This window comes from Patagioenas fasciata, chromosome 1 (genome assembly GCF_037038585.1).
Source record: "Patagioenas fasciata isolate bPatFas1 chromosome 1, bPatFas1.hap1, whole genome shotgun sequence".
NCBI lineage: Eukaryota > Metazoa > Chordata > Aves > Columbiformes > Columbidae > Patagioenas > Patagioenas fasciata.
Window position 1 is genome coordinate 126382225 of NC_092520.1, and position 65912 is coordinate 126448136.

Genomic DNA, 65912 nt, shown 5'->3' on the forward strand with positions numbered 1-65912 from the left:
GAATCTCCCCCTTTTTAGTTTAAAACCATTACCACTTTTCCTCTTGCAACAGGCCCTGCTAAAAATTCTGCCCTTATCTTTCTCGTAGGCTCATTTTAAACACTGAAAGGCTACAATAAAGTCTGCCTGGAGCCTTCTTCAGGCTGAACAGTCCTCCTCTCTTCCCCTTCTCTCTTCCCCTGTGATTATTGTGCAAAATCATTCCAGAGCTTCCTCCACTGGCTCAATCATCTTTATCTGTAGTGCAAGCTCTGCTCCCCTGTCCTTTCTTGGTCTTGCCGGTGGTGGATGCCACCATGTGTGTTCTGCTAGGTCCATAATTTTAGGCAGGCACTGCCCTCTTGCAGGGAGGGGTTGTACTGGCTAGGGAATCCCAAGGGAGCCTGGGATGTCATCCTCCGTGATTCCTGTTCAATTCAGTTCACCTGCAGCAGAGGAGAAACCATCAATCATCCCCTGCCACAGCACAGCTCCACTGCTGGACAAGTGCCCTTGCCCCAGCCTGCCAGATGCAATAAAACCACAGCAGGGAGCAGGAATGCCCAAAGTGATGAGGCAAACCTGAGGTTCATTCAGGGATTCAAGACCCCGAGGCAGGGTCATGGGTCCCATCAGCGGGGTACCAGCCTGGCATGAACATGGCCATGGCACAGCTCAGACAGGGCCAAGGATGAGGGAGCCACAACATAAAAGCAGTTCCCAAGCTAATAAGGGGGAAGCCCCCACAAAAGCATCTCAGCAGAGCTATGCAAGTGATGCTCCAGCTCCTTTTTCCCCACCTGCTCTGACGTGCTAGCTGGTCTGGGGCTGCCAGACAAAATCATAGCAGTGGGAGAGTGCACTCAGGGCCTTGACAAGCTGTTCATGAGGTGTGTGCTTGCCACTTTATCTCATGCATTCAAAATCCAGGAAAACATTTAATTTTCTCTACTGTGAGGCAAGTGTTAAGATTTTCTATCAGATTTCAGGGACGGAAGGCTTTTGGTCCCAGGACCAGTTTTGCTGGCACTTCTGGAGCACAGAACTGGAGACATTTGGCACTGATGTATATCTGCAGGAAACACTGCATTTCCCTGCTGTGCCAAATGCAGGTCTCTGTATCCTGCCAGTCTTGCAGTGGTGTTCAGGGCTGTGATTCTCCTTGACTCTGTCCCAGGCTGGTGCCTGGCCTGTGCCTCCATGAGAGGATCCAGTGACACCAGTGTGTCCCCTAGGCCCCGTTAGCAGAATTAGAGATGCCTCAATGCTTTTTCTCCTGCTCTGTGCCATGTCAGGAAGAGTGCAATGCCACTGCTGCTGAATTGCTGTTCTCAGAGGTGCTCTGCAGTCACGCTTTTGGGGAGGGATAGATAGCTTTCCACGTGCTCAAATGACAAGCTTGCACCTGGACTCCTGAGAACAAGGTCCGCTCATTGCTTTGAGCAGTGCAATGCATTGCACTGACATCCTGATGATGTTCCCTTCCAGAAGGGCATTACAACACCACAAGGGGTAATGGTTTTAAACTAAAAAAGGGGAGATTCAGGCTAGACATGAGGAAGCAATTTTTTACAATGAGGATGGTGAAGCACTGGCACAGGTTGCCCAGAGAGGTGGTAGATGCCCCATCCCTGGAGACATTCCAGGCCAGGCTGGACGGGGTTCTGAGCAACTGATCTAGTTGCAGATGTCCCTGCTCATTGCAGGGGGTTGGACTAGATGACCTTTGAAGGTCCCTTCCAACCCAAACTGTTCTATGATTCTATGATTCTACCTCTGCTGAATGCTTTGCTTCAAATGACGGATGCAGCTCAGGCCCTCTGCTTCATCCCTCCTCTCTCAGCAATGTCTCTGGCACTGTGTTGCCCTTGGCTCTCCATTTTATCAGCTCCATGACCCCACGTTCTTCTTCTAGATGCCTGTGCTCTCTGAGCCCTCTCTGTTCAAGTGTTAATTGGCTCTTCATCACTAATTTCTTTTGTGCCTCTTTCTGGTTTGGCCCTGTGAAGACCTTCTCCTTCAGCACACCATTCCTGCCTGTCAAAGCAGAGTTTTCCTTGTAGCCTCAGCTATCCGCTCTCCACAGAGCTCATTTTGCCCAGAATTTTATTTTTCCTGAGTAATCTGTGTTTGTGCAGAAACATTTTCCTTCAGAGAGCATCTGTACATGCATTGTTCTCCTCCAGACCCCTGGTCACACTCTGCTCCCCCCAGGACCCTACTCTCACCCTCTGCCCTTGCAGACACCCCCTGTTTGTGCTTCCCCCTCATCAGGATCACTCATCCAAGCTCTCCTCTGCTCCAGCCTTGTCAAAAGCAGAGAGGGCAGCTGGGGAGGGAAGTCAGCAAGTCAAAGTCAGGATCAAGTCTGGGGGCGGTAGCATCCATATCTCTCTGCATACCTTTGTTCTTACTTCGTTATGCTTCAGACAACTTCTTTTGCTCTTTTCTCCCACCAGACCCCTTCATTTGTGCTTTGCCCTCTTCCAGTCCCTTCTCTTTGAGCCCACTTTGTCTCTCATCCATTTGCCCTTAGATCCTCCACAGTCGCCACCACCTGCAAAATGTTCAGCTTTAGCCCACCTCTTTTGCTGTCTTTCCATAAATTCCTCGTGCCCCTGCTCTGCTCTCCCTGCTACTTTCCCTCACCTCCTGTTCATCTCTTGCACAATGCCTGCATTTCTGTCCATGTCAAGAAAGGAGCCAGCATCTTACCAATACTTGGAAGATGTTTAACTGTGGGTCGCCAGTGGCCAGAGCCATCCTGCCCCCATGCCTCTCACCAGCATTGCATGGCTGGGCAGCCGCTCAGACCAGCACAGTCATGAGCCCTGCAGCCCCAGTTAATTTCCAACTAAATAAGTGAGACAATCTAATTCACCTTGCAACCCCATGTGCCAGATCCATGTAGGGGGATAAGGGCTGGCCAGAAGCCCCCAGGCGAGCAGGAGAAGAGAAGTGGGACAGGCCCTTTTGTCAGCACTGTGACATCATGGTAGCTAAACAGGACCACACACTGAACCCTGGGACAAATCGGTGACAAGGGGATGCTATTTGGTTTCTTTTAACAGCCTGAGAACTATTACAGGCCTTCTGCCTTGCAGAGAGAGGTTCAGACATATTTCTGAGTAACACTATCAGGGGACCAGCAAGTTATGCAGTTTAGGAGTAATTATGCTCAAAAGCACATCAGAAGAAAAAAATGTGCTCTCTGGCTCTCTAGGCATGAAGTCCAGTGTCAGCAACAGTAAATATAGGCCCTAAGCCATAATACAAAGAATAAATAACAGCACCAACGAGGTCTGGTTTTCTTTTGTTAATCTGGGGAAACTGCTGAGATGGCCTTGGTAGGGATATGAAATGGGTGTAAAGTGAGAGCAGAAGGAAGCCCTAGGAGTATGGCTTGTACTCCATGTGAGAAAGGCTGTTCAAAAACTCCCTGAAATCAGAGGAAAGTCATAGTATTGCTTGGCATGTGCCCAAAGTGATTTCATTTTCTGTTCAAGATTAAGATGCATTAATAGCCTGAGGGCAGCAGTTTCCTTGCCAAAAAATGCCTTTCTTCCCCTGCCACCCCTTGGTTTGTTTTAAATATGAGGGCTTACAGGTCAGGAGTGAATATCCAGTGAGAATTACTTAAATTATCAAATGAAAGTGCAGCGATATCATTTTCTTTTGAGCAAACACTAAGTTAATTAAAATGTGCACTCCGAACTTGGCGAATTTCACGTTATCCATGAGAAAGGTATGGGTCTGTCTATTGCAAAGGCAAGCTAAAAATAACAGAGATATATCACCAACACAGCAGCTATTAAGACTAAGCCACACTAAAAGTTTTTCTGGCTAAGCTCTATCTTGAAGACTATCATTTACCTTCAGCCAGCTCTCTATTCTAGCCCAATATAGCAAAGCTGGCAAAAGCTTTCATGTAAATGTGACTACCCTGGCCAGAAAATCCTTTCGGCAGGAGAGCTATTGTCTCTTTGGGGAAGTGGCATAACCCACATGGGCCAAAGCACTCCAGCTGACCAAATTGAGCCCCAGGAGGGAGCAAGGCTGGTACAGCCAGACGGAGCTGGAATTCAAAGGATGCAGTGAGATAAATTTCCAACACTCCGAGGCCTGGCCCATCAGACAAGGGCTACCATGCTTCTACCACCAGCTCATGGCCTCCTGTTCATCTACAGAGAAGCTTTTTCCATAGCTGGACCACGATAGCAGGAGGTTTATATGTTATCACCTACCTCTCTGCATCACCTGTGTAGGTCTCCCTTTAGATATCAATGGGAATCAAGGACCCAGATAGCCAGTGTGTGCAGTGGGACTGGACAGATGCTGGGCAGGAAACCTGGAGTGCTTAGTGCCACTAGAGCTGACGCTGAGCAAAAATAGTAGTAATTCCTATGTTGAGAGAGCCAAAGCAATTTTTCCTTAAGGTTGTGTGCAAAGGACACTTCAAAGGGAGGGGGAGAATAGCACTCTGCAGGAACACCACATTAATGAAAGTCTGTAAACAGACCAAAGAGATGACTTAATCTTTCTCCACCTTCCCAAACTCCCTTCTGTTTCTTTGCTCTTATAACCTGGGTTATGCTGATTTGTGTAGTGACATCTTAGTATGAAATTCGCCTTCTCTCCACTGCACCTGTCACTCTCCAGCAAATTGATCTGAAAACACAAAGTCACTCTAGTCATCTGAAGATCCCAGGCAAGATGTTTTCATTCCTATCTGTGTAAATTTGGGACAGTCTCATCTACTTCAGTACATTCATTTGATGGTCAAAGGAAGCTGAATAGCTGGCTGAAAAGTATGTGGGCTGTGAAGGTTGACCATCTTGCTGTATATCCAAACCAGTTCATGAACAAAGGCTTTTTTAATGAGAAGACGTGGTCTCCTTGCTTAAATTCAGCCCTCATCCCTAGCTTGGGGGAACTGGAGGAACCATTATAAAAGGTGCTTAGAGAGGATCTAGTTGGTGGAGGTGGGATGTTCTTGCAGTAGTTTGTGGCAGAGGCACAGCAAAATCTTTGATGAACTATTTTGTCTAGGTTTATGTTAAAGAATAAAATGCTGTCTTATTGATGGATACATTTCCTAGTCCTCCATGCAGATAGAGCAGAAAGGTAGAAATCTCCTGGCAGTTTATGAAAACTGTCTGGAGTGGAGGCAGGATGGCCAGTGTCACACCACATCTGTCCCAGAGGCACTGTCAAAAGACACTGGTGCCGTTGCAGCCATGGAGTGACAGAGGAACTGTTGCTGCACAGATTCTGCACTGCAGACACTGGCTGGGATGACAACAAGTGTCTCTGACCTAGGGCTGAGTATAGGAGTGTGGAGAGGGGTTGATGGTGGGTCTATACCAGGAGTCAGGCAACGATCCCTTCCTTGTCTCTCAGAGCAGGAGCTCCATGAGATGACTTCTGTGATATAGGCTGGGTACCATACAAGTACTGCACAGCCTAGCTACACCATTCTGTTCATCTGGGAAGCATCTGTTCATCCCCAAAGAGATGTTCTCTTGTGTCTGCCCTTGCCTCCACAAGGGAAACAGGAGTGTATGGGGAAATTGCTGCATTTATTATGCTGTGAGTGAATAACAGGGGAGTGTTTGTCTCTCGTCTGAAGTCATTATCTGCAATAGATGTCACTCTCACAGAAACTGTAAGACTTTAGGAGGTATGTTGGAAGAAGTGTGGACAATAAGCAGAAAAAAGCATTTTCACTCTAAGGAAGATTTCAGCAAAAAGGAAGGTAAGCCAACATCCAGCTACAAAATAGAAACAAGGCAAACTACGACTTGGAAAGGAGACACTTTTAATCTCTAAAGGCATCCAGAAGGAGATGAATACAGGTTGTGCACTGAAATCCCAGAAAGCTCATATTTGAAGCAGATTGGTATAGGTACCCTTGTAAAATGAAAACAAAACAGCTCTTCAAGAGCTTGCTGAAATAACAGGCAGATAATAGCTGTCTTGGGACATCCAGGTTTTAAGGTGATGCTTAGCTTTATTGAAGAGACATCTGGAGGTATGAATGGGCAGAATGCCATGCTCCTATGGAGGACAGCACATCTGATCATGACAGCCTGGAACAGCTGGAGTCACAGGACATAACATTGCAATTGTAGCTACAAACTTGAAACTCATGTCAAAGCTATGTGCACCTGTCTTTCTACTGTGCATGTGGAAATCAGACCACTGGACCATGCTATGGGCAGGATGTGAGAGGAGAAGCCACCAATGCCAGTTGTAGGTGGCAAGGAGTCTTTGAAACACCTCGTTGCATGGAAGACAGACAAAGGAAGCTGTGGTTATGTTGCCAGTATCTCAGAAATCCAATAGCGAACCAGGATCCTGTTGGGCGGGGTGCTGCCCAGAAGATATAATCCCTGCTATGCGTTTCTGCAGGGAGCAGAGAGCTGAGTGCGTTGTCTTTGTATCAAGGAAGCCTATGGCAAATGTGCCCATATCTCTTGGAGGTGTAGCAATCCCACCCCATTTCTTGCCAGCTTTGCACCACTCTTTGAGGTGTGACTCTCCCTTCAGCAGCTGTCCCAGAGCCTTTTGAGGGCTAATTTTGTGAAGCAATATCAGCACCACCTGCAAGCACCTCTGTCTCCTAGGCACTTAGCTGGAGGCAAGGTAAAAGTCATGGCTGCTCTGCTGGTGTGAGCCTCAGCAGGACCAGCGTTCTCTCACTTTAAGCTTTTTGCTAAAAAAACCAATAAACTGGGAAACCCCTTCTTTTTCTCCCATAGACCAAAGTAATTCCCTGCCATCTCCTCTCCCGTGTCCCATCCTGTTCTGCATTTATTGAGCAGCAGGAGCTTGGCCACACCCTAGCAACCTTGCCCTTGGAGGGCATGAAGTGCTTCAAACACAGCTGGCAACACATCTGCACACACATCTGCCAAGACAGAGGGTGAGGTGAGGCCAGAGGAGATGGGAGAAGCAGCAGCAGAGGCTGCATGGGGTGTTGCAGACTACCCACGACTGCTCTGGATGTCTAGTGCTGTGTGTATGAAAATAGGCACTTGAATTCAGGGTCTCATTGCTATAGAAACTGTGCCATGTAGTTTTGCTCCCCACGCGCCAGGAGACTGGTTAGTAACATGCTGAATTACAGGTCAGCAACCAAGTCACAGCAAGAGCAAGCAATTTCCCAAGAACCATGAATGGAATTTACAGCAGGGTAAGGGACTGAACCTGACATTCCCAGTCTAATCTTTGCCTTTTCGTAGCTAAAGCACATGAAAATGGCCAGAAGCAAAGTGTAAAATTTCTTTTCAAAGTTGAGGGTGTTCTTTGAGAGTGAGAATATGACACAACATTGCAACATTGGCTGAATAACATGGATTTAAACCTGTCTGAGATGATGACTTTTGCATTTTTTTCGTGTCATCTGAGTGTAGGTAGTGTGGACACAATGAAAAATAGGAACCTATAGGACCCTACAGTCTATAGGATACTATAGCAAATACAGAAGTCTTTCCTGGAGGACTGATATTGTTTATTAACCCACCTTCTAAGGCCTCATATACAACAGACCATGCATGAGTGACTAGTCTGGTACTACAAGGGTGTTTTGTGGCTGAAGCAGGCATTACAAGTAAATCAATTATAAGATATCAGAACCATCAGCTACGTTACCTCTCAGAATAAACCTCCCAGCAGTGGGCTGCTGCCTGCAGTCCTCCACTGCACAAAAAAGGAGCATCTTCTGCAAAATCCTGTTTCCCCATTAGCTGTAAAGAGACACAGACTTTCCATATATTTTGCTACTGCATCCTTGCTATGATTCTATGGGGATCAGTGAACCGAGACAGTATTTTAATATCCGGTTATAAAAAATCCCTTTGCAAGTTGAAACTATATAGGCCAGATGTATATTTGGGTGGAAAAGGCTGCCTCAAAATCTATCATGAGATATATAAATAATTGAAGTGATTAACATACTGAATGCATGTGACAAAAGTACAGTCACCAAACAAGAAAAAAATCCGTGTAAAACTGAAGAGTAGAATGGAAACGGAAAGTACTCCTTTCTAGCAATTCAGAATCCTTGAAAATTGCTTCCAAGTGGCAAGAATAGCTTTTACTTCTTGTGCAAAAAGAGAAGCTGAATGTCTTTTTCCAAACAACAATTTTTTTTTTTTTTGTCCTGCTGGTTGCGTATGATATGAATTCTGAATTTTTTTACTTCTTGTTTTCTTGAACATTCTATGAGCAATGGAAAAATTAGCAGCATTATCAAAAAGATAATACACTAGCGAGTGTAAATTTTAATTGAGAAGTAATTTGTGTTGCTATTAGTCTCTTAAAATGATTTTTGTTTGCTTTATTCTAAAAAAGTTTAGCTTAAATGGAAATCACAGTTAGGGGAATAGATACGTTTTCTAGCCTTTCATTTCAGATCTGACAACATCCCTATTTCACTACTGAAGTTTCAGCAAAACCTCGACAAAGTTAATGAAATTTTAGGCTTTGCATTCCCACTTGGAAGCAAAAATTAAGCAGAAAATATATTAAACCATCAAGCCAACAGTTTTGGGCTCTTAAGACATTTTGTGAAGAAATAAAAGTACCACAGTTGTGCACTCTGTTCCTATTTGCAGGACACCTTTAAAAATAAATCTCAATCTACTGTTTATCATTTGATACCAAACTTCCCAGGTCCACTGGGTTTATGCTGTGCACGGAGCTAGAGAAATAATTTCTCAGCTAACAGACTATTTCACCAGCCTTCCTTGGCAATTAATTTTAGGTGTGACTGACCATGCAGTCTTTCTCACACAAGCTGTTTTAATTATTTCAAAGATTGCTATACACATGCCTAAACTCTCCTGAGCTCTCCACAAGAGAACATCCTAATAACCACCAAAACATAATATCCAAGCACAGGCAGCTCCACCTGATGAGATACCTTTGCAACAATGGTGATGAGCAAACCTTTTCAGATATCTGCCAATGTGTTCCATGTCCCTCCAGCACCAGTAACAGGAGTTACACCAAGCACCAAGCCCTGGGCTTGCTTGGGTGAAAAATTGAAACCAAAATATAGAGATCCCACGTGATGGAAGCTGCCCCTGCTCGGTTGTTCCACACCGCTGAAATGCTGAAGGTGGTGCTGAAAGCAGGAGACTGGGTAAAGCTTTTACCTGGGCAGTCTTTTTAAACTCAGCAGGTCTAGTGTATCCAACTACAGCTAGTGATAACGCACCATTGTACTGATGAGGAAACATCCAGAGACCTGATGCTCAGGAATTACTTTCTCTATCCCTTCCAGACCTCACACACTGATGCAGGAGGGGAGCATTCAGCAATCAAGGTTTTGCAGCAGAAATGCATTGCTGACCTTCTCTCGTGGCAGAGCTCATAGGAATGAGTAGTTATCAGGATCTCTTTAGATGCTCCATGTGACTAGGAGCAACAACGCAATTTCATTCAGGATTCAAGCAATTTGCAAACTAAGGATCTCCAAACTTAGGTTTGCAAGGTCACATCAGCATGAGTGGATGCAACAGTGATGGCTCCTGCATGTGCTGTGCTGTGCTGCACCTGTAGTAGGATGGAAGGGGACAGACAGCTGCTCAAGCACTGACGTAGCTCACACTTGATCTTTTTGCCACATTCTTTCAAGTGAAAAGCAGCCCTAAGAAACTCATTCTTCTGTGACTTGCAGTTCACACCCAAAGAAGCAAGTAAGGGTGAAAGGGAAGCACCCAGGAAGGCATGAAGCCACAGCCCCTTGCTGGACGGGTACCACCAATACCAAGAACCATGTGGCCACTGTGGAGAAGAAGACTACTCTGGAACCATAAAGACATCATGCATAAGAAACAAAAGCTTCACAGTTTCCTAAACATCTCACTCATTGTAATCACAGGTGTTGTCAAAATCCATTTGGTCTGGACTCTCCTTGCGAGCAGCAAGACTCTTCTACTTGCTTCTCGCCCACATCTGAATCTGAGACAATCTTTCAGCATGAGTTGTTAAAAGCTTCCTAGCAGTGCTGTGTGACAAAGAGAGACAAATCCAGTATCGAAGTGCTCAGGTGCTGATAACCCTGGCTGCGTACTTTGGAGCTTCAATAGCTGAGCTGGGCAGCAGGGCAAGCTCTCAATGGATCATTGGAGGATTCCTCCAAAATCTGCTGTCCTAGCCGGAAGATGGGGTGCCCAGGACAGGCGAGCCTCTGGCTGTAGTAAGGAAACCCAGACTGCAGAGAGGAAGCCCATCACGTGCTTGAATTTCAAGGACAGCACAAACCTAATTGGAGGCCAAATATTTTGGCTGGGATCAGGGTGTATAGATCCTACCTCTGTGCCTGTGGCCTGGAGGTTTGGAAAGGTTTTAAACTTATTTTTCCCCGGTTCTGCCACCAGAGGGCACGTCTCCCTTCCCTGCCAGGGGACGCATCAGCCAGAGAGGGCAGGGGGTTTGCCTGCTGGAGAAGTTTGATGTCCTTGATAGCCCACCTCCTCCCATACCTGCTTTTCAGCCCCTTGACTGGACCTAAAACCCCGTCTGAGAAGAAGAAAGTACGTGAGAACTTTTGCCGAGGTGAAAGGGAAGTCTGTCACTTCACGTGGCTTAGGAGAGCATCTGATATGGTTCGATCCTATGTGGACCCCATTTAGAAGCAGTGAGACCAACATGCTGTGTCTCCTGCTTCTGCTCTGCCCTGTTTGCAGCATGTCACAGGTCTGTACAGCAACTGAAGCCCTGTCTTGGTGTCAGTGATGTTTCCCAGTGCTGCAGGACAAGCTGTGCAAGCTTCTGCTGCCTTGTTTTCAACACCAGGGACTGTCCCTTCCTGAGGCAAAGAAGAAATACCACCTTATGTTTGAAAAGCCTTGTTATAGCAGGATGAAGTATAGAATAATAGAATCATTTTTTGTTGGAAAAGACCTTTAAAATCATTGAGTCCAACCATCAACCTACCACTGCCAAATCCATGTCCCTAAGAATGTCATCTGTGCACCTTTTAAACACCTTCAGGGATGGTGACTCCACCACTCCCCTCGGCAGCCTGTTCCAATGCCTGACTACCCACCCTGTGAAGAAATTTTTCCTAATATCCAATCTAAACCTCCCCTGGCACAACTCAAGGCCATTTCCTTTTGTCCTATCACTTGCTACTTGGGAGAAGAGACCAACACCCTCCATGCTACAACCTCCTTTCAGGTAGTTATAGAGAGCAATAAGGTCTCCCCTCAGCCTCCTTTTCTCCAGGCTAAATGGCCACAGTTCCCTCAGCTGCTCCTCATCAGACTTGTGCTTCAAATCCCTCACCAGCTTTGTATGAAAGTATAAAGAGTCCCAGGCAGTGGATCATCCTCTTTGTCCTGCAGAGCTCTTGGAAATGGGATTATACCTAGAGACAGCACCAGGCACTTTGCAGCTTGTTTTCTGCTTAAAGTCTGCCTCATCCCCCAGGACAAACACCCTGCAGTCAGGCAGAGACTGGAACATGAAGAAGTGAGGATTGCTGCAGCTCTTGACCTGTGAGAAGTGAGCTGGGTACTGAACCAGATACTCACTCCTCCTTCATGGCTATTTCAGAACTGCAGCATGCGAGGCAGAGAGTAACAGTACAGCGGCATTTTTCTGCAAAGTCTGTTTGGCAAACTGCACATTTTATGTTATTTCTTTTCCAGCTGCCACTTCCAGCACTGTACAACAACCAGTACATTCCCTGCTTTGAGGTGACAATAGAAATCCAACAGAGCAACCAAGGATTTGAACGATTTTTATCGTATAAATTTTTTCACTATAAATAAAATATAGGCTAAAATATAGTATGTTTGTGATGCCTTTGGGAAGTCAGAATAAGGTGAGTTCAGGAACACTGACAGTAAAACAAAGAAGCAGCACTGTGGGCATGGTAATTTGCGCTAGCCTGAGGCTCTGTCCTACTCAGTTTACAGTGAACCTTTCCAACAGCCATTGGGAAGCAAAAAATTTTAGCTTGCAGCAAAGCCACCTTTTCTCTGGCAAATGCATTTCCAAACCAGTGTGAGCTTTTTGATGCAGCATAAGGACTCAGGACTAATTTCCCAGATGTATTTCTCGCTGATGAGTGTTCATTCAAGAACCTATGCAAATGCATTTCAGGTTGTGAAGTGCTGACAAACTGTACACCATTCCTGATAAGACACATATGACTGGTCTCTAGTAGTGGCATCATCAGTTTTTTGGCTTGCTGATTAGAATAATGACACTTTGTTTTTGAACATTAGAAGCCAGAAGAAACAAAAACTGCACTAGTGAAATGTTTTGTTTTGGTTTTATGAACTAAGATTCCACTTATCCTTAATTATTATTAATTTTGATTGTGAGGAATACAATTTTTCAGACATAAGTTTGTATGGAGTTACAAGTAACTGTAATTTTCCATCTGTATGAACAAAAGACTGCAAAATAGGCAAACATGATCTTATCAGAGCAGTCACTTAATAATAAGGAAGAACAATAGTAAACATCATTTTCATTTTTTTTTGCAGATGCAATGGATATGAATTGTAATGTAATAATTCTGTAGTAAAAGTAAAAATGAAAGACACTAAGATATTGCTATGTCCAAGACAGGTATCAGAGTCTGTTGTGCTGGAAAAGGTTAGGAATCTGCAAGTAGTGACTTAGGACATACAGATTTCCCAAGCAACCAAGACTGTATTCCCATGCAAAGGATCAAGCTACTAAAAGTACCAGGAGATTGAAAAGATCCATGAAAAGATCCACTTTATACAAGCAGAAATGTATACAAATCAGCATTTCATGAATGCTCATCATCAGGCATCAGCAGGTCTTTAATGGGTATCTTAAACATGTGTTTTCATCCTCCCTCCCTGACAAGCTGTCACTCTACCTGTACCTGATGTCTCTGAGGCTGTGGAGCTGCCAGTCAGCCAGCCTTGGAAGATCAGAAAGGGAAAGGTAACTATCACCAGTGAGGAAGAGCACATGACTGAGGGGTGCCTTCCCCGGAGCTGGTGGGGTTCGTCCCAAAGGATGGACAAAATCAATTTGGGTACTGAAACCGCAGGCTGCAAAAGCCCAAGACAGTGCCCAAGGACACAGTGGGCAGATGCCCATGATGTGATATAGTTACTACTACTACTCTGTGTTCGATCTCCAGTGTAGGAACTGTAGTCCCACCACCAGAAGCAATAGCAATTAGGACCCACCATCATCACGGTAAAAACCCCTGTGATGTGACACCTGATTTCTTTTGGTATCTCCTGCCCAACACGAGGCAACTAAAGCAATTCGCTCTATCCCCTTTTAAACTTATATCCTCCGGTTGCCAAATGGCTCTTAGTCTTCTCTGTGAAAGGCAACATACAGATGGTACTGAGGGACTTTGTTCTGGCAGCACCGCAGTCCCACTGCATTAATCTTGGATGAAAATGTGTGGTGCTATAAATGGCTCTATACGTATTTCCAAATACTGGGTGATGTGAGTAATCTGAAATGTCCCTGGGCATAACTCAGAAAAAGCTGGACTATCTCCTGACCTTGTGCACTAGGCACCTAGATAACACAGATGTTGAATTCTCTTTCTACCCTTTTAGCCTGTGAGGATCTGCTCTTTTGCAGTGACCAGAAGAGATTTTTTCTTGAGCTTCCCATGGATAAATTTTTGCTTCAGCTCTTGGACATTGGGCTATGCCTCCTGTGTGACAGTAGGGTCAAGCCTCACGATGATTGTGTAGCAACCATGACATTCCAGATGTACGCCTGGGTTCCTTAAGAAACCGAACACACAATCTCTATGAAGAAGTTCCAGCATGTGGGATGTGGTCTGCTTATAATTCCCAAACCTGTCAACAAAAATGGATAAAAAAATATTATTACCACTGTATTGGGAGGGAAACTAAAGTAGACAGGGGGAGAGATTTCCCAAGATCATTAAGAGAGCCAAAAGCAAAATCAGGCCTCCTATCACTTGCTGTTAGACATAACCCACTAGGTTGCAGCTGGTGGGAGTGAAGGATGAATAAGAACCTCGCACAAAGGAGATGGACAGACATCACTTTAAATGCTCATCAGTCACATTGATTTAGTGGGTAAGAACAGCAGACATCTCCAAACCTGACTGTCCCACTGATAATAGTGATGGGGGCCATGGGCTGGACTGCACGATACTGTGCAGGTTGATGGTAAATCACTCATGAGGTACAAAGCCCCTTGGCATCCCCCAGCAGGCAGCAGGATTGCACAGCCCCGCCCTATCGAGAGCTCTTCTGCCTCAAAGAAATGGTATAGAGCTCCTACTCACCCTTTCGTAGCACAGCATGTTGTGCATGGGCCTCTCAAAGCAGCCCTAAGAATGAGTTTTGACCCCATCATCAGATGGCAAAGGTGTTTTGACATTAAATAATCAACCAAGACTGGGGCCTGGCAGTGTATTTTCCTCTCTTTCCAGCTTTCCCACACATTGCATCTTCACATCAGGCCTTGGCTACTGGACGAAGCAGAGAGATTGCTTTTGTCCTTCTTCCTTTGTGCCTTTCTTAGGGTCCAATGCACCAGCTTGTCCTTTCTGGTGAAGAGTCCTCAGCCTCACTGCACTCCCGAGGAAACACCTGCCTCCCTTTGTCGCCAACACCCATCCGAGCCCTCTGCCAGGGATCCCTCAGGATGGATCCCCAGAGCTCTGTCTCAGTTCAGCTTGAGATCTTATGTATTCAGTGTTGCCTACAGTGAAGAGAGGACTCTGTCTAAGTAAGGCCCTTGTATTTTCAATTTCCCCCAATGGTTTTCATTTGGAAAATTAAACAGCGGCTGGAAGAGCTCTATTGCAACCTCAGTGTCATTTTCTGAAGCAGGTGCTTACTTAAGCACAGTACACTGAAACAATAGGAAATTCCTCTGGAAGCAATGGCTCTGCAGCTTCTTTAAAGTAATTAGTATTTTGGCAGCAGCTATTTTAACCCACAGAAAGCAGCTCAGGGTTAAGAACGAAGGTGTAGAAGAAGCATTACTGACCACAGCTTCAGTCTGGTCAGTTCTATTATAAACCTTTATTTTTTCCTTCTACGAGTTTTTCTTTGGGCTGAAACCCAGCATGCTGGTCAGAATTACTATTAATCCTTATTACTTTTACTGCTACAGTAGAGACACATCTTGAAAACTTATATTAAGTTTCAAATTAAATCAGAGATCCCTTTCTTTTTGAACCCTCCCATTATTTTACAAGTTTGGGACTGCATTGCTCAAACCCTCTTCCCCATTCAGCTGTGCATAAAGGTTGAGAGGAAAAGTATTCTAGAGCTTCATAAAGAACAATAGTTTTGCCGCAAGATGCTTGGTAGGAGTACAGAGCTTGTTTTGACCCTCTTTTGGTCTGCAGAGCAGTGTGAACCCTTGTAGAAAAGATCCTTTCTGTGAAACAGTTTTGCCGTGTCACTGTTATTCACCTCCTGCTTTCTGCAGAGCTTCACTGGTTTCATCTCAGAAAAGGCAGCTGAGGTTTCGCATCATTAATAATCCTCTCGGAGCAGGACTCAAGCACGCTCCAGCAAACCTGTCCAGACTGCAGCACACCTACCAGACCAGGGTATGTAGAATCTCAGGAGGCTTTGAACACTAGTGCAGAAAGGAGCAACCTAAAGTTACTTTGCAAAGTCTAGCATCAGTTATGGATAACTGTTAAGAAATAAAAAAAGGATTTGCTGCTTATCATTGCTTTTCTGGACTTCTAAAACTGAACCAGGGATATTGTCAGGAGCCAGCCTTTTCTAGATGCCTCATGTTAGTTTGCCTTTTGCTACACGTAGGGACACACAGTGCAGCAGGAATTCATTTGAGGGAGCATGGAGAACCAACAGCTTTTGCTGAAAGGAATTTTCTCATATTTTTATAATGATGATATTTCTGGATTTGGTTGAAAAAACAGATTCAAAATATGAAAACCTGAATTTTTTTCTTCCCCCTTATCCCTCTCACTTTCCCCTCTTGTTTACTTACCTGTTTTCCTTAACAACCAGTATAAGGAGGAGAAAAGGAGGTGAAAAATAAACAAATGAAAATACCTTTTTAATAGAAGGAAGAGAGGGTGCTTCTGTTACTGCCAAACAAAACAGAAATGTTGCATTAAAAAAAGAAAATCTGTGAAAGTGGTTGGAGATATTGTCAGACTATTTTTATCAGTATTTTTATCACTGTCATCATTAACCCACTATGCTTCCAGCATTACCTCTCACTGCTAAGGAAAGATTGATGATTTCTTCAGAAGTCCTGGAATGGATCCAAAGACCTAAATTCCTAAGACAGGAATAAAAGCAGGAGGGTGTCAAGCAGTGTCACAAGGTCATTTCCAGCTGTGGAGCTGGTGATTCACTTCTCCTATCCTTGGGTTTATGACCACCTTTTCCTTGTCATATCTTGATCTTTCACTGCCACAGGGCACAAACAACAAGCAACTCTCAAACAAGAAAGTAATTCTTCCCCAGAAGAAGCCACCTCAAAATATCTATGCTCTGACCAACTAATGTTCTGACCAAGTGGTATCTCACCCAATCCCTGACTTCTTCTTTCCTCCAAGATGAACGTATCAGGCAAGGACAAGCCAATGCTAATAACACCACCAGCCTAGAGAGAGAGGGACATCGCTCTGCAGGAAGCTGGGCTGTATGGAGTACCTCAAGGTCTCCCTAGGGCCATAGGCAGAGGCCAGTATCCTCTGGAGGAAGCTGCTTAAACTAGTACTGATTAAAGCTGTGGCTGTCTAGACTCTACGATCAAGAAATACTTTTGCACCTTTGTTTCAAGATAATGGACAGTGACAGCCTCTCCTTCCAAGAGGCCCCAGGAAAGAGACCTTTCACCACCATATCACACCTTGCAGGTGCATGCCTGTGCATCTTGAAAGTGTAAACAGTATACCACATGATCAACAAATCAGAAGAATTTGTCACAAATCTTTTCACAAATGTAGATGTAGCTGCTGGACAGGTTCACCCGATGTTTGATAAAGCTGGTGCCAGATGCAACATAGATCCACTCAGACAAGATATTTGAAAGAGGTTGTGCTGTGAGAAAATATGACAAATATCCATAAGCTGTCAACTGAAGTAATTTCCTTGACTGCTGTCAGAGGTGGGAGCGTATCTCTGCTCAGAGACTCCTCTGCAGGCCAGAGAGACCTTTCCATCACTGCTTGACAAAAGGACAGCATTGCTGTCAGGAGCAGTTCTCACCCCTATGATACATCTACAAAAACATTGTCTAAGAACAAGAAATCAAAATGTTTCAGCTTTATAATTTCACTGATCTTAAGACATATGCAGGAGATTTTTAAGATTAGGCACTTGGTATTCCTGGTTTGCCCATGCTCTTTCTAAAGTGAAGCAAAACAATGAAGGATCAAGAAGGTGACATGGTCCCACTGGACAAAGCAAAGGGATGGGAAATAGGGTCTTGCTCTGTGCTAGGGAGGAGTTATACGACTGTAAAGAAAAAGCACTTTGACTTTGATGACTGTCGTGCGGCATGAGTGATGTATCATGTTTAAATTTTCATTTCGATTGAGACAAATGCATTTTGGCATATTAGCTTTTCCTGTGGGTATACCCCAGACATTCTCAATCCTTGGTCAGAAGGACTATCCTGGAAAGAGTTAGGCAGGTTGAGGAGTGAGTCATTGTCCTGTTCCTTCAGCTGATGGGATGTGTTCAGTCCCCAGGAAATTACAGAGAAACACAATGACCTATCAATATCTCCAGCAGAAGAGGCATCCCAGCCAGCTATAAAAGACTGATATGGACCTTAAAGCACTAGGCTTTGCCACTTCCCTTGGACCCATTCAGTTTGTGGCTATGCATTGTGGGCATCACTCACTGCAGTGACTGGTGGATCATGTCATGAGCAAGAGGGAGCTGCCTCCCCAAAGCAGCTTCTTGTGCTTCCTTTGGCTTCAGGTCACAGGAGGACTCTACAGTAAATGGAAGCAAAGTAAGTAGAACATGAACGCCCCTCCCTCAAATGTCTTGTGTACAGGCTACTTGACACAAAGAAAAACAAGAGGAAACAGGGATCAGAGTACCACAAGGTTTGGCAGTTGCCATCTGCTAAGCATTTTGCAAGTGGTTGCCACTATGACTGCAGCTTCTTGTGAAGATGCTTGGAAGAAAGTGAGTGAGATGTGGCCAGAGGAGAGCTGGGAGAAGACGGAGCAGCAAGTGAAGAAGGCAGAGGAAGTCAGAGTATGTTCATAGAGCAAAGAGCCCCTCAGGAGCAGTGGGAGTGTGGGAGGAAAGGGTTGGGTAGAGGAAACATCTGCAGGTGACAAGCAGGGAAGCAGATGCATGCCAGGGGATGGAGTGAAGGGCAGTAGGAGAGAAAGGCTTGTTGCTGTGTAAGCGCTGCTCAGCAGTAGCCACAATGCTGGTATGTTACCAGTGCTATCTATTGTGGCCATAGGAGCAAGGCACAGGACTACACAGACTGCTGTGAAGAAAGTTAACTCCATCCCAGGCAGACCCAGTACAAGGCCATCTTGGAAAGTCCTACATGCAGCTTAATTTCTGAGAGCATTCTCCTCCAAACCAGAAGTCTGAAATCAGCCACCGTTCTATGTCAGACTCTTTGGTTGAAACTGCAAATAACTTCCAGCTTGAGTTTAAAGTAACCCCAGATACTGACCTTCAGTGCAGACCTGTATGATTTTGTTGGTGGCTTTTCAGTCCTGCTCCAAAATATACACAGACTAAATTTGTACAACTGTAGACACAAAGTCACGTCTTTTCAGAGTGGCCAGGCTAAGTGACTCTGTGCCTTAAGTGAATGAAAGGAAAATGAACCTAAATCACAGACCTGTGATTACCTATTTTCAAGGTGATCGTGTATGATGCTTTCAGAAGACATAGGTTAAATGGTTAAAAGTTCTGTCCTCTCAAAAATCAGTTGTGTCTGTCAAACTTGTGCTGAGTGCATGCGGTTGCCCAGTTTGCATTGGTTGCTGGGTTGAGTCAACATGTTGCTGGGCTCTGTTAGGAATTCTCGCTGACCTTTCGCAAGGAAAGCGATCTGGAAAACAGGGCAGGAGTTGACAAGACCACTCATATCACAAGAAAGTTCCCAAACAGGCATCCCGTACTTCTAATTCTCCCCTGTTATGGGCAAGAAGGGTCTTTTGGCTCCTGACTCTGTTCCATACAAATGAATGAACACTGATGTGTGTGCTGCTGACCTTCTTCTGAGGGAAATAAGTATCAGGCATCCATCTGCATGGATAAATCCATGGTAAAAAGCATAGTGGATACAGAAGGGGAGCAGTGTAAAACATAGTAGGACACGGCAAAGTTTTTCTAGGCTCAGAACAAGTGTGTCTAATTGCAGGATATAGCTATGCTAATAAATTCTCTGGATAAATGTAATTCATTCTGCGCTAAGAACTGAAGTTCCCTGTATCTTTATCTTGCAGTTGTTTGAAGAAAAACTGGCATGCAAAGGAAGGAGTTAACATAGTTAGGGGAATTATGAATAGTTCAATCGTTATTACAGCCAACAGGCCACCCATAAATGTGTATCAAATGTTGAGCTCCCTGGACTGCGGCTGGTCATAATTATTGCTGTTGGACCTGCCCTGATCACCAACAAGGCTCCCAGCTTGCCTTACCCTGTGGAGCAGCCCCATCTTGCCGTCCCTGGACTACACCATCACTCACAGAGCAGTGCTCAACCTCAGGACTGTAGGGAGTGTACGTGGCACCAAGGGTGGGCTCATATTGACACCAGTAAAAACTCAAAAAGTGGTTGCAGTAAGAGTCAATTGGAAGACACTCAACTCTTGCAGAAAATGTCTCACACGGGGTAATGGGAGACATCTTTTCTGTCCTGTTGCTCCTGACACAGATCACTGCCAGCAGCCGACATTTCTTTTTTCCCCATTTCTCCCCAGGTGTTTTAATCTGTCCACAGAAGAAAGGAGAGATCTGCCTCATTCAGCCTATCGGAAAAGTAGCACTGCCTGCCATGAGCTCTGCCTGCACCTCTCTGACGTGACGGAGTAAGCTCCAGGTGGTGAGTCCTACTACCCTGAGACATTTCTGAGAATCTGTGAGCAATCCCCTGGAGATCCTGTGTTTCCCCGTGGGCTGTGGAAGGAGTCTAGTTTAGCCCAAATACTTCCCAGCCCCAGCAGTAGCCAATGTGTGCCAGAGTACCAAATGTTATATAGCCTTTATTGTACCTGGAGGGTGCCCCTGTAAGCCCTGCCCAGACCCACCGGTGAAACCCTGGGCTTGCTGGCAGCAAAGTGGAGCCCTGTGAAAAATCGCTCTGGCCATCAGATTCCCTGCAACACCTCACTTGAACTTACTTCATGGATTTATCCAGATTTCCTTTCACAAAAAAAACCCAGCATGTGAGGAAAAGGCTACTGCATGAAGATCCAACCAAGAGAGGCCACTGAGACTTCAATCCCCAACAGATATGGTCACTCCTGCTCCTCAAGAAAGAATAACAGTGCCCAAAGGGTTATTTTGGTGTCAGGGACTTCGTGTGTCCTGCTGGAGTCCACTCATGAACAGGATCTTGGAGGAAGCCTAAATCTGCAGGATCACCCAGTCCAAAACTTCTCCATAGCCCAAAATTAATTTTTAACTGGAAAAAAGAGCAGGACTTCATAGATAATAACTCCTTAAGAAGACACAAATTTCTCCTTTATACAGGAGGACGCTCAAGCCCTGTGTGGGAAAAAATAAACAACCTGAAATCTGTGATAGATCAGCCTTGAAGTAGAGGCAGCTTCATTGTATGGTTACATAGAAAAAGATACTCACTTTGTTTTGCTTTATACTTTTTGTTAGAAGTCTGGAGCTTAAATTTTAAAGCAAGTCTTTAAGAACACACTGTGAAGCAGACCATCAGTATGAATAAAATATGTTAGCAGAGACATGTTGAATCTCTGTATCGCAGTGGGGAAGTACTTAGTTACGGCAATGAAGAGTGGGTTTTTGTGTGCAAGTAAAAGAATACAAATGAGGCTGTTGCTGCAGAATGCCAGCTAGTGGGAAAGATATACAGTGTCCAGCCTGGGTATTACAATGTCAAAAAAAAAAAAAATGATAGCAATAGTAAAACCTTAAACTTCTGACCTATGGAGATAAAATGGCAAAGCAGTGCTTTCCTTAGGCCTTTGTTATCATTATATAAATCAGGAACATTAACTACACAAGAAATATTCCTTAGCATTGCAGAACTCATCAGGTTTCTTCTGTCTTGTTGGGGAGACTGGGTAAGGCAGTTGCCAAGGTTAAAAATTGCCTCCTAGATTAATGTCTCCATACTTCTTTAGATAACCTCTTGGCAGAGAGGTTTGCTCTTTGGATAAATTACTTCTGTTTACAGTGGCACATCCCCCAAATCTAGCTACTTTAATTGTGGTCTGCAACTCCAAAAGGAAAGATTTCTGCCTCTGGTGTGACCCTTGCAGGGCCCTTTAGACACAGGGCTTTCTCCACTCTCCTACTGCCCTTCACTCCATCCCCTGGCATGTATCTGCTTCCCTCCTTGTCACCTGCAGATGCTTTTCCTCTACCCAACCCTTTCCTCCCACACTCCCACTCCTCCTGAGGGGCTCTTTGCTCTATGAACATACTCTGACTTCCTCTGCCTCCTTCACTTGCTGCTCCGTCTTCTCCCAGCTCTTCCCTGGCCACATCTCACTTTCTTCCAAGCATCTTCACAAGAAGCTGCAGTCATAGTGGCAACCACTTGCAAAATGCTTAGCAGATGGCAACTGCCAAACCTTGTGGTACTCTGATCCCTGTTTCCTCTTGTTTTCTCTGTGTCAAGCGGCCTGTACACAAGACATTTGAAGGAGGGGTGTTCATGTTCTTCCTACTTCGCTTACATTTACTGTAGAGTCTTCCTGTGACCTGAAGCCAAAGGAAGTGCAAGCAGCCATCATATTTCTTGCTGGTTCTCCTCAGCACATGAAGGGTGATCAAACTCAGTTTCTGCAACCAGCCTTTTAGTTTTACAGACCAGTGTCATGGTGAAGGCTATGGAGAAGGACCCACCCACCTCTGTAAAAGTTCCTTGCCTGGTTAATTCTTCCTTTCTTCCTGTGTTGTTGTACCATCAGGAGTGAGTTTAGCTTTGCTTGGGTACAGGCAGGGTAACCCCACCTTGTATTACTGTGTGGGTCTTGCTGCAAGCTGCTTCAGGGAGGCAACTGCCTCTTGCTCCAATTAGCCTGTGTGAGACATTTTCTGCAACAGCTGAGTGTCTTCCCATTGACTCTTACTGCAACCACTTTTTGAGTTTTTACTGGTGTCAATATGAGCCCACCCTTGGTGCCACATACACTCCCTACAGTCCTGAGGTTGAGCACTGCTCTGTGAGTGATGGTGCAGTCCAGGGACAGCAAGATGGGGCTGCTCCACAGGGTAAGGCAAGCTGGGAGTCTTGTTGGTGATCAGGGCAGGTCCAACAGCAATAATTATGACCAGCCACAGTCCAGGGATGTCCAGGTAAGGCCAAAGTGAAAAGGAAGGTCTGAGGTCAAGCTGGGGTCTGGAGTTATTGTGGTCCAAGACTAGATGCAACACACACTCGAGACAGCTCAGGCAAGAGTTAAGGCCAAGGGACTGAGATTCAATGATGCTCCTGGGGCAGTGGTTGATGGAGGGTCCAGAGGATGCTGGTCGGGGCAATAACAGCTGGATGGTGACAACCATCATGAGGGGAAGCCCAGGAATAATGTTACCCCTTGGCTGGTGAAGCACTTCCAACCCTTAACCAATAACAGCACTTATCCTTGGACATTCAGCTTTTTAATTGGCATGGTACTTTATTCTAAGCCCTTTATTCTAAGACCTTTTTATGGTCTCCCACTCAATGTTACGTGACTATTAATAGCCTCTCCTGCAAGGAGCTGGTAACAGAGGGAGAGCTAAGAAAATTATGTTACAAAATGCTACAATCAATACCCTGCAAAGAAGTCGAGAAGATATCCTCACTGCCAGCTTCTCTTTCTCCCACCAGAGCCTCCCAGGTGACACCAGTTCCTCAGCTCGGGCAGCGTGGCCACAACCATAATTCAATGTGACTCCAAAATTTTATTTCAGCAGGAAAAGCTGAAACAGCAGAGGGCTTCTTGTCACCATCTCTGGACAAGACCAGGAGAGGCAGAAATGGCTTGTTTAATGTCATTTCTCATTATTCCCGGCACTTTATGACTCATTAAGTGTCCTAGTTTTGTAACTCGCTCCTGCTGAGCTCAACATTTGATACACATTTATGGGTGGCCTGTTGGCTGTTATAACGATTGAACTATTCATAATTCCCCTAACTATGTTAACTCCTTCCTTTGCATGCCAGTTTTTCTTCAAACAACTGCAAGATAAAGATACAGGGAACTTCAGTTCTTAGCGCAGAATGAATTACATTTATCCAGAGAATTTATTAGCATAGCTATATCCTGCAACTAGACACACTTGTTCTGAGCCTAGAAAAACTTTGCCGTGTCCTACTATGTTTTACACTGCTCCCCTTCTGTATCCACTATGCTTTTTACCATGGATTTATCCATGCAGATGGATGCCTGATACCTATTTCCCTCAGAAGAAGGTCAGCAGCACACACATCAGTGTTCATTCATTTGTATGGAACAGAGTCAGGAGCCAAAAGACCCTTCTTGCCCATAACAGGGGAGAATTAGAAGTACGGGATGCCTGTTTGGGAACTTTCTTGTGATATGAGTGGTCTTGTCAACTCCTGCCCTGTTTTCCAGATCGCTTTCCTTGCGAAAGGTCAGCGAGAATTCCTAACAGAGCCCAGCAACATGTTGACCCAACCCAGCAACCAATGCAAACTGGGCAACCGCATGCACTCAGCACAAGTTTGACAGACACAACTGATTTTTGAGATGACAGAACATTTGACCTAGCTCTTCTGAAAGCATCATGCACAATCACCTTGAAAATAGGTAATCACAGGTCTGTGATTTAGGTTCATTTTCCTTTCATTCACTTAAGGCACAGAGTCACTTAGCCTGGCCACTCTGAAAAGACGTGACTTTGTGTCTACAGTTGTACAAATTTAGTCTGTGTATATTTTGGAGCAGGACTGAAAAGCCACCAACAAAATCATACAGGTCTGCACTGAAGGTCAGTATCTGGGGTTACTTTAAACTCAAGCTGGAAGTTATTTGCAGTTTCAACCAAAGAGTCTGACATAGAACGGTGGCTGATTTCAGACTTCTGGTTTGGAGGAGAACGCTCTCAGAAATTAAGCTGCATGTAGGACTTTCCAAGATGGCCTTGTACTGGGTCTGCCTGGGATGGAGTTAACTTTCTTCACAGTCTGTGTAGTCCTGTGCCTTGCTCCTATGGCCACAACAGATAGCACTGGTAACATACCAGCATTGTGGCTACTGCTGAGCCGTGCTTACACGGCATCAAGCTTTCTTCTCCAATGCCCCAACCTCAAAGGTCTGTAGGCTGGATATGGGCAAGCATTTGGGAGGGGACATAGCTGGGACAGCTGACCCAGACTGACGAAAGGTATATCTCATACCTTATGGTGTCATGCTCAGCAATAAAAGCTGAGGGAAGGGTTGGGGCTAGGGGTACATTTGTGGTTATGTTGTTTGTCTTCCTGAGCAACTGCTATGTGTACAGAGGCCCTGCTTCCCAGGACGTGGCTGGACATCTGCCTGCCAATGTGACATAGCGAATAAATTCCTCTTTTTGGTTTGCTTCTGTGCGCAGCTTTTGCTTTTCTTAATAATGGTATTTATCTCAACCCACAAGCTTTTTGATCTCATTTTCTCCCCCAGTCCTGTTGTGAAGGGAGAGTGAGAGAGTGGCTGGGTGGGCATCTGGTAGCCGGTAGATGTCAACCCACAACTGGGTTCTGGGGAAGTGTTAATTTTCTTTACTGATTCCATTTTGGTTCCAGGTGATCACAAAGAAAACAGGTAATGTAAGTGTGAAATGTATTTTCATATGAGAATTGTCAATTTGATTCAATACTGCCAACCTCGAACATTCAATAATCATCAGCCTTGATTAAAAAGTAGAAAAACACTTGGGATCTTACCTTTTCTGTCTTGCATTTGAGCCCACAAAGATGTGGTTTTATGCCCAGCATATTGTAGTCCAAGTCTGTGTTGCCCGACTGAGGGTGACCCCACTCTCACAAGTGCCTGGTTTTTATTCCGGTTGCTTGCCTTAGGTCAACACTAGCCGTCAGGAGAAGAGTCAAACGAGCTTTATGATTTGGCTGGAAAAATTAGGGACAAGAAGGGTCTTGTTCATTCTCACAAAATATTTTGTTTCAAAAATTGTTTGCACTGAGCAGCCAGGCTGTGTTTGGAGTCTGACATCGGTGGCTCAGAAGGAGCGGATGATGCAGGAGATCTGCACAGGAGTCCAGTTTGTCACTGCAGCATTTCTCACTGCGAGCAGCAGCTCCTGTCAGCAGGAAATAAAAAAAAATCCAAACAAACAAAACCGAACCAACAAAACAAAACAAAAACAAACAAAGACAACAACAACAAACAAACAAAACCCCAAAGCAAACAAAACAAAACAATCACTGATTTCTGTCCAGTGCTTTGACTGCAGTATTTCTGTCTTTCTCCTGCACTGTTTTATACAACATTTAGACACGTACTATTGGTGTCTTGGGCTTTTGCTGAAGGATGGTGTTTTAAAGTTAGGGACATGGCTGTTATGAAATGAAGAAAATGCACAAAATCACCTCTGGAGGAGTGAAAACAACACATTGCAATGCACAAGCTTGAGTGTCAGAGAATACACATCTCTGGAAGGGATTTAGTTATGTTCCTACCCTATGAAACCAGTGACATTTCTTAGAAAAGACTCCCTGTGGGGAACTCAGTCCTTTGGGATGGAGAATGAGTTAGTGATTAGAGATGAAATGCAAAGGTGTTTTCAGCACAGCGGCTGGTTGCTCGATTTTCTAATACAGTACATTACATTGTTAATGGAAACATAGCTTTGCACCTTCTGTTTTTCTCCCAGTAGAATTACTTTCAGCACTGTTTGCATGCCAAGCATGCAGACTCACAGCTGTGAGCTCCAGGGAGAGGGAGAAGGCACAGCTCTGACCTGCAAAAGAAGATCACAAAAGGTCTGCAACAGGACTGGGACCTGAACCCACTGCCTTTGCCAAGTGACTTCACCACAAGACCATCTTTGCTTCTTCCTGCCCACAGGAATTGTCCCACACCATTACAGACAGACCTCAGGAGCCAGCAGATTGGGAAGAAGCATCTTGATTGCTTCAAAGTCCTTTGGGAGATCCACAGGATCAGGAGCTTTCTGTTCCATTCTGTGATGCAGCAAAGAGGGGGAAAACACACTATTTCCCACTGAGCAGCTATGCCATCCCAGTATGCTAATCCAACATGCACTCTCTATTTCGAAGCTGCATGTGTCACTTATTAAGAAATAAGAGAGAGAGCAGGGAGGAACAGCTTTCAAAGAAGCAGGCCGTGCATGGGCAGGAAAACACAGTATGCTAAGTGCTTGGGAAGCCTCAGAGGTAAAAGTATCACCGGAGTGCCACATGGCAGTGCTGCAGGTGTAGGTACCGTGCTGCTAACCTAGCTCTCCATACATGGGTTATGGAGAGAGACAGTCCTGGAGCTGGAAGAGGCACAGAGCTCACTACATTTCATGGTCATGAAATGGGGAAGTAAAGGGAGTAAATTGTTCCGTGCAACAGGAGAGACACCGTCCCAAGATAAAAGCCCTGGAAAGGAAAGCAACAGGGCATGTAAGATGTGTTTCCTTGGGAGCTGAATGCAAATGAGGCAGCTGAAGTTTTCACCCGAACTTCCAGCTGTGCGTTTTTGCAGAAAATGAGGGTGGAAAACCTGGAGAAACATTGGCAGAGAGTTTCTGAGAGGGTTTCTGGCTTGTACTTGAGAGGGGGAAAAGCACCTCCTGCTGTGCTGGTGTGCTCAAGGTATAGAAACTGCAGGGATATCCGACTGGAATTTTGTCCTGCTGGAATCAAATAGTGAACCCCCAGCTCCTAATTACCTGCTCAGGCCAAAATGAGATCATTTTCCAAGTGCTTAGGTAAAAGAAGAGTGAAATCATAAGATGTAAGGCAGAGCTTCTGCTCTATTATTGCAGTGCCAAAGCACAGCATCTTAAATAAAGTCAGCAGTATTATTTTGTGTGTGCTTAGGAGCAAACTGTAATTCCCTCACCCACCATTACCTGAGTCTGTAGGTTACCCCAGTGTAAATGAGGCCATAACTATATATACACAGCCATTAACTTACTTGCTTCCAATCAGCATAACTGCTATCATTGCTTTGTATACCCAAAGAAGAAAAAAATGCAGAAAACTTGTTTACTGGCAAGTTTGTTGCCAGAAAGACAACTTACATGTATTTTTTACACCTCTGGAGAACAAAGCTCTTCAAAAAGACAAGACAGAAACTTCCTGAAGTCAAAACATTCAGGCCAGCATTTGCTTTCTTTGCCTCATATTAGTCAGCAGAGGGTGATTTGATAAATTTTATCAGGGCATTGAGTCACTACATGACAGTCCTGAAAGTTATCTGGTGGCTTATCTAAGCAGCCAAGCCTTGGTTAAAAAAATCAAAGAGACGATTGGAAGCAGAAAGTCAAAGACCAGGACTTTGCAACTTCTAGACTGCCTGCGATACATCACTTATTTAACATCAGATATTGTGGTTAAATGTGCATAGTCTAGGACTGGAAAGAGAGCACAGAGCTGCCTCATTATCCCCTTTGGGCACTCAACAAATTAGGCAGCACAACATCCCTGGCAGCCCAGCTCCATCCCAGCAGTCCTTTTCTTTCAATGTGGGGAAGGGCACAGACCATTAGGATGAGATAGAACGAGAGAAAATGGCCTCAAGTTGCACCAGGGAAGGGTTAGCTGAGATATAAGGAAAAATTTCTTCACAGAAAGGGTTGTCAGGTGTTGGAACAGTCTGCCCAGGGAAGTGATGAAGTCACCATCCCTGAAAGTGATTAAAAGATGTGTAGATGAGGTTCTTAGGGATATGGTTTAGTGCCTGAGTTAGGTTATGGTTGGACTCTATGGCCCTGAAGATCTCTTCCAACCAAAACGATTCCATGCCCTATTAAACCTGCAGGGAATGCTGTCAACAAGGAACCAACCTTCCCTTGACATGTCCACCCCCTTGGCCAACCTGACCACCCTCTGAGCCAGTCCTGGGGGCGAGGCAAGCGGGGATGCTGCTCCCACCAGTCCCGCACCTGCCTCTGGCACTGTGAGCCAGCACTGTGCCCTTGTGGCCAGGAAGGCCAATGGCATCCTGGGGTGTATTAGAAGGGGGTGGTTAGTAGGTCGAGAGAGGTTCTCCTTCCCCTCTACTCTGCCCTGATGATACCACATCTGGAATATTGTGTCCAGTTCTGGGCCCCTCAGTTCAAGAAGGACAGGGAACTGCTGGAGAGAATCCAGCGCAGAGCCACAAAGATGATGGAGTGGAGCATCTCCCTTATGGGGAAAGGCTGAGGGAGCTGGGTCTCTTTAGCTTGGAGAAAAGGAGACTGAGGGGTGACCTCATTCATGTTGATAAATATGTAAAGGGTGAGTGTCACGAGGATGGAGCCAGGCTCTTCTTGATGACAACCACTCATAAGACAAGGGGCAACGGGTATAAACTGGAACACAGGAGGTTCGATTTAAATTTGAGAAGAATCTTCTTCACAGTGAGGGTGACAGAACACTGGAACAGGCTGCCCAGGGGGGTTGTGGAGTCTCCTTCTCTGGAGACATTCAAAACCCGCCTGGACACATTCCTGTGCAACCTCATCTAGGTGTTCCTGCCCCAGCAGGTGGATTGGACTGGATGATCTTTGAGGTCCCTTCCAGTCCCTAACGTTCTGTGATTCGGTGGAGCCCGCGCGGGCCGTCAGGGGGCGCAGCTGCGACGCGTACCCCGCGGGGGCGGGGCTCCCCCGACGGCGCGAGGCCGGCCCCGCCTCCTGGCGCCTGCGGCTTAGCTGAGCGCACAAGATGGCGCCGGGGCCGCCTCCCAGCGCCGCTGAGGTGTACCGGCCCAACCGATTCGTCTCGCTGCCGGCCGAGCTCGACCGGGACACCTATGACGTGTCGCCGGAGAAGCGCCGCGCGGAGGCCGAGCGCCTGGCCATCCGCGCCCGCCTGAAGCGGCAGTACCAGCTGCAGCTCAACAACCCCAACCCGCCCGCCATCATCGTGAGTGGGGCGGGGGGCGCGGGCTGGCGAAGGGGAACCGGGAGGGTCGCGGGGCCTGGTCCGCACCGCCCGGCGTCCTGGAGCGGGGCCCGGGCCTGGGTCTGTGCTGGCGGGGCGCTGCGCTGCCCTCCCCTCCGCGTGACCTTGTGGCCCGTCCCGGCCTGTGCCGGGCGGCAGCCGCGGCCTTTCCCGGCCCCAGCCTCTGCGCAGGGTTGGGGGCTGTCGCAGGGTCCCCGGGGCCTTACCGTGGTTTTCTTCCCGCCCAGGAAGATCCCGCCTTGATCCGCTGGGCCTACGCGAGGACGCAGAATGTGTACCCTACTTTCCGCCCGACACCCAAGACATCCTTTCTAGGGGCCCTTTTTGCCTTGGGTCCTCTCCTCTTCTGGGCCGCTGTCTTTAAAGTGGAGAGGGTGAGTCTGTGGGCAACACATCAGTGAACACCGAATTGTAAAATGTAGATCTGCCCGGAGGCTTCATTGATGGGTTTCTCTTACACCTGAGAATGATTAGTACTGTTTAAGTAATGAGGCTGATGCTGAGCCTGCTCTCTCAAAGCCTCATAACTGTTTGCTAAGTCCTGTTGTGTTAAGAGCCCTGTGTGGTACCCTTGGGTATGGCAAATCACAGTTACTCTGCTCAGGATGTTTTGTCATAACAATTCTCTCCTTAGCACTGACAGTGTAAATTAGTCATAAGAAACTCTTTATTTTCAGCTGTTGACGTGCAGTAACAGTGCTTTCTAAAATAAATAAGTAGGGAGTTTATGGATGACAGATGTAGCGAGGTCTCTGTGAATTGCTTGACCATTAATCTAATGAAGCAAACAGGGAGGAGTACTTGTGTGGATTAGAGTGCCTGATCTCAGCTGGATTTTTAAGATTTTTAGAAGGTTTATCTTGCTTCTGTTCCAACTCCTGAAATGTGGGTGTCAGAATCTGAGCAATGGTAGATTGTTCTGAAAATACTGAGCTATATACATACATAAAAAATGTTAGGTGACTGGCAGATGGTGGCTCTTTTTGCTAGTGAATTTGTGGCTATTGTAAAACACTTTTATTTCCCTCGTTTGCACAAAACTAGTATTTTTAGATCGAGTCACAAGCCAGGGAGTACAAACATCAGTTACAATTAATAGAATATTTGTAGGGGATGCTGTTTACTAGGATGAATCGAAAATACAGGGTTTAGGATACATGCCAAATGTGTTGATGTGAATGTTTTTGAGACTTCAGCATTTCTGCACTATTGTCATGTTGGTTTGGTTTTGTATGTGAAGCCACACTTGGGCTTACCTGCTAAGGGTGGCCTAGCATGTGAGTATTTGAAAATACACCTGTGAGAGTGAAATCTGGACATAGTTGCCTGGGAATATTTAAGGTGAAATCTTTAATGTAGTCTCCAGGACAGTTTGTTTTCCTTTATTCTAGTTCTTTTACTGATGTTTGGAGATTTTTCTTGTTTTTCTGGTAGTATATAAAGCCCAAGAGCTGTTACAACAAACACCTTTCAGAGAAAAAGAGTGTATGTCTGGAAAAATGAGATAAATTGCCAAGTTTTGACCTAGTCTTCTGGTTTTATCCAGCAGAAGGAATCTGGGCAATATCTGCAGTGTCCATGTACTGTAACAACACTTGTCAGAAAGGTACCTGGCTCCAGAGTGAGATACAAATAGGCTGAAAGTGAACACAGGCACGTTTAGCCAAGTTATTAAGAAGTTTCTCCATAATTAGATATCTAAACTGGATTATTCAGCCAGAAGCAGGAGATAAAAACTACAAGTATAAATTAGCTGTGACACAACTAGTTTGGTGAAAAATACATCACAGTAATTGGTCTCTGCTGGCTTGTGAGAGTGGATAGATGTGCAGAGAGATCAGTCTGAGCATGTCTTGCTGCTCTGGTAGGTGAAGCTAAAATGCCTTGTTCTTTTTTTGCTTTTTAACCACAAAAGCTGCTACCAGAGTTTGCCTACAGAATCATTTCAGCTGGAAGAGACCCATAAGATCATGTGTGGTGCTAACTTCCTTTAGTGCATGCTGAAATACTCAAACTGCTTTTCTCCTGTCCTAGGCTTATTGAAGTTTCTTCTCTAATAGGATAATGATGAATGTTCTCTTTCTTCCACAGGATCATAAAGAGAAGCTTATCCAAGAGGGTAAATATGAGCGACCATTCAGTGTATTTTAAGTTCCTGGAATTGCAGTGCCGTTCGCAGGATAGAAATAAAATAAGATGTATTATGTGCTGACGTTTCTCCTTCGTAAGAATAAAACTTAATTGCTCGTTGTTTGTCTTGCATCTTTAACGATTATGGGGAGTGCAGAAATGCAGGATCCTGGTATCTAATGCAGATAAATAAGGAGAGGGTGTCCTGAACTCAACCAGCATACTCTTTTGGTCTGCGTGTAGAGGCTCCTTTGGAACTGTGGAAGTTGCTGCTGTCAGAGCAGCACAGACTGAAGTTTAAAATTAGTAGCAGGCTAAAATACTAAGCAAGCCCAAAGCAGTGTCCTCAAGAACTACTGTTTGCCTATAGGTATTTCTTCCTGGTGGCAGTTTGACTCTGTAGTTTGCCCTAATTGGATAATGGGCAAGTTCTGTGATACTTTACTAGAAATTTTAGGAGCCTGCCTACCTGCTCTCAATAACTTGAGTGGTTTTTTTTTTTTTTTCCTTAATAAAAAACAGTCCTAAACCATGTATTTGTTTATTTCAATAAACTTTGGATAAAATAACCAGGCTTGGAAAAAGTGAGCTGAACATTGTTGTGGTGTATGTGACTAGCATTTCTGCTAATTCTGAGGTTCCTCTGAGTGGGAGACAAGAAATAAAAAGGATTTTTATTTTTTATATTGGTTCTGTTGCAGTATAGGAGAATTCTGTTTCACAACTTCAGATAGGCCATGATAAAAAATAAAACCAAACATAAGTTCATCTTTTGCCTGCAAACATGTCTTCTCTGCTTATTCCTACAGGAGCACACGTCTTTTCTGTTCAGGTCAACTGGTGTAGAGCATATGGAATTGTTACTGTCGAAGTACTCAAACATGAATGCAGGGAAAAGATTGTTAATTCAGACTAATTTTCACATGGCTTGTAGGTGCCATTATGATCCAAAAGCCCTCGTTCTTCAGACATTGTACAAGAATGGTTTCTTCCCAAATATTGAGATCCAGGCCAAAAACTGTAGTCTGATGCTGAAGTTGAAAACTCCCCTCTGCTTTCCAGGAAAGCAGCCTGTTTGGAGTTGGCAAGAGCAGCTCTGCTAAGTCACCTCCCTGCATGATTAGGGTGCAGATATGGGCCATTTGCAGTCCTCTGCTTCATCAGAGTGAGTCAAGGTTTTTCATGTAATCATGGAGTGGCTGGGGTGGGAAGGGACCTCTGGAGATCATCTGGTCCAGTCCTCTGCTTAAATAGGGCAACCTAGAGCTAGCTGCCTAGGACCATATCCAGACAGCTGCTGAGTATCTCCGAAGATGGAGAGACTCCAGAACGAACCTCTCTGGGTGATGTGTCAGTATTCAGTCACTCTCATGGTAAAAATGAATTTCCTTGGTGTGGTGTGGGGTTTTTTGGTGTTGGTTTTTTGTTTTGTGTTTTAGGGTGGGTTGGTTGGTTGGTTTGGGATTTTTGTTGTTGTTTGGTTTTTGTTTGTTTGTTTTTAATTGTTTCCTGTTGCAGCTCTTCCCTTTACTCTCCAGGTCATGAAAGGTCAAGGCTATGGGGAGCTTGGCACCAAGGTTGTGTGCAGCAGCTAGCTGTTCAAGGCTGTGGCCTGCTTTTGCAATCCCATATGTGCTCTCGGCAACCCTCTTGCACCTGTCTCTGCAGCATGTTCTTCTAGCTTAACTAAAGCAAACCCAGATTATTCTGTCTGCAGAACAGCTTCTAAAAGACTGTCACAAATAATATTACAAGATACGGCTGTGGGTCACTGCAGAGAGAGAGGCATCAATGCATGGAGAAAGTGGTATTTAGGGAAAGAAATAATTGCTTGTCTGAGCATGCTAAATTAACTGTCTTCCTGCTGCCACAAACTAATTTCATCTCCCAGGACCCATTTCCTCAGCTAATTGGAACTTGAGCTGCCACGTGTGTAAATTCTCCCTTGCAGCTGTATTTGTTTCAGGCCAGTTGAGCAAATGGTTCACAATGGGTTGTAGATGAGTGCAGTGCCTCTAGTATTTTAGGCCAGCCTTGTATTGCTGCTTGTGGCACCTGCCACAGCCCTTTCCTTTGCAGATGAGCATATCTGATGCTATGTCCCTGCAGATTTGAGCGTGGTGCTTGGGGAAAGGCTGCCCTACTTTTCTGTTGTTTGCAGAAGTCTCCAAGTGGTTTTCTTGGAAGTAACAAACGTGCTGCGCCACTGGAGGTGGAGTTGGTGGTTTGAAGCAGCAGTGCTGGATGCGTAGAGGAAGGAAAGGGGAGTTTCCCTTCAGAAATGTAGGGTGAAGACAGGAGAGTGATTCTGCTTCGTGGAATTTCACCCTTGTCTGATGTGTTGCCACCCATGTCTGCTTCAGTGAGGAGTCTATAGCAAGAGAAACTCAAGACTGCAGATCACTGGGTGGTAATTTAGGTCCCAAACAGAAAACAAGCTTTTCCCCTTTGCCTGTGAAACATTTAGATCTCCTTTATCCTTGCATCAGTCTGATTAAATCAGCTTCTCTGGCAAATTGATTCTCCTGAATGTCCTTTCCTGAGATGGCTATTTTAGAGTAAACATCTCCCTGTAGATTTTATAATGTAATATTTGCTCAAAGCTGATGCTTTTTTATTTTTTCCCCCCAAGGATCTGGTGCAGATCCAAAACCAATGATGGATGTAACTGACTAAAGTTATATGTTGCTGCTCTGCATTTCCTTCTCTTGTGGAAAACTGAGGATTTTTTCTATCGGGAAGTAAGAAAGAGATAGCACCAAGCTTAGAAACTGTTTCATGTGGGTATATGCTAAAGCACAGGCCTGAGGTTTGGATTGCCTGGGCTGTGCTCCTGGTTCCCTACTTGGGGCTTATGCTTTCTGCCTCCACCATGTGTAACTCACCACATAGGGGTGAGGCTTCCACATTCCAGTGATTTTTGAGAGCCTCTACAATGTTGTCTGCATTTGAGCTTTCTTCCAGGCACCTTCCCAGGAACAAATGTCTGGCCATACAAGTTCTTTTGCATTCGCTATGCTGCAAATTAACACTTAACGAGGGAGGGAATTTGTCAAGTGCTGATGAACAAGTCAATGTTGAAGGACGTGTTGAAGGCCAGAACGTGGGGTTGGAAAGGAAACTTTCCCTCATTTAACAGTGAAGCGTTTTGCATTCTCCAACCTTCTCTAATTTGCAGTCTGCTTTTCTGATTTTCAAGTCTTTCCCTGGCAACCTCTCACAGAGTAGCAGGTTGAAATGCCCTGTTCTAATAGGAGGCTTAGGTCTGGTAGACCCTACAGCTCTGTTTGGAAAACTCTTCCCTATAGACAGCATGAAATCCATTGTTGAGCCCTAGCTTCTCCCTGTGAAAGACACACCAGGTCATATTTTCAGGAGGCCCTGTGAATAGAGGCTGGCTGTCCCCTCATGTCCACACAAGGCAGAGCATTCACAACAACTACATGTGGTGAGAACTACACAAGTGCTTCAGCACGTCACCAGAAAAGCTTTAATTGAGTAGTTGAAAGCTAAAAACAGTGGTGCTTTTTCCTGCATTTCCCAAGTTGCATAGGCACGATCATTGCTGTGGCTTGGTGGCTACTGGAAATGCTGCTCTGGAGCACTCTGTGTTGCCCAAATCGACAGTGCCACCACACGTAGGAACACTGGATTTCTCTGTCTTCCCTCAAGTTTTACAAGCAATGAATACTTCTCTTTACTTGCACTTAGGGTTGAAATGACTTTTCAGAGGTTCCCAACACTTGTAGTAGTTTTTATCTAGGCGGTTGGAGGTCTGGAGGCCCCATTTGGTGACAGCCAGACTGAGGGACGATTCGAACATGAAGGCCTGTTGGGAAGAGGGAAGGTAGGTTAGGACAGGAGAGCGAGAGTTTGCATCCAAGCAAGGTGGCTCTGCTCTACTGCAAACGGGAATTGTGCACATGGTCCAGCACTGCCTAGTTCTGCCTCCAGCCTGATCAACCCAGGAGAGAAAGCTCTTCAGAGCTGGCATTGCAATGCTGCTGTTAACCAGTTTTCAGGAGTATATTCCCTGCATGTCCAGGAAAGCCAGATTGTTCCCACAGCTCTAGTTCAAAGTCTGTCAATGATCATCATTAGATTTTTAGGGGTGCAGAAAGGAGAACAGTCAGGGGTTTTGCTTCTTTCTCCATAGGCTAAGACAAAAATTAAATTAATCAGCATGAAAATTCCCAGGTTCCTGCTCTGGCAACAATTTATGTGGGCAGATGATCAAAGCTGCCTGGCATCGCATGGCTCCAGGGGAGCTCCTGGGAGCTGAACAGTGCTGATTGGTAAAGGGAGCTGAATGCTGCAGCAGTTTGGTCTAAGTACTTTTTCAGCTTGCCAGCAGGAAGCTAGGCTGTACTTTGAGAGTGGCACAGCTGCAGTATACCGTGCTGTATCCAAAATGTTACTGACTCCCTTGGCTCCTTACCATGGTCCCTTCTGCAACCCTCTCAGGCTCCAGCTTGGCTTTGCTCGCCTTCTCAAAACAGTCAGCATCTGGCCCATGAGGAGTCATCATGCTGTGCAAGCTGGCCCCTCCGGGCTGAAAGCCTTCCTCCTTTGCTTCGTAGTGGCCTTTGATGAGCCCCATGAACTCACTCATGCAGTTTCCTGAAGGAGGCATAGGGAAGAGATGTGATTGGGAGGCATCACAGCTGGGCTGTGAGCTCCCTGGCACTCAAGAGCTAAGCTGGGCCTGGCACTGGGTGGAGTGGAGGTGTCGCATGGGAGGACATTGGGGATCCTACAGGCAAGGCTTGTAAAGCTATACAGGTTTTATTGCGCTCCCAAATATCTGGATTCAGAAACAGAGTTCCTTAACGAAGGTGCATTGAAGTTGGTAGACCTGTGCTTTTCCTACCACCTCAAGTTGTGTAAGTACTGTGCCTGCATGGAGACTGCATGGTGGAACCTGATATGTACAGACTTGGATTAGAGATCTTAAGTGCTGGAAAGAAAGTTCTGTATAGTCATCCCTGTGTTACAGGCACAAAATGCCTGGCCAACAGGCTGGTGAGAGAGCCTGGTCTGCTGTCCCAGGCTACAAGGATGAAATAATTTTTATATTCTTCTGCCACCTCCAGTCCAGCCAGGTCCTTCAGTACCTCGTGCTTTTGTTTCATGCATTATCTACCTGTTTCTCAAGAGGTAACCGAACACAAGGAACCAAATTTTGTCCTTCCCTGAGGAAAAACAAGTAGACCCTCTGAAACCAATGGAATAATACACTGATAACTTAGGTAAGGATTGCTATATTTCATCATTCAGTACTTACTGAGTTATGCTCCCTGCAAGGGAAGTGCTTTAACAACTGCTGTCCCAAGTGGACCTGATATGACTAGACAATATGGCAACTTTCTGCTTAGCGGTCAGTTTTTGCGAAACCAGGACACGCTTCTGTAACTATGTTATATATAGCCCTTTTTAACCATTAGTTCAGTCTTTGTTAAGTACAATCGAGGGTCTGAAATGTTTAACAACAGACCTAATTTAGCTCAAAGCAGAGCTGGCCTATATATGTATGCAAACATTCATTAATTTTCATCCCAAGTTGTCAGTGTTTCATGTAATGCTGGATTGTTACGGGCTTTGCATTGAACCAGCTCATGTGCTGCGCTTGGCACATTCAGACTGCTGTACAGACACTAAGAGCTGGGTTGCCAATGCATCTGCAGCTGCATTCACAATATCACTTAGGAAGAATGGGCAAGTGAGTAGGAAACCAGGCTGGGACTTAAGAGGTCAGCTGAGTCCAGCTTCTTCAAAATTCTCCACAGGAAATTCACAGCTTTCCTACATGACCCCTGATAACTTAGGTGTGCATCCATTCCCTATGGGTAAAATAAAGTTTTCTTCTAGAAGCAGGATGTTGTCAAGTTAGAATTCCATAGGAACCATTAGATATTAGGTCACACTATAATCAGAATCACACAAGTGCTCTCTCAGATACAGGTGCAATATATACTCATGGTATAAAAACTGCATCTGACATTTTTCAACCTGTGGTCCAAAGACCCTATGAGTAATTTGCAGCCTCCAAGAATGGAGAAAGGTGACCAAGAGTAAGTCACAATTTATGAGGTGCACAGCTACCTTTGTATGTGAAATTGTTATGGTGTGTAGCAGGAATATTTTTGAACCACCACTGCTATATTTATACTTGGGGCAAAGATAATGCAAGGTAAAAACTGTGACTCTGAGTGCACCAAGATTATCTGAACACAGGATTTCCACTGCACCTGAGGAAAGGAGCAACAGGGGATTACTGGCAAACAAAATAGGCCTCTTGTAAAATATTTAGAGAGAGGAGAGTTCAGCAGCACTGACCTTGTGCTACTTCTACCCCAGAACAGCTCTGCCATGTTATGCCTCTCTTAATGGTACAAGATTTCCATTACAGCACTAATTTCAGAGAACTAACACGTACAGTGTCTTGATAATTGACTGCTGCAATGTCTGCCTTACCCACTCAAGCTCTGCCCCACCTGGGGCTGGGATGGAGTAGACAACCAACCTGCTCTTCTTGAATTTAGTGCTCAAGCCTGTGGCCATGGTACCGTGGCTGAGTGAGTAGCTGCTGTAGCTGTCTGCATGGGTACTCTTAGCTCACAACACAGACAAGAGAATATGGGTTATTTCAACCATCTTTACCACAGGCTTAGCAAGATTGAACAAGTTCATGTTGTTTAACACAAAGTGTCTGTGGAAAGGTAGCACAGATCTGCTGATGCGTAGCAACTTAATCGTGGTAAACTGGCAGTGTGTCTCACCTCTTTGGGTCTAATAAAAGTGACTTGGCACTATCCCAGCCAGTCAGGAGATGCGTTTCCATGTCACATTCATTATTGCAAATGAAAGCAGAATGACAGGGCAGGAATTTACCTGTGGGATTTATCCAGACGACGGCACAGCTGCCTACTATGCTTGCAGACGCCACTAATTCTGCCAGCCGCCAAGACACTTGGAAATATTTCTAAGTAACAGGAGGAACTGGCTATTAAACTGTGGTTACTAAGTGTGCAGAAAGCCCCTCAGCACTTCAGAGTGACCACAGGGTGACCTTGATAGCTTTTTAGCTGTTGACAGAAGGGGTGCAAGGTAGATAAGCTTTCCTCCTCTGTCTCACAGAGCAGGTTGCTTCATTTACCACTCTGGAAGGGCAATCTCATGTGGGGAACTAGGTTTCTCGCATCCATTTAATGCAACATGTGGTCATGTGCTACCACGAAGAAACAAAAAAACTCCCAAGAAAAAACAAACAAACAAAAACCTGCCAAGATTAGCCTTGCTATGGCGATGGCAACCAAATCTCCAAAACAGCAACTGTATCTCTGCCTGAGAAGGAGCCCAATTCCTGATCTCTGGCTTCTTAAATGCCAGAGGTACCTCCATCACTGTGCAAATGGTGAAGAAGGGCTCACGAGAGCAAATTCACTCCTTTTCTGTAACTCTGATCTCATCCTGTGATGGCCTTGGCCAGCTCTACATCCCTCTGTGCTTCTCACCACCTGTGACACCATATTTTCCTTTCTCCTTTTCTGTATGTATTCTAATGAGATATTAAGCAATTCATTGCTGGATGATGGGACAATTTCTGATGCATTTGTGCCAAGTTCAATATACACCTGGTCTCAGTCGGAGCTCCTTGAGTACAGATGCATCCATCTATGCAGACACAACCAGCCCATCACCTCTGAGTTTTCCTGAGATGCTCTAAATTGAAACATCTTTGGTTTTGTTTGCTTTCCAGTGAGGACTGACTGACTCCAAGAAGCTGACTCTAACTCTGCCAAGGACAACAAATCAGACTGATTCTTCCCTGTGTGTACTCCCAAATAAATGGAGCCTTGTTTTTTTTCTGCAGTCCTCTACTCAGGCACGACCAGCAGAGAGCAGACTTACGGTGGTAGTATGGTGGCCGGAAGGTGTTGTTAGCTACCCCCCATCGTGGGGGGAATATGACAAAGTCGGCCAGTGCCACTCCAGCACGGGTCGACTTGGCTGTCAGGACAGTGAAGATGGAAGGATCCTGAAAAAAAGGAAAGCAAAATAGCATGAAACAAAGCAGGGCTTACAGCTGTCTGCTCAAATCATCCTGCTGGTAAACCTCACTGATGCAGCCTTTCCCTTGCCAAAACGCTTTTACCACCTGCACCTGCTAGTGTGGGTGAGAGTTTTGACCCTGTGTGACAGCACCCAGCATCTCAGTCCCATGCTAACATGAGAGGCAAGAGATGGCACTGGATGGTTCTTCTTTAGGCAGCCTTACAGAGCCTTTACTGCCCCAGCAATCATAGAATCATAGAATAGTTTGGGTTGGAAGGGACCTCCAAAGGTCATCTAGTCCACCCTCCCTGCAATGAGCAGGGACATCTTCAACTAGATCAGGTTGCTCAGAGCCCCGTCCAGCCTGGCCTGGAATGTCTCCAGGGATGGGGCATCTACCACCTTTCTGGGCAACCCAGCCTAGTATTTTACCACCCTCATGCCACCAATGATGCTCTCACATCTGGTGGCAGATGCAAGGGAGGAACAGCCGTACAAGATGGGGTACTGTAATTCCAGGAGCCGTCTCCAGCACTCCTCCTGTCACTAAACTCTACCTCTGCCTTAGCTGGTTACAGAGCACAGGAACATCCTGCTGAAAGCATCTGGCCTCACAGCCCTGTTAGCTTACAAAGAGGGAGAACAAAGTGCAGATAAACTGTGGCTTGCTTCAAGGGTTTTTGAAATCTCTAGACCAGTAAAGTGATTTTCTGGGCTTTGATCCCAAACCCATCCGTCTCCTGGCAGCTTTTTCTGGAGTTTAAACAATAATTTCTGTTGGTTATTTCACTAGAAATATCCCAATCTCCTTGCACACCCACTTGCAGAAGCAGCACCAAGAGATGACATCACTGTGGGCACCTCTCCCACTGGGCTGGTTTCCTTATTAGAAGAGCTGCTCACATTAGTTTTGGCTTTAGTTATTTTCCATAAGATCTAGAAATTATTGCAATGAAAGCTGCCAGCTCTTTGAATGAATTTCAGTGCTGGGCTCAGCAGAACCAGGGGAAGGATCCTATGCAATTGCAAGAAATAAATCAAGGCAAGAATTTGAAGCAAAAATCTTTTTGCTGAGTTGCACGGTGTGTGTTGGCTTCAGTATTCAGCTCTCCTCCAGGGTGCAGAAATTCTATGCTAAGCTGCATAAAGCTGTTTAAGAAGCTGATCAACCCCCAGTTATGTCTGTGTACCACAAAGGAGGTTGTCTTTCCCTTCAAGTGCTTGCTTTGGGCCTAGGAAAAGCAGTGCAAGAGATTTCACACTGTTTCTTAGAGCACAACGTATCTTTTTAACAGGTGCCGAGCCCTGTAGCTCAGGGTGAGTTTGGATGGTACAATATCCACACAGCGTTGCTCTGCCTTGCCCAGCTCCAGGACTTACCGCGTGGTCAAAAGCGACGGAATTAATGACCATGAATTTTTCCAGATGGTATTTGTACGGCGTGTAGTTCCCGTGCCAGGCTATGACATTGAAGGGGGAGAAATCCTACCAAGGAAAAGAGACAGAGGGTTACCAATACACAACCTTCCAATTTTGCTACACGTATGCAGGGCACTGCTCTTTCTTAAATTAAAAATGGGTTTAGTGCTGATATACTGTACACTGCTCCAGTACACTGGCAGCCTGGAGCACGAAGCCCTTTAGCACAGCCTGATATTGTGATGATGTGGCTTTCCTGAGCATTTCCACATGGTGAGCCTCAGCCCTGCCTCTGGGGTTTGGTCTGTAAGGGTTTCCAAGTGCTCAGGCAGCATGTGAACAAAGCCAGCTGCAACACCAGCTCTCTGCTAAGGAAACCCTGGCTTTTCACGGCAGCTCCAGCTAATCTTTTCTACTCTGTCACTGTGAACGTGTGGAAACAGCAAGGCAAAGAGTCTGGTCTAACCAAGTCTTCCCAAACACTTTTTTTTCCAGACAGACTAGCCTCAACTGGGAAGATGAACAGCCCGACAAGGCAAGGGCTCAGTCCTGCTCCACTTAACCCAGCAGGACCTCCTGAGACAACATCCATGCTACCAAGTTGTATAACCCAGGCAATGCACCAGCAGTCACTATGCTTCAGTGTCACCTGTTCTCCAAGGGCATCCTCACCTGCTGGGCTGCAAACAGCTTGCCCTGGTACTTGCTGATCACGGTGTAGCCCCCTGACACTTGGCGGTCCTCATACCACGCAACGGGCACCAAGAAGTCACGTGGGTTGGCCAGGCCATTGGCTCCTGCAGAAGAAAGAGAGATGCCAGAGCTCTTTGGGCAAGCTGCAAGCAAAGTGAGAGGCTGGTGCAATTTCCTGGTTTCATGGGTTGTGCCCTTCTGCCTTTTAAATGACCTTACTGCTCCTTGGCCCACCATGAAGGCTGAAATAGTAATTACTTATCGTCCTTCTACGAGCAAGGTAATCGTAATACACCCCTTATGTGACTAAGACAGGTCTCCCCCAGTTGCCATCAGAACAAGATTAGGACTTCATCCTCAATTAAACTCATATAGCAACTAGGAATTAAGCAAAAAACAAAGGGTGAATTGCTCTCTATTCCTGGACATCATGGTGGTTGGACACTTCACCATGCAGAAGTTAGGAGGCATGTCATGAGGGTGCCAAATGCATTTATGAATGCTTGCAAAACAGTAATAAAATAAGGGCTAGTGATACTTTCAGACTCTGGACACACTGAGGTGTTCGTTAGTGTGAGAAGTGCGTTTTCAAAATGCAGAGCACCATATGGGTCTTGAAGTATTTGGCTTTTTATCATTAGTATTATTGTTACAAAGTGGGTTTGAATTTTTTGGATAAAAATGCAGACATTACTACCTGCTGCTAAGGTTTAACAGTCAGTGCTTTTCTCCAGCTGTCATTTTTCAAGTGAAAAGTGAAGTTAGAATAAAGTAAGACTGAAATACAAAGGATCTTGATTTCTGAGGGGAAGGTGGGTAGGTGGTGAGAAGAGGAGCTCTTATAATTGCCACCTGCTGAAAAGGTTTACAGGCTAGTGCACTCCTTTTATTTTTCTGCAGAAAGTAAATGTTATAATAGATTCCTGCCTTTTGGAGACAAAATACAAACAAACAAACACAAAACAAAAAACAAAACAAAACACTGTAGGCTTAGTGCTGAAAGACTCATGTCCAGCACATCACATGGGAGTGATGCTCAAGTGGGGTCCCATTAGATGCCTGCAAATTGGGTTGGTTCCCCACCACAGGAAGGACCGGCTTCAGTTTCACTACACCTAGGAGGTGTTTGCAAATCCCTCTGAATACAGATGGGCCATGCCAAGCTTGTTACTGATGGATAATACCTACTCAGCTTGCTTCAAGCATGGCCAGTCTTTTAGATCTCAGTGAGGGCCATAAAACAAGCCCAGTCTAGAGCAGGGGAAAAGCCCAACCCAACCTAAAATGGAAATCAATCAACCAACCCCAACACACCAGTCTGGAAGTGGAAAACTATTGATACTAGCTTGGTAATTATTTTAGCTGTTAGGGAAGTTCCTTTTCCTTCCGCTGAGACAATTTCAGCAGCATTAACTGTTTTTCTGAGCTAGAAATATTTGGAGGCGAGTACTCCAGGGATAAGGAAGAACTAACCTGAGCTGAGCAGCTCCAGAAAGCTGGGAAATGATAGGGGAACCAGTGGGGCTTCAGGTGCCGTGCACCCTGGCAATATCTTTGTCACGGCAGCTAAAGGCTGTGTCTTCGTGATCTATGACATTGCACAGACCAGGAGACAGCTGGCAGAGAGGGTCTGTGATTTATGAGATCTGTGCCCAGTGAAAGCAGATCCGCCCTGGCAGCACAAAACAGAGAAGCGAGTGTGTTGCTGATTCCAGTCCTGTGCTGCTCATTTTATTCATTTCTAATTCTCCAAGGGGAGCAGCTTCTGGCATTAAGGAACTCTAGGCTCTAGAGCTCTAAAACATCTCTGTTAACAGAAATGGGGTAAAAACCACTTCATTAAATCTAAAACGGTGCTTCAAGAATATCTGTTGCCTCTGAAATATACCTTTCCTTTTACTGGTTAAATTCACTCCTATCACTTCAGTTTATGCCATATCTGTAAGTAAGAGGCATCAGTGATGATGGCCTTTTGAGGTTTTTTTTGGTAGGAACAGGTTCAGAGCCAGCAGATGAGGACTGCCAAACCAGAAGGGAAGAGAGAAAGTGGAAAAGGCAGTGGGAGATCCCTTCAGTCCCAGGGGAAAATCAGGGTGACTGAGCTGCCACATTTAGTTGGGGGGATGCTTGCTCTGCAGGGGAATAACAATGCTGGGACAGAAAGTGTCTTTGGGAAGGACTGTGTGCATGGGAGGATGTATTACATGGGAGATAAAAGGATGGCTTTGGGCTTGTAGTTCCTGCCTGTCTCTGTGAAATTCACTGTAGGTCTGATGGGAGAGTGTTACCAATGGGTCCCAGGTCAGGCAGCTCAAAGTGTGCACCATACACCTCCAGGATGTAGCCTCTGGTCTCTCCAAACACCTCCACATTGAAACGCATTCCTTGCTGGAAAAGAAAAGAAGACTAGGATCCTGCCAGGACTTTCCTGACAAACCATGAGCAGCTGAATGCAGGAGCTGGCTTGCTCCAATGTTGGGCTCTGAGACACAGGCAAGGCGCAGGCAGCCCTTACCTGGATGACGCAAATTTCATTGGGCTCCACTAGCATCTTCCCAAACTCTGTCGTGATGAGCAGTTTCCCTTGCTGGGGCACTATGGAAACAAAATGCAGGCAGAGGAGCTGAAGTGATGTGGTGAATGCCGCCTTCTATGTCCATCAAGAGCACACAGTCTCCAAGGAAGAGCAGTTGGCCCTTTCTGACTCTGCTTCATGGCAAGACCGGGTTCCCTCTCCCATGCAGAGCCTTGCAGCAGTGATGACCACACTGGAGGGAGAGTTCCAGACCAGCCCCATGGTCCCCATGTCACAGGAGGTACCTGCATGAGGTTAGGCCATCCAGCACCTTGTGGTCCCTTGATGTAGGGTTTGTGCCACAGTTTGAATAGGTGAGACTTGATATATTTGGGGCCATACCTGTCTGTCTCATGATCTTCACACACAAAGGTGCACATACCCATCCTTGTCATGACTGTGGTAGTGTGAGATGTCTGGGAATAACTAATTCTCCCTGTTTCCTGTGGGTAGAAGCAATGCTTCACCAATGTCCATGTTATTTTCTGTGACTGTCCTGGTGCAGGAAAGCTAATGTTTTGACTTCAAAAACTAGCGAATTTACAAAACCTGCCCTAGCACTCTTACTTCACAGTAGTGAGGAAGGTGAGTGAGGACAACTTAATAGCTATTTGATGGGATAAATGTTTCTGTTGGTGATCTCAAGGCATTTCTGTCCCTCGGTCAAGAAAGATACAAGTAAGTATCAGGCTTCTGATACCGCTCAGAATATTTTTCGGCATGTGCACACTTTATGTGCCAACCTCAACATTCATTGTGGCAGCCTGGTTGCCTGAGGCTGGCAGAACGTGGGATGCTAAGCTGTCATGCCAAATACTCTTGGACTGGAGCAATGAAGGTATCTAGCTGTAAGCTGTTAAGAAATTCTGAGGCTTATGTTTTCCAGAAAACCTCTGCCTGTGGTGTGCCTAATACCAGTCTGGGGAGTTCTGGGAAATGATCCCTGAGCACCATGCCAAGGAAGCTGGGTCACTGCTCAAAAACAAAGCTGAGGTCTGGCACAGATGCGCACTCTGACATGCACAGGAATGGTGCAACCAGCCTGACACCCCAGCTGGTGCCAGGCCACCAAATCTGGGTGGCATGAGGGTGAAGCTGACCTTCTCCTCCAGATCATAGCTCTAGGACTCAGGCTCTGGAGGCAGGCAGGTGGCAACCAGGGTAGAACCTTGTAGGGGAAACAAAAAGCCAAAGTGTCAACTCACCAATCAGGAAGTCACCATCTGAATTATAAAGGCATCTAAAGAAAAAGTAGAACAAGAATGTCAAGGTACTGTAAACTACTGATGCTTGGACATGCCACAACCCCAGCTGGGGAGTTTTGAGCTGCGAGACTGACATGGCAGAGGTTTCTGCTTTGGCACCAGAAATGCTACTTGTGGGTAGGCAATGCAATATATGGGCCAGTGAAGAGGAGGCCGGGAGGTTTAATGTGCCTGGCCTGGAAGCAGGATGTCCTACAACCTCTGCCACGTCTCTGCCTTTGTGTCCATGGCTGCATCAGGCGTTGTAAACTGGGGAGTGGGGCTGAGTTGCCTTGTGAGCAGCTGCAGGGGGTAGCGATGCCCATCAGAGGCATCATGCATGTTGACCTCCAAGGAGCAGCCCAGTCCCTGGGACAAGAGCACCTGGATCCAACACATCCCCTCTTGCTGCATCTCGATGCCCAGCTCCTTCCTTCCCACCCACTCCGCCAGTGCTTGAATATGGAGCAAAGCCTACTTCACAAACACCTGCCATAGACACCATGAACACCTTTGCCTGTGCACATGGGGTGCAGGTACACAGAGACAGCACTGCAGGGAGCAGCTGGCTACGCTAGCCACCAGCAGGCACAGAATCACAGAATGGCTGGGGTTCGAAGTGACCTCTGGAGATCAGCTAGTCCAACCCACCTGCTAAAACAGGTTCACCAGAGCAGATTGCACAGGAATGTGTCCAGTTGGGTTTTGCATGTCTCCAGAGAAGGAGACTCCACAATCTCTCCGGGCAGCCTGTTCCAGGGCTCGGGCCTCCTCATATTCAGATGGAACCTCCGATGTTTCAATCTGTGCCTGTTGCCCCTCATCCTATCGTTTGGCACCATTGAAAAGTCTGGTCTCATCCTCTTGACACCCACCCTTGAGATATTTATAAACATAAACGAGGTCCCCTCTCAGCCTTCTCTTCTCCAGGCTGAACAGGCCCAGCTCTCTCAGTCTTTCCTCATAAGAAAGATGCTTCAGACCCCTACTCATCTTTGTAGCTTTGTAGACCCTCTTTTCAGCCTCTGGACTCGAGCACAGTGGTGACAGACATACACAGGCAGGCAGCCAGCCCAGGACAGCCAGACCCTCCAGTGTAGCAGTCACTGACCTGTTGAACATGGAGGTGTTGCAGACAAAAATATGGATGGCAATGCCATTACGTCCTCTGGGCTCTCCAGCTCCACACAAGGTGTGCAGTCCCTATGGGTGAACCCAAAGCATCAGCAGTAGGCAGTGGGGCAGGGGCTATCTCCTCTTCCTACCCTCATCCCACCCTCTTGCTGAGGCTTACCCCTTCTCCTTGCTTCCCGCACCAGAACCAGCCTGTCCATGTATGGCCTTTGGCCAAACACGTTGGCTTTTCTTTAATATCTCAAGGGTCTATTAGCAATCCATGTGAGCTGATGTTTTCCAGACCAGGGACTGGGGAGAACTGGGGCTTGGGGCTTTTTTGAAAAGTTTCTTGAAAGCCAACAAAGCAAATCAAGTCCACTGTCAGGTGGTTGAAACCTGAGATCCTTTCCTCTCCCATGGATGCTCTGCAAGCCCAGAGGTGTCAAAACCAATGTTGAGCATCTCGTGTGCCCTGCTACCTCCCGAGGGGTGCAGAGGTGGAGGATTCCTGGATGCCCTGGTCCCCCAACTTACGCTTACGAAGTCCAGCTTATTCTGAGGGGCTTTTGGGATCTCGAAAGGTTTCCATCGCAGCTAGATTGCAGCAAGCAAAAAGCAAGAAAGCAATACCAGTGGTTATAACACGAACGATGGCAAATTCAAAAGAAAGCAGACCCCTGTCCCTTCCCACTTCCCTGTCCTATGCTAGCTGAGGTAGCTTTCTCTTTCCTCTTTGCCTTGCTTAATTTGGTTTGCACATCTCTTTTGATTTTTGGAGCTTTTTTCCTTTTGAATATAATTTTGTAAAAAAAATTGGCAGGCTTGTGTAGTGCCAAGGTTAAAAAAAATAAATCCTATTTAAAAGTTGTCTCTTCCTCTATTAGTAACAACACTGTTGAGAGCAAAGAAATTCAGATGAACCAGCTTTCCACAGCCAAATTGTCACAGTCCTGAGCTCCACGCTGCGCTGGATGATTCACTCCCTCCATGACTGGAGCATAACACTCCTGTTTGCTTCACCTCGTTTTCCCCACACCCGAAGCAAAAATATCTCTACCTGCCTGAGGGTGAGCTGCAAGCAGCGCTAATCGCTTCTTGCAAAGCCTGTCAAGATTCTCAGGCAGAAGGTGCCAGAGGAGTTTGACGTATTTATTGCTGCTTATATCATAATCAGGGTCTTGCAGTTCTTTGGAACAAGGTGCTGCAGCACCTCTCTGAGGGGTGTTTCAGTGCAGACCAACCCAAACATCTGGAATTAGGAGTATGCTGGTATGACCATCTGCCAGAAATATCCCCTGCATGAATACACTTGACCTCAGATGGAAGTGCCTGTGACTCTGAGCATCCATGAGAATATTCTCTTGCTTCTATCTACCTGACCTGGTGGTCCTTGCCATGTTTTTAAACTGGTACCTTGAGAAAACAAATCTCATGGGACTTTGTGTCCTTGCCTGCTTCTCCTCAAAATTTTGAACTTTGTGTAGAAATTCCAGCTAAATTTGAAAGGAATTGTGCTGGTTTGACTGAAAATGAGTTAATTTTCATTTACACAGTTAGAAACCTTTCTTTTTCATAGCACAGTTGTTGTTTGGACTTAGTTTGACAACAAGGAGATAACAGCCCAGGACAAAGTTAATGTTTTTAATTGCTCTGGTCTGAGAGCCAACTCTGAGCACTCTGCCCACAGGTGTGAGGCATCAAGGAAAGGGGGCATAGGTGGGGCAGACCTTGACTGACATACATGCTGATCAATAAGAATATTCCATGCCATCAGTGTCATGCTTCACATTTAAGGAGAGTCAGAATCTTTTGGTCTCTCTCTCTTTTTGTCAGAGCTGGGACAGAGATGTCTTCAGGGGAGTTCTGTTTGGGACTTTCATTAGTTTGGCCTTTTGCCATCCTGCTGATTTGCAGAGGCCTCTGGGCCTTTCTGCCTTTTTCCTCTTTCTTCTCTTTGGGATCGGCTGTTGGGACCAGGTGCCATTTCCTGGGACTGGCTACTCAATGTGCACGGAGTTCATGAGGAATTGCATTGAGTAGCTTTTATTTCATATTTTATTTCCATTTTATATATATATATATATATGTGTGTGTGTATGTGTGTGTGTTATTAGTAGTATATTAGCATTGTTATTTTATTAAACTATGTTTATCTCAACCCATGAGTTTCTCCCTTCCCTGTCGATTCCCCTGTGTGGGGGTCATCCAGCCCATTGGTGGCAACTGACATGGTGCCTGGTCCCTCTCATCCAAAACAGTTGCAAGATGCTAAGCCGCTGCCCAGCTCTGCACATCTCTGCTGCGTTTGGGCTTCCCCAATGCAGGAAGAGAAGAATGAGCTCCCTGAGCCAGAAAAGAAGTCCAAGACAGACAGCAGCAGCCAGCAATGGGTTGCTTAAAACAGGAAAGCTTTTGGTGTTGTTTCCCTGATATATGATCCACGAGCCTCCTGAGATACAGCACCTTTGTGCTTACTATTACTTTTATAGGTTTTTCTCTCTCCAAGGTTTGTCCAATCACTTTTTGAAATTATGCTCATTGTCTGGCAAGAAGTTCCACAGTTAATGCATTTTTGTAAAGGATAGCCTAATTTTTTTTCTTTTTTTCTTTTTGACCATGATGTTAGTTATTGGTATGTGTTTTCTCTCTGCCTCTCAATCTTAACTTCCCTTGGTCATTTCTGTTCCAGGCTGGAAAGCTTTCTTGTTTCAGCATTTCTTGCATGGATGCCACCCCATATTTTTTCATTATCTTTGTCCTCTTTTCTGTTTTGTCCCCTGTGCCTTTTATAAATCTGCCATTGTGTTCGGGCAATATTAAAGGATGTTTTTTCCCATTGACTTCAATGGGCTTTGCACAAAGTGCCTCCATATGGCCATCCTTTTAGATGGATGACAATTGGGAAAACTCCTTTAAGTGAGCTGGGTGAAACACAAAGCATCACTGGGAAGCATCAGTCTTGTCCAACAAACTGAACCTGGTCTCTGGCTCTGGTTGAGAGAGGATGAGAAGAAAAGCGGGAAGATGGATCCCGCTTAGCCCCTCTGGGTTTGATGATTCCCACTGAAAGCAGTGAGAGGGGGACTGGGCAGGCACTTTGTTGCTGCTCCCTTAGGTAGAAGATGTACTGGATGTAAATGGCTTGAGATGCTTGAGAGCTGGGCATCTTGGAATTACCGTAATCATTAATAACCATAATGATAGATGCTGGTTGCAAAAAGGCAGCATGGTTGGATCAGGTGGTAACAGAAGTCATTGGGACTTCATTTGGGAAGGAGTACCAAAGGGACCTAAATACAAGCCTGTTACTGCTCCTTGGTCAGTGGCTGCAAAACATATTCCAGCAGAATTGGGAAAGTATTTAGACAAATGGCAAGGCTGCTGGGAGGCTGGAAATTAGCTAATGATGATGCATCAAAGGGCAAAGCCTGTGAGGAATAAAAACCAATGACCATAAGATGATGTTGAGAAGAGCATGGCAGGAGGAGAGAGTCAGATTAGCAAAGCTGAACATTCTGGGACTGACAGGGAAGAAATAATGATTAAAGATGATGGCAAGGCCGTAACAGAGGAAGACAAATGCCGTGCCCCTGTGTGACTCTCCAGAATGAAACTTGATTTCCCCTGAGGGCTGCAGGGAAACAGGCTGACAGTCAGCAGCCTTTCCAAAAGCGCAGAGAAGGAGGGGATGGATGGCAGAGACATGTTGATGCTCACCCTGCTGGGCTGGGGCATGATAAGCCTTTGATGGGGGAAACTGAAGAGGAAGAGAGAGCAACCTGAGAGGTGGCCAACAGAAGCCCACAAGGGAGACACCAGACAGCACAGACCAAACCCTGTGACACTGGGAAGCAGCACAAGCACCCACTGAGGTGGGAAGCAACAACCATTGCATTGATGGCTGTCCTTCCTTGGATGACCCATAGGGGAGAAACAACAGGTGGCAGTTAGGACCCAGCTCTTGTGTTGGCCAGACCTCCAGCTCCCTACAGCTCTTCTCAGATCTCTTGCAGCTCAGCACCTTTGCACCCCTGGTTGGCTTAATATTTGTCTGTCCTCCTGGTAGGACCAGGGCTCTTTCCAGCAGTGTTACCTGGTTGGGGTCAGGTTCAACTCCATCCCAGTCATGTGTCAAGTGGCCCTCCTCGAGAGCTTTGAAGGGTTTATGGCAGACTGAAGGCAGGATCCGATATAGCCAGCTACAAAGAAGAAGAAGACCTGGATTTGCCTGAGGAAGAGATTAAACCCTTTGGGTGGCTGCTGGCTGACTGAACTCCTAAAGGCATGAATAACATTTACATTGGTGGCAACTGGACCAAAAGATGTATTAAATATCAAACACCAGCTCACAGTCAGAGACTTCCAGAGAGATGGCTTTTTATCATAGGTTCTAAATAAAAACATACGCTGTCATATGTAGGCAAATGTCGCTATGTGTGTTTACATATAATTACATATATTTACATTCACACACACACATATGTTTGTAAAAAATTAAGATAGAGCTTTATTTGTGCCTGAAATACAGCAATCTCTGAGGTGGAAAAAAAGCCTATTTAAACACAGCTACAAAAGAGCTCAGACAAGACAGCGATGAGCACAGTATCTAACTGAAAGTACAGAGGAGCTTTCAGGAGACAGGAGGTCACAGCTAGTATCTGAGCTTGGATGGATTACTGAAAGTAACCTCCTATGCCTGGCTGGCCATGCCCATAGGACTACCATCAAGCCCATGCAGCCAAGACCAGAGTTTTCTGTGGGATGATACTGTTGCAGGAGGTCCCCCATTCCTCCATCACTGCCTGGGACTGTCATGCTATATCCTCGCTGCCCGCTGTGTCTGTGGCTGCAGCCCCTGCCACCCCCGCCACTCTGGCATCTGCACACTATGCACAGGCACAGCCCAGCCTGAAACTGGGCTTTTAATCAGGTGGGAGAGCAGAGGTAATCAGGAGAGCCTGAGCTAGGCAGGGCTGCCAGTGCCTTTGATGTGTTGACAGTGGTGGTTGCAGTTTGGGTGGGTGGGAGAAGGGAGGAGGGAGCTCTCCCTTGAGAGATGGAGAATTTCCATCAAGGACATCTTCACGCAGCAAACAATGAATCATCCTTTTCCCACGCACACCGCGAGCCGGCACCAGCCTGCAGAGCAGAGCTCTGCTAGGCAGCTCAGATGATGCATTTGCCTTTCATTTGAACGAACAACAGAAGGGAGAGAAAAACCGCTATGGGAGAAGCAAATTGAGAAACCCATCTTTGGCAATCTGGTCAAGGCTGGAGCACAATGACTGGGACAGAGCTCTGGGACATTTGCTGCTAGCTGGAACAAACTGTCCCCAGCACTACTGGGAATGCGAGGTAGTAAGCGGCGTGCTGGGTGCCAGGCACTGGTTTGAGTCCCTCGCCAGCCCCCAAATCGACACAGCCTGAGACAGTGCTTCACTGGCCCTGGCCAGCTTGCAGGAGCATGAGAGGGTAAGGGAGGAAAAAAGAGGGAAAAAGGGAAGAGTCTTGCTCAGAAGCTTGGTTTTGACACTGTCGATCAGGTGCTTACCTGTGCCAGTCACAGCAGTGATATTTTTGCAGTAGCATCAGGGCTGAGACCCTGAAGTTGTTTTGCACAGCACACAGACCCCTGAGGATGAGCCAGCCCCCCTGAACGTCCCCTCCACTTCCTCTCCTCACTCAGAAAACTGTTCTCTTCCCCATCCCAAGCCCCCCTTTCTCAGCATTTTTGCAGCCCACTCACCCCACCCAATCATCCTCTCCCTCTCCCATGGTTTTCTGCTCTTGCCCCTTTCCCAGTGTGTGGTGGAGGTTTTTCACCCACCCAAGCTCACAGAAAGTGCTGCTGGCACAGAGGCAGCCTCTCCATCGCTCCCCCATGCTCAACCCAAATGCCCCCCCATCCCCTGCCCGCTGCCGGGGGTCATGGTACCTTCGCTTGTTTGTGTGTCGGGGGCAGGTGAAGGCAGAGCCCGAGAGCTGTTCAGCGTACAGGCCATATGGGCAGACTTGTGGGTTATTCTGAATGGAAGGAGAAGAAAAAATAAGGAGTGAGAAGCAGTGACAGGGGATTTAGCTCCGGAGCCCCTGACAGAACACTGTGGTGGGTGGCCGGCACCCTGATGCTATGTGGTGAGCTGTGCTCCTGATTCGGTGTGTCAGCCCCAGCAGTAGTATAGTTCTTGTTCCTGTGAGGCTGGGTGCCCTGAGGGTACCAGCCAGACCACAAAGCCCATTCCCACATGCAAGAGGCCACAGAAATGCCCTAAGGATTTGGCATAGCCATTGAGTCAACATGCCTGCTGCTAGAGCAAGCTGTAAGGGGCAGTGATCAGTAGGGTCAGCAACAGGAGCATCAGGGAAAAATAAATTATTCCCAGTGTTTACAGACTGAAAAGCAGACTGTTATTACGCACAAATATTTTTGAGACCAAGTGTTCAGAATGGCGGGTCCAGAGCATCATGTATGTCTGGCTTTCCAGAGCGCTGATGAAGACTCACAGCAGCTGCACCTTTGCTTCTTCCCTCCTACTCCCTAAACGCCCCCATCTCCTCCTGCCCTCTGCACAGGGAAAGAGTGCCCAAAGTGGGCATTTCAAAGGTATGCTGCCTCCTCCTACCAGTGCTATTTGCTGCCCAAGAGCAGGAGTGACCTGTGTGGTAGTCTTTGCTTTTTTGTAGGGCTTCTGCACAGTGACAGTTCTCCTTTGGAGTGCAAAGGGGGCACTTTCCCACTTGCAGAGCCGTGGGTGCAACAAGCACAGGTTTAGCAGCCCTTGTGAGATCATAACTGAAGGACAGATTCTTCCTTTTCAGAGAACAGAATCTAAACATTTTGATCTATGTAGGCCAGCATCTATTTGTTTGAGATCAGCAAGAAGCAAAGGCATACAAGAACTGCAGGAAAAAACCCAGTGGGACAGTCATACACCATTTGCCATCCCATCTCCCTCCTGCAAGGTCTAGTTTAGCATCCTGCCACCCTGCTGCAGCTGAGCGGATCAGCCATCCATACGGTATCAAACATTGCCCTGACAATGGGCAGAAGGAAGAGGTAAAGCTCTCATAATGCACGTAGCTTCCATCCCTCAAACTCCATCTTGTCAGTATGGGTATGCAGTGAAGCAGGGGGATCAATAGCCCTTGTCATTTTCATCTGAGCCAGCACGACTGCAGATGCCAGTCTTATAAATACTGCAGAGGAGAAAGGATCCACCTCTGGGACTGGAGATTTTTTTTTTTTTTTGGTCTAACTCATTTTCAGATTTTTCTGTTAACTCTTTTCACACCGAGTCCAAACTCTGTCCAGAGGAGAGTATCTCAGCCGGGAGCTGGAGTGGTCTCCTCCTCTGGAAAGCAGTGATGCTCTAGGAAATCACAAGGAGCGCATCCACCACTGTCCACTGCCTGTTCAAACCAGCAGCCACCACTATCCATTTCCCAGTTTTAAGGTGTCTCTTATATTTTTTGTCCACCCATCTGCTGTAGCCAGTTTCAGAAACAAGACACTGCACTAGCTGAGCCATCAGTCTGATCCAGCACAGCCGTTTGTCTTTCTTGTGGGCACACTGTAGGCTGCAATGCAGACCTAGGAGGCATATATATGTATTATAAGTGTCTTTGTGTGGTGTGTTACTATCCATGCAGGCACACAACCTGCAAAACATCAGAACTGGGGAGAGCCAGAAAATTCAGGAAAAGCGAAAGATGAAGTTCCCTGTTTGACCTTAGTTCTGCCGGCCCCTTTGCACAGAAGATGAAGAGGAGCTGACTTGCACCAAGGGATGCCACTGACTGAGCATGAAATGCTGCCATCCAAATTCAAGGGATCACAGAACATTCAAGAGAGGGCACAGTCGGCCTCAAAATGTTTGCTGGTGTAAAGGAGGCCAACACAAAGGAGATGAGAGAGCTTTAATTCTTCAGGGTTTCATTCTTGCCTCTGTGGCCCAAGTGGCTAGCATCACATGGGTCATGATCTCTTTCTCTGAAACAGAATGATCCAACATAATTTATTTTAATCTAACATTTTTAGAAGTTACTTACTTTTAAAAATTAATCTGTCGGTTTATTACCAAAGGAATTCATGTCCCCTCCCTACAAAGAAGCTGCTCTCCTGCCAAAGGCTTATAAGCCTCCTTCATCAAATCAAATTTCTACAGAAATCCGAAAAGTAGCTTCTCTTGCCTGAGCACTATCTCTCCACCAAGCTTCAAAATTCTGCTCTGGTTTATTCCAGAGCCAATGGCTTCCTTCTTGGTGTGGCTGAGCCACTTTTGCTGCAAATTCCTTTTGGAAAATGCCTGCTGTTGAGCAGAGGTAGTTCAGGCAACTCTTAACCCCCAAGGTGAAACTTGGAAACTCACGAGTAACTTAAAAATAGAAAGCATGAATGGAAATCTTTAATTCTGATTTTTGCCAGCATCTTCTTATTCCAACCCTGCATAAAGAAGGCTCCTGGAGACTTTTGTGGTGGCAGAGAGAAAGGAAACATGTTAAGACTGAAAAGAAGCCCAGAGAACAGATACTCACTCTATTCCATGCCATTTTAACAAATCACTTAAAAAAACCTTGGTACCTGTCCTTCCGGTAAAGCTCCTGGACAGCGTGGATCCTCAGAAACATGTTCATTTCCAAATCCTGACATGTACTGTAAAATAAAACACACAGCTCATCAGCATTTTGAAAACACAAGCAAAGCCTCTCCAAAAAAATCTGTCCATTGTTTGCCTTCTCTTTTTTTGTGTTTTTTTTTTTTTTTTTTTTTTTTTTTTCCCCTAGCGGGGTAGGGGCGAGGTGGGGGGGAGGGCGCTCTTGGCGCTCTTTGTATTAAATAAGACTTTCCCAAGTGATCCACTTGCATGTTGCCATGGAGCCCCTGAGTTCTCTTCATTAGCGAACCACATGGTGGACTGGGAAACTCAAATAGGATTTGCTCTTCTGTTAAATCTACATGTACATTTTGACCACTTTCTGCACCATGAATGCACTTGAGAAATACGCCAAATATCACATATACAGTAAGACTCAAGAACAGTGGGGTGATGTATAGGGAGAAAAAGTATGCATGAACATTACAGAGGTGTGCTTCTCTTGAATAGTGAATGTTCTAACATCTGAAGACTGCCTTGTAAATTTGTGCACCAAGTCATGGCCCTCGAATGGTCAAGAATTGAAACTGGGAGTCAATGGGTTGTCAGGTCTTTGCGATACATTCCCATGACCATCAAGAAAAAGGTCAGGTCATAGTCGGGATGAGGGAGGAAAGGAAACTTTACTGGGACTTAAACTGTGTCACTGATTTGCTCTAAATGAGTATTGCCCAGCTGGACGTGAACTGTCCACCATGGTAGTAAACAAGAATTAAATCATTACCAGCTGATAATCTGTTTTTCTGGAGTGATGTATACCCAAGAGACCCATGGATGGAACAGACCCACACACCCTCCCATGCCTGCCATGCCTACAGCTGCTGTGGTCTGAGCGTCGCTAAAAGCCAGCGGACCCCAGGGGATGCAGCTCTCAGCTTTGCAGCACTGAGAAAAGCCCCACAGTGAACCTGGGACACACAAAGGAAATCAGGTTTAACAGAGACCTTAGCTTTGCCCCAACAGAAATGTAAATACAGTCCCTTCAGATGCTACAGAAAGGCATGAAGCAACTCTGTTGAACTCTGCATGAACGCAGAGATGTTTTGGCAGCGATCAATGTCTTCAGCTCCGTGGCCTGGAGAGAGAGTTAAATATTAATATTCCCCTCTGTCAACTGTAAGAGTAGCTGGGCTACTCATCTGCCTTCACACAGTGGTGCTGGGATGGCAAAGCCACTTGGCTGACACAGAGGCTCACTGTGACGGGGGGGCTGCAGCACTGTGAAGCCACTGCCACCCAGCAGCTGCCTGGGGGCTCTGGCACGGAGACACCCCAGCAAGTGGCAAGCACCCTCCCTTGGTGCTGTGTGACAGAGGTCTGACACAAAGGTGGAGTGACAAAAGCCCCTGTACCTTGTTTATTATATTATTGTAGTGCCTGCATTATTCCCCCAGGGGTTCTCAGCCTTGTGCAATTTGCACCCCTCTAGGAATTTCCCAGTGCAGCAGACACTCAGAGAGCAAACTTGAAACCTCCTGAGAAACCATGAGCTTTCCTCAGGTGCCTTTCAGTGACCTGTAAAGGAAAGTCCATTCCCTCAGGAGCCAGGCTGGCTGGAAGCCCTGCTTAGCCTGAACCTGAAAACATCTTGGTTTCCGTCAGTTTGGGGAACATCGTTCTTTTCTTCTTACAAACCAACGTGCATTTCTAGGACTCTGCTCTGCGCAGGGTTCTGCAAGAAACACATTGATATGCAAAGCAGCAGGTCACCTAAGCAGCCTTGGCAAATGTATTGTACTGGAGCATTTATTTTTTTTTTTCCTTCACTCTTTTAAACAGAAATGCAGCAATATCTGATGGGACTGCAGCAGTTCCAGAATTAACCGAGACCTCTGCACTGCATCCTCCTTTATCAGCAATGTAGATGTGGCTGGAGTGTTTGCCTGCAGGGCAGCCTTAATGAACAGGGGAGGAAAGGGAGAAGAGGAGGAGGAGGGGGACATGGTTGTTTCCTGGAGGCATAGCCAGCAAGGCCCAGCAGGCTCTGCTGTCAGCACAGCAAGGGGAGGGTTAACACAATGTGCAGGCTGCTTTGCTGAGCATCACCTGCCAAATGCTTGACTAAGCTTGTGGAGAGCTGGGAGGAGATGATCTGTGTCTCTTTGGTGGGTTTGCATACCTAGTAACCAGCATGTGCCTCTGGCAGCCCCCTGGCATGGTGCCGGGGCAAGGGGAAAGGATGATTTGATGTAAGAAATCCATTTCCCCATCCTTCAAGCTAAAAAGCCAGTGACCTGCCCAGCTAGCCTACCCATTCAGATCCCCAAAAACCCTTTTGCTTCTCCTTGCTGGGATGGGATACGGAAAGAAACCCAACTCAGCAGCAAACTTCTCTTGCCAGCAGCTGCTCTGTGCCCATGTTGGTGCTGCATGGCACCTCACCCGGCGCAGGCAGCTGGCTCCCTTCCCACCAGGCTGGATGGAGAGCTGCTGCCTTCCTTGGCTGCACATTGCTGGGGGCTCCAGAGCTGCTGAGCATCACTCAGTGAGGCAGGAGGCTGAGTGGTACAGGGCAGGGGAGCCGAGCTGGGGAAGAGGTTGTGGTTGGGACAGGGTGACTGTGGGAGCGCCCTGCTGCCCTGAGAGTGGGGGCAGAAGCTGCTGTGTCATTGTTTGGTCAAATCAATTCTTCCCTGCCAAGAAAAAAAAATACACCCTCAGGTAACTGCATTGAGGGCTGAAGAAAAGATGTTGGCAGGATTGCAGCTACAGGAGGGGAGATGTTGTCCAACTGGTGATTTATCACCCTGAGCGTGTCTCCAAGGCTTTGCCTGGATGTTCAGTATGGCTTTCCTCATTCACTCTTTTTATTTTGTCCTTCCCTGTGGTGGACCTCAGAGAGTCTTCTCTCCATGCCCTTAGGGGTCAGTGTCAAACACTACTAGGGCTGCCGAAAAATATCTGTGCAACACTAGCTCCCTGCATGCACAACAGGCTTCGCACTCCAGGGCTCTGGAGCACCACACAAAGACCCTGTCCCTGCAGGTTGGCTGGGAGCAGACATGGCCCTTCTCCCTGCTGATCTTCTGAGTCCCTCTCCCACCTCTCAGTTTGCATTGCACAGGGTGGCCCCAGGCCAGGAGAAATGACCCCTTTCTGCCCACCTAGCACCCTCACTGGAGCATCCTTCCTGGAAGAAAAAATTCAGAATGATGGAAACCAACCCTTCTTCTCCATGGCATGGCATTGGGTTTTTGGTCCAAAGCAACCTCCCTCTAGGTCCCTGCCTGACCTCCATGGTTCCTAGCCATGTTGTAAATAACTCCAGTTGGGTAGGCTGATGGGAAATATTTTGGTAATGGGGCAAGTGGTTTCTCTGTAAAATGAAAGTTCTCTGTGGTCCTTTGTTTTCTCTCCGGCTTTTAATTACTGTTGTTGTTATTTTGTTCGAGATCCTGTAGCTTTTTATGCAAACAGGATCTTAGGAATTCATCTGACTCCACTTTGTTTTTTGTTTTGTCATTTTTCAATAAAATGAGAGAGATAAAAGTCCAGCACCGCATTAAAAATTCAGCAAAGCTCATTGATTAGAATAACTGGGATGCAAAGCAGAGTGCTCACAATGGGTGTCGTACTCTGACCTATAAACCATAACCTTTTGTTCACCGGATTAGACAGCAGGCATGGGAAAAACACATTTGAAGTCTGAACACATAGACTGCAAAATAATTAAGACCCTTCTTCAAACGCTGCATAATACATTTCTCTATCAGTTCCTGCTGCAGGGCACAGGAAAACAACATTCATCTCTAGACAAAAGGCATGGTATTTCATATCAGCTCAGACCAGGCAACACCAGAGGGTCTAACACAAACCCACAGAAACAGGGACATAAGCATTTGGGGCAATGAGGCGGGCAGCCTTGCACCCACTATGCAGGGCTCCACAGACCAGTTTGGGGTAACACCAAAGCACCCAAACTGGAGCTCTGCCCCTCTCCTGCCATGGTGTCACAGAGCACACATCCTCAGCAGGAGCTGCCTTCTCCTCAACATCTCGCCAACCATCTCCTCCAAAAGTGCCAGGGACAGTCTAGGGCCAGACCCTTCATGAAAGGACCTGCTCAGGTCCGAGGTGGGTCAGGGCACCTGGTAGAGGTGGGAAGAGAGGGCTGGATGATGGGAAGATTGGAGACGAAGGGTGAAGCGATGCTTTTGGAGGAAAGATGCAAAAAGGAGGAGGTCTGGGTAGAGGTGATGACAAGGTACTGATGTATATGACATCTCAGAGAGAGGGCACTGGCAGAGCAACCCATTCCCATGGCCAGCTGATCCATGCTCAGCTTTCAGCCACAGTCACAGTGGCCAACAAGTCGTTAGGGTCTGCTAGGAATCAGTCCGAGGCGGAGACAGAAGATGTTGGCAGGTCACTCATCTGGATTGGTATGGGGGCTAGGCTGCCCCGTTGCTGAAAGAGGATGGTGAAAGCTGGGGGGGTTGAGTCTCAGACAAGCAAGGAAGGAGCACATTGAAATTTTACTGTGTGAGGAGACAGGACTCTTCAGGGATGTATAAGAAGACATGTAAGACCACTATGTAAAATAATGAGCATTGCAAAAGGTGGTGAAGGAGCACACGTACGCATCACAGGCATATCCAGGGCTAGGAAAAGGCTTAGTAACAGTGACAGCCCTGAAGTCTGGGGAGAAACATGATGGTCCTGCATGAGTTCTCGAAACTCACAGTGGTCCTGGGATAAGCCCTTGCTGCTTATGCCTCCTGCAGCGTAACTCATGTGCCCTGATGGCCCTGGGGCGGCTGGCCCCTGCACAATGAGAGAGGCGTCAGTGCGGTTTGGGGGTGCAGTCCTTGTGTTCCTATGCATGACCCATGTCCAGTCCCACCCTTCTCCCCATACTCCTCATGCTCTGGCAAATGGTAGTGGGGAAAGCTCTGGCTGGCTGCCCACTGGGGCTGGGACAGGAGGGCACAGCTGAGCCGGTGTGCCTCTGAAAGGTACGGAGAAACTACCCCAGAATGGAGCCACTGCTTCCCTGGGCTGCTGGGGAGGATGGTGGCCAGGGTTGCAACGTCTGGGCAGATGTTATCAGCCACATTTCATAGGCTGAGAGGGAAACACCCCCCTCAGCAGCCAGGATAGGAGGAGGGGCATGTTCGGAGCGTGAGGGAAGAACAAACCCTGTGATGAAGAGGTTCTGTGCTGGGACAGCCTGACAAAGAATGGTTTCCAAAGGAGGAGAAGAGGAAAAGCAAAGCAGACTTGTAGACAAAACACAGCAAAATCCTTTATACCAAGAGAGCTTTGAAATACAGTAGGGTGACACATTAAAATCAAAACGGGTGCCAAAAAATTGGTGTCAGCGGAGAACAGGTGTTCACAGCCAGCACTGGTGGGTCATGGGTCCCCAACCCCTTACCTGCAAGCTTGTCATCCTCCCCCTGGTCCTCCTCCTCCTCCTGGAGCAGACACAAACCCCAAGCAGGTATCTGGCTGAAGCAGCCTGCCAAGCAGAGCCTGCTAGCTGGTTGACCGAGCCGAGCTGGTGGCACGCTGACAGTGCTGGGGGTGAGAAAGGCCAAGGGAGGTTTTAAACCTGAGAGCCCAGTCTGTGTTTAACCAAACGCCGGCCCTTCTCTGCAGAACAAACCCCGGGATCGATTTGAAGAAAATAAACAGGGGGTGAGGGGGACTGGGTTCCCTCACCACTCCTTTTCCTCCTTAGATGTTGAGACAAGGTGTTAAAGAACAAAGAAGAGTCACTTTTGCAACTGTTTTATAAACTTTATTCATAAATTATACTTCTAGCAATTTTCAGATACAACACTCGAAATGTGTAACAAATATTTGTTCATTATGCTTCCGAGACATGTTACATTGGGGATAGAAAAGATCACATCCCCACCCTGGTGAAGGTAGTGATACCTGTGAAACACCGTGTGGCAACATTAAACAGCAGTTCGGGGCCAGAATTAGCAGAAGTAGGTGAGGATTTTGTATTCCTGTAATTAGAGCTAGTGAGAGGAACTTACAAATTCTGAAATATTAATATTTTTCAAGAAAGCTGTTGCTGAGGCAGGAGCAGTAGCAAGCATTTAGCTACAGAATACTAATGAAAGTAGCTCTGCGTTTGCAGAAGTGGCAGAAAAAAATAAATCGATTTTATTTGATTTTTTTACTTTTAATTCTCCTCTCTCTCTCAAAAAAAAAAAAAAAAAAGGCCTTTTTTCTTTTCCTTTTCAGTGACTTGCTCTACTATAAGCCCCATCAGCAGGAAATATCTTGGGGGTACACAATGAAATTTGACCATGACCCAGGAGTTAACATCTCCTCCTCTCCTAGAGCTAGCAAGTGTCGTGGCAAGATGACCAAAGAAAGCAAGTGTCCCATCCTTTCCTAAACTCTACTGAGACTTTCTGCCTGCTTGACAGCCACCTTGACCCACTGCCTTGAACTCCCTCAGCTTAGGGACAGTTCAGGGACTGCGCTGGGCTCTTCTGGTTTTATGATGCTAATGGTTTTATTGCATAGTCACCAGGAACAGACTCAGCTAACCTGGCTGTACAAGATTAGGTAATGTTTTCTCTAAAACAGGCCAAATTTTAACCTCATTAAAATGCAGGTGGGCTGAGTATGAGTACCACTAGGAACTTCTATTATTTTATTACAGCAGTATCTGAAAGTCTTGAACCATAGACCAGGTCTCCCTTGTGTTAGGCTCTAGAGCAGGCGTGTCGAACTCATTTTTACCAGGGGCCACATCAGCCTCTCGGTTGCCTTCAAAGGTTTTAATGTAATTTTAGGACTGCATAGAAGATAGAACGAGTAATCTCCAAGCTATAGGTCTTCTTTAGGTCTCTGTTACTGCTTCCCATCTTCCCATTTGCCCAGGAAGGCTCTCTCCATACCCTGGCCTTTTCTAGCTTTGCCATAAAAATCTGCATCAGTCCTGAGGAATTCTCCAGCTCAAGGCAGAGATGGTGAATGTGTTAGTTCACCCTGAGCAGTGATTCATCATTGCCAAAAAAATAAACTATCTGTCACCTGTCACCTACCCTTGAGACTGCTTTCCTATCAGACAATATTTAAGAGTAAAGAGTTCATCTCACTTATTTTCTGAGAGCAAAAAATTATACATGTGACTACAGTTTCGCAAACTGCAGTTGTGAAGTTTCAGGGGTTTCCAAGATCCCCTTTCCCTGAGCAACACAGCAGGAGAGATAACATCACATTTTAGCTTACATTCCCCTTTGAGAGCTACATTTCACCTTGCTCACACCTCTTCACAGACCCTGTTCTCTTGTTTTCTTCTTGTTGGACAGGTAAAAACAAAGGTATTCCTTTTTAATTATGGGTAGACCTACTTCCTGCTTGTTCTTTTTTCCTAGGGAAGGACAAAGTATTATCACTCGATTCACTTGATGGCCATCTGAATGTTTTGAACCTTTCTTTTCCATTCCATACAGGAAAAAAACCCCTATTTAATAAGATACTGTTGAGCTGAGACTTGATTTGTTGACCTCCAAATTATATGAAATACATAAAAGAACATTTCTTAACACTTCTGTGGTGTTTCTGACCCAGCCCATTGCATTTAAGAGGGAAATCATAAATCCATGCTGACTGCTCCCATCATCTTCATGTCCTTCATGTGTCTGGAGATGGTTTCCAGGATTACTTGCCCTGAAGCAATAGAGCATCACTTGGAGGGATGGAGCATCCCTTCTTGGGGGTGGAGATGAGGCTGAATTGCTGGTAGTTCTGTGGACTATACTTTTTCCCCTTGGATGTGAATATTAGGTGATGGTCAAATGCTGGAACAGGTTGCCAGAGAAGTCATGTATTGTCCAGCTGGGAAGATATTCAAAACCCAACTGGACATGGTCCTGGGTAACTTGCTCCAGCTCGTTCTGCTTGAGCAGAGGGTTGGACTAGATAATCTCCAGAGATCACTTCCAACCTCATTGAATCTGTGATTTAGCTTAAACAACCCCTTTAGTTAGTCACAGCAGCTCTTAAATATAGATCTTATGAAACATTAAGTATAGATATGCTTCATTAATATTTTAGCAACTGTCTTCGTTATCACTTAAATATGATTCAGAAACACAACGAATTGTTATTACATAAACATGATCCATGAACACAATGAATTAAGCATGGGAAAATGAGCATTAAAGGCATTCAGTGCCTTCTCAGCCATTTTTCTGTATTTATGACATCTGCCCAGTGCATGGCTTTATCTGGCCTTTATTCCAAGGAGATTCCAGATGAAATACGTAACAAGACCCAAAAGATATATACAAAAAAAGAACAAGAATCAATGCAACTGTACTTGCTGCCACATGATGTATATGCAACTGTATCGTACCTGCATACCAGGAGTTTATTATAATATATTTGAACTGTTCTCACAGGCATCATGACGGCGATGTGCAAGGAGCTCATCTAAGTCAGAGAGGCCAAATGAGAGACAGTGCCAAGGGTCTTGCTTGAAAATTTAACAGCCGGTGTTCAGTATCTCAGTGGTGAATGAAAGATGAGGAGGAGAATGGAAAAATCCTTTCCAATAGAAGATGTGGCAGCTTATATTTGATCCAATAGACAAAGAGGACTCAAATAACTTGAATTCATAGCACGTGCATTAAAAGGCTTTTTGTTTCCTGCTGAATCACTTGCAAGTTGAGGTAGTGAGGCACTGCACGGGTGAATGACCTGAGTCCCTGGGAGAAAAGGGAGGGAGAGACAAGAGGTCATAGTCCCTTTGCTTCCCCATGCTCCCCATTAGCAATTTCCCATATAATGTGTATTTCACGCCACGTGGCAGAGGCAAGGCTGTATGTTCTTCCTGTCCCTTTACCTTAGTATTTGTCTATCAGGGTATAAATTTTCCAGAGCAGGGCTGACACCTTCATAAATTTCTACTCAATCTTAGCACAGTGCCTCCCAGCATGGGCTGGAGTCTGCCAGGGCTGCTATGATGAGTACAATTACTGGATCACGGCTCACCATCTCTTCTTGTAACATGTGGTTGTCCAGTCCCAAAAGTAAAGCTCTTCTGTCCTGTGCACAATGTATGTAAAAGGCAACTAAGACAGATCCTTTCCGACATGGCTGTAGACCTGCTGTTGCAGTGGCCCACTGCTTTTCACAGTGATATATCTTCTTTCTCAAAGGATAAACCTCTTCTCCTGCCTATCCTTGTCCAGCTAAATCGCATTCATTGATGCACATATTTATTAATATATTCATTCACTCCTGCCTCTGTGATCTCAGCTTCCCCAGCTTGTGTTTCATCTCTGTTTGTTAACCCTTTACATGCTGCCAAACAGGACAGGAGCTCTTTAGAGCAGCTGTCTTGGTTTATCTGCTACTGTACTACTTAGTATCAGGGGATTTACTCTCTTTTTTGAACCATTCGCCATCCTATGAGAAAATAAAGCAATAATATTTATACTTCTGTATCACTGCCAACAGCTTTGAGGCAAAAAGGGCTCTTCTAATAACATATACTTTTTTGTAGAATGGCTCTTATGAAATACGTCCTTGTCATTTTTCTGGGACCATTCAGCAGCAAATGTCAGACAGGTTAATTATTATCATTTATTTGTGCAGGAAAGGTCATAAAAGTTGTCTGTGGTGGAGAGCACACACTCCTTGTCGCCAAAAAGCAGATGTTGCGTGAACAGAGGATTGAGAAGCCACCTGCTCATGTTGCTGTGATGCTTCTGCCTTCAAGCTAGAAGAGTCACTCCTAGAGTCAAGAGAAAATCTGGCCATGTTGTCCTGTTCTGTCCATCTCCACTCTGCTCCAACTGCTAAGGAGGGTGCTAATTTTGGACAGTCACTGAATTTTGTCCTCTGACCTTTTATTCTTCAAGAGTAGGACAGCCCATCACACACAATGTAATCCACAGCAGAATAAGCCTCAGGAGGAGAGGATGTTCTCAGACAGCAAGATAAAATCTCCTAAAAAGAGTCCTAGTTATCAAAGATACTGGGTGTCCTTGTCCTTTAATAAATCTTTAACCCAAAGTCAGCAGTGTATTTCCATTTTGTAAACATTAACTTTTAGGTCAAGTGGGAACATAGATGTGCATGGGTTAATCACACACTATTTCACTCCATGCTCCTCCTAGTCAAAAGAAATGACTGAACTTTGAGTTGGATTGCCCACACAGCCCAGGCTTTCATTTGGTTGATCTAGTCAAGAAAGAGCGTGTTTTTTATTTATTTATGAATTTGTCTCGTATCCAACATCTTTTTGAGAGAAGTCCGTGGTGGTATGCTGAGAAAGGATTTCCCTGTAGAATTTCAGTAGGTATGGAACCAGAGTTTCTGTGCATCGATAAGTCCAAGGGCCACAAGCAGCTGTGTCTTAGTGATATAATGCTAAAGCAGGAAAAAGAAAGCACATTTCTGTACTTAACAGTATTTGCAGCAGGAGCTGACTAAGCCACTGAACTGCCCAAGCTAGATTTCAGAGTCTCTTTGATGCCACAGATAGCTCTGATCATTTAAACCAACTTACAAACATACTGGGGTACTTTACCTCAAAGCTGCGTTAAAGCACATCTTTCAGAAAACTAATTCTACCTTGACAAACCTCAAACAATGATATATCTGCTTTTTTCCATTAACTGTTTCAGGCATCATCACTTTCGCTGTTAGAGAACTACCTCTAATTTCAAGATCCCTTGAGACTCAGGTTCTGAGAATCATGGTTTATTTCAGCTTTGCCTGCACAACACAAAGTCCTTATGCTGCTCATACACCCATAGTGACGGAGATTCTTCTTAACTTCTTCATTGGATTCTCATGTACCCTAAA

General features: G+C 45.9%; 2 protein-coding genes across 2 annotated transcripts; one reads left to right on the forward strand and one right to left on the reverse strand.

Moving 5' to 3' along the window:
• Positions 1 to 28965: 28965 nt before the first annotated feature.
• On the forward strand, positions 28966 to 31488 carry NDUFB4 (NADH:ubiquinone oxidoreductase subunit B4). Its single transcript, XM_065852347.2, has 3 exons — positions 28966 to 29199; positions 29466 to 29612; positions 31330 to 31488. The coding sequence occupies exons 1-3, from the start codon at positions 28999 to 29001 to the stop codon at positions 31387 to 31389; spliced, it is 408 nt and encodes a 135-aa protein (XP_065708419.1). The 5' UTR covers positions 28966 to 28998; the 3' UTR covers positions 31390 to 31488.
• A 3347-nt stretch (positions 31489 to 34835) lies between these two features.
• On the reverse strand, positions 34836 to 60662 carry HGD (homogentisate 1,2-dioxygenase). The gene is made up of 14 exons (XM_065852359.2): positions 60502 to 60662; positions 55052 to 55123; positions 52406 to 52494; positions 50564 to 50669; positions 47005 to 47064; positions 46466 to 46557; positions 45316 to 45350; positions 44051 to 44130; positions 43824 to 43923; positions 41515 to 41639; positions 40804 to 40908; positions 39280 to 39406; positions 35807 to 35988; positions 34836 to 35197 (listed from the first exon to the last, which is right to left on the reverse strand). The coding sequence occupies exons 1-14, from the start codon at positions 60514 to 60516 to the stop codon at positions 35066 to 35068; spliced, it is 1320 nt and encodes a 439-aa protein (XP_065708431.2). The 5' UTR covers positions 60517 to 60662; the 3' UTR covers positions 34836 to 35065.
• Positions 60663 to 65912: the final 5250 nt, after the last annotated feature.

Coding starts and splice junctions, on each gene's coding strand:
- NDUFB4 (XM_065852347.2), top strand. CDS start 28,999: ATGGCGCCGGGGCCGCCTCCCAGCGCCGCTGAGGTGTACCGGCCCAAC. Junction 29,200..29,465: donor CCAACCCGCCCGCCATCATC/GTGAGTGGGGCG, acceptor CTTCCCGCCCAG/GAAGATCCCGCCTTGATCCG. Junction 29,613..31,329: donor CTGTCTTTAAAGTGGAGAGG/GTGAGTCTGTGG, acceptor TTTCTTCCACAG/GATCATAAAGAGAAGCTTAT.
- HGD (XM_065852359.2), bottom strand. Junction 50,670..52,405: donor CGACACACAAACAAGCGAAG/GTACCATGACCC, acceptor TCTTCTTTGTAG/CTGGCTATATCGGATCCTGC. Junction 41,640..43,823: donor GCCTGACCTGGGACCCATTG/GTAACACTCTCC, acceptor TTTCTTCTGCAG/GAGCCAATGGCCTGGCCAAC.